General features: G+C 35.7%; 3 protein-coding genes across 3 annotated transcripts; 1 reads left to right on the forward strand and 2 right to left on the reverse strand.

Moving 5' to 3' along the window:
• Positions 1-8,238: 8,238 nt before the first annotated feature.
• LOC145117625 (ATP-dependent Clp protease ATP-binding subunit ClpA homolog CD4B, chloroplastic-like) lies at positions 8,239-12,916 on the reverse strand. Its single transcript, XM_079053924.1, has 9 exons — positions 12,680-12,916; positions 11,111-11,697; positions 10,919-11,034; positions 10,719-10,841; positions 10,441-10,626; positions 10,153-10,368; positions 9,858-10,075; positions 9,705-9,780; positions 8,239-9,620 (listed from the first exon to the last, which is right to left on the reverse strand). The coding sequence occupies exons 2-9, from the start codon at positions 11,676-11,678 to the stop codon at positions 8,349-8,351; spliced, it is 2,775 nt and encodes a 924-aa protein (XP_078910050.1). The 5' UTR covers positions 11,679-11,697; positions 12,680-12,916; the 3' UTR covers positions 8,239-8,348.
• Positions 12,917-31,621: 18,705 nt separating this feature from the next.
• On the forward strand, positions 31,622-34,870 carry LOC145116347 (lysM domain receptor-like kinase 3). The gene is made up of 10 exons (XM_079052689.1): positions 31,622-32,270; positions 32,435-32,632; positions 32,708-32,850; positions 32,940-33,029; positions 33,099-33,204; positions 33,307-33,458; positions 33,679-33,776; positions 33,970-34,108; positions 34,222-34,320; positions 34,431-34,870. The coding sequence occupies exons 1-10, from the start codon at positions 31,622-31,624 to the stop codon at positions 34,593-34,595; spliced, it is 1,839 nt and encodes a 612-aa protein (XP_078908815.1). The 3' UTR covers positions 34,596-34,870.
• Positions 34,871-35,361: 491 nt separating this feature from the next.
• LOC145112604 (kinetochore protein) lies at positions 35,362-37,647 on the reverse strand. The gene is made up of 8 exons (XM_079048749.1): positions 37,382-37,647; positions 37,078-37,143; positions 36,825-36,971; positions 36,593-36,706; positions 36,425-36,514; positions 36,220-36,342; positions 35,867-36,081; positions 35,362-35,602 (listed from the first exon to the last, which is right to left on the reverse strand). The coding sequence occupies exons 1-8, from the start codon at positions 37,560-37,562 to the stop codon at positions 35,591-35,593; spliced, it is 948 nt and encodes a 315-aa protein (XP_078904875.1). The 5' UTR covers positions 37,563-37,647; the 3' UTR covers positions 35,362-35,590.
• Positions 37,648-72,089: the final 34,442 nt, after the last annotated feature.

Consider the following 72,089-nt stretch of genomic DNA (forward strand, 5'->3'; position numbering starts at 1 on the left):
CGAATACAAAGATCAAAAACGAATCAAACCAAAGCAAGATGATTCACGAACCCGACTCGACTCGCATACCCGCGGATATCATGGATCAAATCCAAAATTCAGAACCAAAACCATTCAGGTCCCGCGACCAGCCCGCGGCCCGCATGACAAACCGCACAAAACTGATCAGGTCCAGCGACCGACCCGCAGCCCGCACCCATACCCGCGTAGATCAAGATTTTCACTTCAGCTATTCAGAACGCAAGACGCGACCTACCCACGGCCCGCGCCCATACCCGCGTACATCGAATTTTTACTTCAGCTATTCAGATCGCAAGAAGCAGCCATGCACGCGACCGACCCGCGGCCCGCGCGCACACCCGCGTAAAACTCATACATGCAAGAAATACCCTCGAATATATATTATATATATGTATATTGTGTGTATATGTATATATATATATATACATATATATATACATGTATCGTATATATATATACATATGAAGGAAGAAACAAGAAAACACAAAAGCAAAAGTCTCCATCACATGTGTTTCTTCTTTCTTTCTAAACTCACAGCTTCATCATCACTTCCAGCATACATACCACCTAGAAATTACTTTTGAATATATATACATGCACATGCATAGTGTATATGTGTATGTGCTGTGAGGAAAGAAAGCAAAGACAGCACAAAAGAAGAAAACCCACTTGCATGCTTCCAACTTCTTTCCAGCTTTCACTCCTCAACAATGTTTACTTTCCCTTAAACAAATGAGAGTTGCCTGGAGTATTTGTGCATATATATAGATGCATGCAAGAAGAGAGGAGTAGAGAAAAACACCAAAGTGTGAATAAAATCACCAAAGTGTGGGAGTGTTGTGGGTAAATACACCAAAAAGAGAGAGAGAAAGAGAGAGAGAGCATACGTGAGTATGTGTGTGTGTGGATGTATGTGAGTGTATTGTGTGTGTTAGAGAGTGTTTAAAGAGTTTTCATTGTAATATTGTGTAACTCTTTCACTCCAGAAGAAGAAAGCCAAAGCCAAGACCAACAAGCTTCAAGAACAATCTCTTCTTCAAGAACAACTCAAGAACACAAACACTATTCATCATCTTCCTCACATTCAACCCATCAAACAAAGCCTATACCACCTTTGTTTACTACACCAATCACCACCAAACACCTCTCTCACATCAAATCAACCAATACCCATACCCAAATCAACCAAGACAACATACCTACCTTACCAACAACAACCTTTCAAAACAACCAGAAATACCTTAAATACAATTACATAAAAACCAGTGTATTTGTCTTACTGTATAAACAATTGAGTAACAGAATTTTGAATAAATTTTATGTTACTTATACCTGATTGAACATTGAACAAATAGAGACACAGTCTATTAAGATCCAGTCCAACCCTAAGTCGTTCAGTCATTTATTTGACAAACATACTTTATAGACCAGTCGTTCCACAAGTCCAGTTCAAAACCCACCTACTATATCTATATTTATATATTTTATTACAGCTTTATGTCATTTAAATACTGTCATTTATTTCATTTATAGCTTTCAGTCATTTATAGCTTTCCAGTATTTATTTATTCCGCACTTCTTATCTTTCCGCATCTAATCTCATTAAATATATATATCTGTCACCCAGTAACTGGTAACTGAGCCTTTTATTCGTGGTAATCAGATATTAATATATTTCTAACACAATCTTATCACATCATGTATTAAGAATCTATAAACAGGAACTTAATAGAGTTAGATAGTGAACTTACCTGAAGTAGAACCATACAATTTGATTCTACCATCTCTTAGATCTCTCAGGTAGTCAGGGCAACTTCGCTTCCAATGTCCCTTCAAATGGCAGTAGAAACAAGTGAACTCTTTGGCATTCGCACATGGAACTATCTCATAACTGGCTTTTCCCTTATGGTCAAATCTTTTGACCATGGCCAATTCCCTTCCCATACGAGAAGGGGTTATTTATGGACTATCTATGTCATTGCCTATGTCCATGGCAGCTTGGGAAGTAGATCTTCCAATCAAATTTGCTTTACCAGTGCGCCAAATCATATTTGATTCAGCAGCAATTAGAAAATATGTTAGATCAATAAGGATCACATCGTGATCTGTCATATAGTAGTCTTTAACAAACTGACCATAGGACTCGAGAAGTGATTGAAGAACCAAGTCAACAGCCAACTTCCTCGGAAAAACGACACCCAACATTCTCAACTTGTCAATGTGTGACTTCATCTCCAAGACATGTGCACACACAGACTTTCCATCTTCGTGTTTGCTTGCCAATAGAGCTTGAGTGACCTTGTACTTTTCAAGTCGACGAACACGTGGGTCAGGGAGAATAATTGGAGGAGGTGGAGGAAGTGAAGTTCCACCAAAGCATGAAAAAGGGATTGATCTTTCACCTCGATCGTCACGCGGTATATCATCTTCGAATGGAAAGCCTTTTCCAAAAGGATAAGGAAGACCATAGTTGTCAGAACTAGACATCTAAAAGGGAGAAATTCAAGTTAGTTGATTTAGTCCTTAATATAACACCCAAATGAAATATCAAGGCTAGGACCCGACACAATAATTTACAATTCGGAAGAGGGATGTCGTAATCCAATTGCAAACTATTTGTCGGTAGGTAAATGACGATTTACCAATTCCACCATGAAAACGAAATTTTTAAACGGATTAGGTTTTAAATGAAACTCCTGGATCTTTTGAGATTCATTGAACTTTTCAATGGCATGTTTAATCACGATTATGCCCTTCAAGTTTGTGACTGGGATACCGAGGATCACAAACAAGGTGTGAATAACCATGCAAATTAGCTTGGTACTCTCGAAGTTATTTATCACCTAATCAATGTGCCGGTTAACCACACACGCTCCATTGATCTATGACAAACTACTAGCTACCCATTTCCATCCTTCATTAGTCCCATATTAGTGTGTCGGTTAACCACACACGCTCCACTAACGACTAACAAGGTACAATGTTCAATTTCATGGATTAGCACCAAATTCACATTTTTCCTAAGTAACTAAGATTGAGAATTTATAAAACATTTAGTTACTTGGTATTTCATTATACTTATAATGGAAGTTTGTGTCCTATCTTACCCGTTAGGCTAACGACCCTCCACTAGTCAAGGGTGCGGTGGGTAAGAATGGATACCTAATGGCGGTCATTTTACAAACCGCTTCCTTAAACACCCCTTATAGACCAGCTTCGTGAATGAGGCCAACTAACGGTAAGACCGACCTTTTACTTATACATATAATATATTAGACTTTTAATATTATATAGTATGAGGGTGTATTTTACACATTTAAAATACTTGGTGGTTTAATCTATTAATAAATTAGACTTTTAATTTAATTAAATTTAAACCATATGATTATGGATTTATTAATTTTCTCTTTTAATTAAACATTTAATTAATTTAATAAAATCAATAAAGGTGTAATTTGAACTATTCAAAAACATTAAGGTTCTAAATATAAAAAAACAAAATTAAAACTATTTAATTAATTTTTAAGTTACGAAACCAAGGGTTGCACCTTTTGAATCCTTTTCAATTACTAGGGTTCTGGAATTTAATGTTTCATAAATGAGACTTTTCAAATTCCAAAACTTGAGGGCAAGTTTTGAAACTCTTCAAAACCTTTTGAATTCCAAAACTTGAGGGCAAGTTTTGAAACTCTTTAAAACCATTTAGATCAAATTTTAAACTAATAAAATAATCATATAATTTTATCTTTTACCAATTTGACCTAATTCAATTCATATAGCAAGATAATTTCAAATCAAATAATACAAATAATTAGTTTATCATATAAACTAGTAATTATCTTAGAATTTTGACAATTTATCTTTTGATTGGATGAGGATAGTCACTACCATATCAGAAATAACAGATTTTATGATACAAAACAGTCTATGGCAATGATCCTAATCCAATTGTGGCCAAAAAAACACGAAAATTTGCCAACGGACTGTCCAACTCGTCGAGTCTGGAAATGGACTCGTCGAGTTCATCATGAACTCGTCGAGTTCCATTATGGACTCGTCGAGTTCAGCCTGCAGATGTCATATTTCAGTTTGCTCCAGCTTTGAACAATTAACCAATGCATCTATATATAACAGAAAACACCCTATGTTTTGATACCACTGATGGGTTTTGAGCATTATAACATCCTTATGGTGCACATACTACAACCCTAATGCTTTGGATCTAAGTTTTCTCAAGTTATACATGCAATAAAATTATCCAAAGCATGAAACCTACAACTAGCATACAACTTTGATATTTAAAACAAAAAAAAAGTTAGATGAATACCTCTTTGTTGTAGCTTGTAAAACTTGACCTTTCAAGAGCTTAGCACCTCAAATGTGATGCCTCAAATGAGTCACAAACACTACCAAGTATGGAGGATAATGAGAGAGAGAGAGAGAGAGAGGCTAGGAGGCATACAAAACGGCTAGAGTTCTTCTTGGAACTCTTAGGGGCCTTTTTGGTGATGCTAGGGGTTACATTTATAGTGTGGAATTCCTAGGGTTTCACTTGTAAACCCTAATTCACTTTCTTGGGCCTTTAGTGCAATAATCCATATGATAAGCCCTTTGGACTAACTCTTCATGGACTCCCACATAAAATTAGTCCATCCTAATCAACATGGATCATTAGCCCAAAATATATGTATTACTGATTTACTTAATCAGTCCCCGTGAATTTAATCAGTCTCTTTTGATCACTAAATTATTTCCAAATTAATTCTTGACCAATACCAATTAAATAATATGATTTCTAAATTAATATATTATTCTTATAATATATTAATAAATCACAAATAACCTCTTTCTCAAATATCCATCCTATCAAATTGCTCCGGTGAAGGCAACCCAAAAGGACCATGTTACTATCGGGTCAAGTACATACCAATTATAGTTATGGGCTTAGACACCTAATCCAACAACTTTATGGCTTAAGACTCTTTTAAGAGCTTGGATCTAAGTTTTGGACGTTAGAGCTTAATGGATTAAGACATGGGAGCATGTTTGGGTTAACTAACCAGTACGCCATGCGTACTCCTATGTACGTTGTGTGTACTGGGCCAATGCCCCGTTTCCAGATCATCAGCGTACATCGGGCGTACGAGCCATGTACGTCGCACGTACGCAATCGGTTGGGCTTAAGGAATTTTGGGCTTAAGTTTTGTTGGGATTTTTGCCTTGTCTAGGTTTGGGCATCGGGCCTTTATGTAGTAGCAAGGCATTTATGGGCTTTAGGTCATTTTAGGATCTCTTAGGCCTATATTGGGCCTTAGGGTCTTTTAGTTGGGCTTGGAATGCCTTTTGAGCTGGTGTGAATTTCGGCCTTGGTAAGGTAAGCCCAATAAGGCAATGGTTAAGCAACCTTTGTCTTTAAGTCAAGGTTTAGGGTTTAGAATCTCGGGTTAGACTATTAACCTAATTCCTAATTGGGGTTTTATACTTGTGATCTAGTGAGAGGATTTTGCGAGTCAGCAACCCGAGTGTGATTTGATATCTTCAGTCTGAGGTGAGTTTCCTTCATTGTGTCTTGGGTCGAAGGCACCAATGTCAGCCCACTAGTTTATACTTGTAGTGTGATGATGGTCTTCGTGATAATCATATGTTATGCTTGTGTTTGTTTGATGTCTCTATGATTCTTTCATTATGATATTATGTGGTAGTGGTTTGGGGTGAAATAGACCCGGTATCCGGTTGAAATAGACCGAAGGGGGTCGCAAGCACCCAGATATGCTTGACAGTATCCGGATGAAATAAACGAAGGGGATTGCAAGCACCCAGATATGTTTGGCTGTATCCGGTTGAAATAGACTGAAGGGGACTGTAAGCACCTAGATATGTTTGACTGTATGTTTGTATGTTATGGGGTATTTTTGGGGAACTCACTAAGCTTTATGCTTACGGTTTTCAGTTTATGTTTAAGGTACTGCCAGTTCGAAGGGGAAGGGCCCGGCCTGATTGCACCACATCACCCTATGATTTCCGCATTTTGAGATTTTGGGAATTTGTACTCTGATAATATGTTGCTATGATACACTTTTGACTGATTTGATATGAGTATCGTATGTTTTAAATGATTTTTAAAATGTTTTAAATGATTTTTAAAATTAAAAAAAAAACAAACAAACAAAAAAAAACAAAAAATTTATCTATAATTTTGGAATGTTACAAGCGCCTTTATAAAATGAATTCTCTTTTTTCTTAATCACATTTCATCCCACATCGACAATGGAATTGAAATCAGTGCCTTTTGGTGCTTATATAATATTGATTCATACTTGACTTACCTCAAAGGAATCCAAACTTGTTGTATCTGGAACCGAACCGGGAACTAAGAAACCAAACCCATTGGTTTTGGGTTGTGTTTTAATTTTTTGAAAACCGACAACTCGGTTTTAGGTACGGTTTTACCCTAAAACCGATCCAACTTGGCTCATGCTCGCCTCTAATTACTATTGTTTTGAAACAAGTTTAACTCATTCCAATGGTCGGTCAACATTGATATCATACATTGCAATCCATGAGCATCAACACAAATGAACAATTAACTCCATGACTCTAATCTAGAGCCTAAATTTGAATTCAAAACTTTAACTACAAGCTAGATTACATGACCTTAGAGCTTAAGTACAAGCATCTAAAGCACATTGAAACATAATGAAAGTTTCAACACCTCTAAACAAATTTCTTACCAGATGGAACACACACGTTTCTTAAAGATCATTCATGTTTGAGCTGATAACATCTAAGGTCGATATATGTCGGAAATCCATAATTAAAATCAAAATGTAAACCTATATCAGAAACTTGTTAACTTTTAAGAGAGGTTTATCTAGTTGCATTGAAGATGGATACTAGGACCCACCTTTTTTAAAAAAACATAGTATAGTTTATGTATGAAAAAAATTAAGAACTATTTTATAATTTTTTAAAGACCTACCTTATAAACTTTGTCGAAAGAAAAATGGATCAAAATATATAAAACCTATAGTTTATATTTCAGTTCATTTAAAATAACTCAATGACTCAATCCACTTAAAATTTAATCATCAGAAAATAGCACAGTTTATTTAAAATTAAACAAAAAAAGGAAAAAATAACAAAAAAATGTTTGAAATGTGAAATGCCACTTGGGTTGAGACGTGATTAACATCTCTAAAGTATCATATAATGTTGCCCTGGTAATCGCTCCCACCCGGTCATCAGTTTCTCCCTATGTCGTTTGCCATCCGACCATCGCCAGGCCGCCGCCGATCTGCCAGGTGCCAGCCCGCCACTAGTATTATTTACTCCCTCGTTTTTTTTGTTTCACTTACATAAATAACCACGTAGTTTTTAGTTCTAGATTTGTTACTTTGTCACTGACTTTTAATTCATTATATATATATATATATATATATATATATATATATATATATATATATATATATATATTAAATCCAAAGGAGCTTAGGAATAGTACATTTTTAGGCTTTAAAATTTTGCCACAAAAGTTTACTGAATTTGACACTTTTAGTCCCTAAAGTCAAATTTTTTACATTTTTGCCTTTTAATTAAGTTTTTGTGCCTTAAGGTTTTTGCCACAAATCTTTAATGACTTTGACACTTTTAGTCCTTGCAGTCAAAGGTTTTACATTTTGGTGTTTTTGCCACAAATCTTTAATGAATTTGACAATTTTCGTCCTTGTAGTCAAAACTTTTACATTTTGACATAAAAAACACAGAAAACTTCTTTTAAAATTTTGCCACTATATTTTCCCAACTTTGACAACTTTAACATAATTGCCACAACATATTTGGATTTTCTCCACCAATGTCCCTTCTTTTCGTTGTACACTTTTGACATCTAATTTTAGGGGTTGTCGACTTTCTCCCCTATTTATGGTGATTTACAATTTCAGCACATATTTTTTAAACTTAACCGATTTTTTCCATATTACCCGAAAAAAGGCGTAGCTGCGGGTTCTTTACTAGTTTTAATTCATTTGGCATGGGCCCAAATATGTATCATCTCCGTTCCCAACTCAACATCTTCCGAAACCTTTCTGTCGCGTGTTCACATTTTTACATCTACAATGCCACCACCTACACTAAAACTAGTCTTTTATAACCGATTATTAAGTTATGATTATTCAATATCAAAAATTCTAGTGTTTGCAATTTTTACATGGCACATCCTAAAATAAATTACAACGATGCATTATAACTAATAAAAACTAAGAAATTATAAACATCACAGTTCCAACAACATATATGATTTATGTTTAAAGATGGACAGTCTTGTACGTTCACACCGAGATTGGCTCAGCCAATGCCTCCGGTGGAGCTCCATTGCTACCGTTAAGAACAGTAACATTACCGTCAGAATCAACATCAACAATTACGGAATCGCCCTCCTTGATATCACGGGCAAGCATCTTTTCCGCCATGCTGTCTTCTAGAAGCCTCATGATTGCGCGTCTCAGGGGTCTCGCACCATAGCTAGGGTTATACCCTTCCTCCACAACCCGATCCCTAAACCTCTCAGTCACTTGAAGCTCAATGTCTTTACCCTTCAACCTCTCGAAAACTTCCTTCAACATTATATCAGCAATCTCTTTGACCTCGAGTTTAGTCAACTGCCTGAACACAATCATTTCGTCTAATCTGTTCAAGAATTCCGGCCGGAAATACTGCTTTAGTTCCTCCGTGACTAAACTCTTGATTCTATTGTAACTGCTGTCCTTTTCATCGTAGTCAAGGTCAAACCCGATCCTCCGCCCACCTTTCTCGATTACACTGCTTCCGACGTTTGATGTCATGATTAGAAGCGTGTTCTTAAAGTCAACCGTTCTTCCTTTACTATCGGTCAACCTTCCGTCTTCAAGGATTTGAAGCATCATGTTGAAGACATCGGGATGAGCTTTTTCGATTTCGTCGAACAGGACAACGGTATAGGGGCGTCGGCGGACCGCTTCGGTCAGCTGACCGCCTTCGGTGTAGCCGACGTAACCGGGAGGGGAGCCGATGAGCTTTGAGACGGTGTGGCGTTCCATGAACTCACTCATGTCGAGGCGAATCATGGCTTCTTCTGAGCCGAAGTAGTACGCGGCTAACGCTTTCGCGAGTTCGGATTTCCCGACACCGGTGGGACCGGAGAAAATGAAACTCGCGATGGGGCGGTTGGGGTTTTTTAGACCGACACGGGCGCGGCGGATGGCGCGGCTAATGGCTTTGACCGCTTCGTCTTGACCGATGATTCGCGTGTGAAGCGTCTCTTCCATTTTGAGGAGACGGTCGGATTCATCGGTCGAGACTTTCTCGACCGGGATCCCTGTCCATGACGAGACAATGTGTTGGATGTCTGCTTCGGTCACGGTGGGGCCCTCCTCTCCCGCCTCGGTCTCCGCCTTGCTCATCTCTTTGTTCTTATCCACAAGAGCTGATATCTGTGTCTTAAGGTCCATTTCTCGATCGCGTAACTCACCAGCCTTTTCGAAGTCTTGACCACGGACAGCTTCGTTTTTCTCTTTTGTTATTTGTCTAAGTTCTTTCTCCAGCTCTCTGGCTTCTTCTGGAAGCTGGTAAAAAAACATAGATCATTGATTATCGATCCATGGGGTCAAAGATGATAAAAATACTTATAGACAAGAAAAAAGACGTACTTGTGCATGACGAAGTCGGACACGTGAACCGGCTTCATCGATTAAATCAATAGCTTTATCGGGAAGAAAGCGGTCGCTATTGATACATGAAAACAAAAGCATAAGAGATTATATTTTTAATGAAGTTATATAACATATGACAATATGCAATACCTTATGTACTGATATGACAAGTGGGCAGCAGCTACTAACGCTTCATCAGTGTATCGGAGCTTGTGGTGGATCTCATATCGTTCTCGGAGCCCCTTTAAAATCTGTATAGTCTCATCGACTGTTGGCTCGGGCACTTTTACAGGCTGGAATCGTCTCTCTAATGCAGGGTCCTTCTCAATGTGTTTTCGGTATTCATCGAGGGTTGTAGCACCAATACACTGCAAGTTTCGGATAAAGATATCAGAAATAAATTTAAAAAAAAATGTCTATAACCCTTGCATTAGATTTCACTTGCCTGCAATTCACCTCTAGCAAGAGCTGGCTTCAAGATGTTAGCAGCATCAATAGCCCCCTCTGCAGCTCCTGCTCCAATTAAAGTATGGACCTCGTCAATAAAGAGTATAATTTCATCACTTTGTTTGATTTCTTCCATCAGCTTCTTCAATCTCTCCTCAAACTCTCCACGATACTTTGTCCCAGCAACAAGTAGACCCATGTCTAGAGTAATCACCTGAAAATATACCAACACAAATTAACCTTTTAATTAGAAACAAAAAAATGAAAATTTGAACTTGCAACCCACCTTCTTCCCCTCAAGTGTTTCTGGAACATCCCCATTTGCAATTCTTTGGGCAAGACCTTCTGCAATAGCAGTCTTTCCAACACCAGGTTCTCCAATGAGGCAGGGATTGTTTTTTGTACGTCTTCCCAGAATTTGAGTAACTCTTTCAATTTGTGGCTGCCTTCCAACAACAGGATCCAACTTACCCTGCAAAATGGAAGAAATAATTAAAATAAAAATAAAAAAACAAACTCAGTGATTTAGTTAAATAAATCACTTTCATATTAAACACAAGTTACCTCTTCTGCTAGCTTTGTCAAATTGGTACCATATTCCTCTAGAGTTGGCATCTTGTTTCCAGAGCTTCCACCACCAACTCCAGCACCCACAGCTTCTGCACTCTCCCCAACCATTCTAATCACCTATTCAACAAGTCCAAACATCGCACATAAGACAAGGGTATTTTCGTCACATGAAAAATAAAGCTAACCACACTTGCCTGTGTGCGAATGTTATTTGGGTCAGCACCTAAATTCTCAAGAACACGAGCTGCTACACCTTCACCTTCACGAAGCAAACCAAGAAGCAAGTGCTCTGATCCAATATAATTATGACCTAAAAGATTCCATGGAGGACAAATTAACATTATTAACATTTCAACATCATGCATGTTGTTTTTTTTTTTTATTACCTAGTTGTCGGGCCTCCTCTAGGGATAGTTCAAGAACACGCTTTGCACGAGGTGTAAATGGAATCTCAACAGCAACAAATCCACTACCTCTACCAATAATTTTTTCTACTTCAGCACGTGCATCTTTTAAATTAATTCCCATTGACTTCAAAACCTTTGCTGCTATACCAGTGCCCTCACCAATAAGACCTAATAAAATCTGCTCTGTGCCTACAAAATTATGACCAAGGCGTCTTGCCTCCTCTTGTGCAAGCATAATAACTTTGATAGCTTTTTCTGTAAAGCGTTCAAACATGGCCTTTGGCACGATTCTTGAAGCCTTTCCTTTTCCTCTCCTAACAGAGGTGGCTACTGCTACCTTTGAGTGGAAATCATGGCTTCTGTTGACCATGTTGTCTAATGCGTTGACTCCATGTAAACCAGAGAAAGTCCTCACCCTCATTGGAGGAGATTGTAAGCTACACATCATTTTGACTGGTCTTTTTGCATTTCCAGATCTCTTTGAATGGATCCCGCTTTCACTGGAAAGTGAAGGAAAGCTGGTAGATTGCACCAGAGCCCCCGCCATGATTGCAACACTATTAAGTCTGATGATTGGTACATGAGGTCAAAACATTTATACAAATAAGCATGAAATTCAGTTGGAAAGTCAAGAGATTAAGATTTATCACAGGAAGCCAAGTTCAAAGCAAATCCAATTTCCTTAAAAATCAATGCATTTAGCATATGAGTTTTTTTTTTTTTTTGTATAAAAACTGAATTAAGCATGCCATTGGGATTACTGTCGAATGTTCAAACAAGCATTAAGTGGCTTAATAACTCAGTTAGGTGAAACATTTGAGATAAAACTTCCTGGTGTATGAGCAATATGACACTACACTACAGGCTTCCGATTATGGGAATAAATTTCCTTCTAAAATGAGTATTTGATAATGCTACTATGTAGAGGTTAGAATGCTTTATTAAGTAGCAATTGCAAAAATCAATTAAAATAATAAACCCAATTGTCCCCAGTATGTGCAGAAGCAATCTAGGTATAAGCATATTTTCTTTGGGAAGCTAAACTGTTTAATACAGCTACACCTTATCACAATCGCCCAAACTAACAGACCACAGCAAAGTTGTGAACAGTCTCGAGGCATAAGAAAACTAACAACATAATCAAGAAATAATCAATTTTTCCCTCTGAATTAGAATAGCAAAATACTCTGAACAAAAACAGCCCATCAACACAAGCATTGAACAACATATTTCATACAAAAACCTTTAATAGCTAATCAACATAACCAACAACCAACAAGTTTACATGCTAAAAGTTCGGATTCGGCACTGAAATGACGAAATTATCAATCACACACTTCTTCGAATAACACCAATCAGTTCATTCACACAGCTTCAAAAACACAGAAATCCAAATCCATTCAACAAAGCCAAGTACATCATCGCCATAATTGATATAAATTGTAATCGAAACCCTAAAATAGTACTGAACATATACAGATAGATATGCCAAACACAAAATAAAAATAAATAAAAACAAAACAAACAATTAAGATTTAGATTATGTACCAAAATCACTTGAACGAGATAGGAGAAATTCGTGTTTCGTTTGGAAGCGAAGATTCTGATAATCGGCTGCTGGAGATCCGCCGGATTGAAGAAATGTGGATGATAACAGGAGGTGGGTCTATATCTTCTTCTCCAAACTATCTCGCATATTTGATTATTTCGACACGCAATTCCACCCGGTGTAAAACGAGGATAAAATCACTTAGAATGCTATCGTTACGGTGCTGCTCTGGTAATATTGCATCACATCCGTTGGTTTATATGGAAAAAATCATAAATTTGCAAAAATATCATATATATGTCCAGCTTAATTGTTTAATATCATACTTACCTTTCATAAACATTCAAAATATCATATTTGCCCAAATCATTTTTTATAATGTTTTTAATATTTTATAATCATTTTTTATACCGTAGAATTATTATAATAATTAAAAATTTTAATCATATTATCCTTACGTCTATGATAACGGAATGTGAACTTCTAAATTGTTGGAATGTCGCCCTCTTGACAAACAAATAGATTCATTTTCAACCCTCTCTATGGAGTGTATATTTTGATTGTTTAGTTTTTGTTGTTGTTGATATTTTGATGTTTAAAAAATACATATACGATATTTTGATATTTAAGAAGGACATATATGATATTTTGATGTTTAAAAAGGACATATATGATATTTTGAAATTTTATGAAGGGTAAATATGATATTTAGAAATTTTATGAAGGGTAAATGTGATATTTAAAAATTAAGTTGGGTAAATATGATATTTTTATGTTTAAGAAGGGCATATATGAAATTATCCCTTAAAAAATAAGAGAGGGCACACCAACCCCACACCTCTCCTTCTTCTGTTCTCCCCACACCTACCAACCCCACACCATCGGAAACATCCCTAGAATAACAGTCCAAACCCTAGTTTCTAGAATTTATGTAAAAGTTTGAATCCATAAACAACCAGAACACATTTCCCTTCGTCTATTCAAGCTATTACGGCTTCTCCATGTCCTGATTTGTAATTGTAACGTTCGGCTGAGTTCAAAACATTACCAAATGGAGAATACCAACCTGCAACAATGGCCATTTTGTTGAAACTTGCAGATGAGACAAGACATCTATGGTGTCACACCCCAAAACCAAAATGGCGGAAACGTTCTGGGGTGGAGGACGTCATGTGTAGCATCACAACCAATGAATAATAGCAATCATAGCAACACAACCATTACAGTGAATACTTTAATGAAAATGTTTACATCAGTCTGAAACTTTGTCTGAAACTTGTTTGAATTACATCAAATAGTTTTGTAAAGTATAAACATAAAACTCTTATTGCTCCAGCTTCTCAAAAATCCAGCAAGTACATGTCTACTGATTTCCTGAGAATACAAGCAGTTTTAAAAATATCAGCATAAAGTTGGTGAGTTCATAAGCGGTATTTTGTAATGAAAACTTGATGAGCTCGTAAAGGTGTTCGTATAGTTTCAAGAAAATCCGATATTTTCTTTAATGAAAATGTAGTGTTTGCAATTCTGTATAAAACCATGAATAACTGTATGTTTCCAAGAAAATCCGATATTTTCTTTAGTGAGAATGCAGTGTTTGCAAATCCTGTATAAAACCATGAATGTTCGTTACTGAAAACTATAGCGATATGCGAAAATGATACTTCATGTGACTAGTTAATGCTAATCATGATGTATAAGAATTTCGTTCGTGAAACCTTTGTATGAGCGTTTCTGTTTGAGAACTCGGGGTGTTCTCCAGTGGTAGTGTGTATTAGTCCTATTTAGTAAAATAAAACCATTGAAGAATGACCGTTTGTAAACCAAGAGTGATTTATACATATTGTGAGTCGTATAACCATACTTAATATGACTAGAGACCTTTCCAATGTTCTTCAGGCGTCGAGTTAAATGACATTTGTACACCCTAGACGTGCCCGCCTAACTGTAGCTAGCAGTTCAGGTGTGGGATTGGAATAGATCTATTCACAAATCTCACGCTCTCCCTCCAGGAGACTCTGGTTATACTATGATAGAATTTATCCATGTACACCTAAGGGTACAGTATTGAAGTAGCGCCTCACAGTATCGTACAATCTAGTTTAAATGTAGTGTAGTAGCGTTCTACCATAGTGAAAATATGTATGTATACCGTATGTAGTGATAATTACAGTTATGAATACAATGATAAAGTGGTGATGTAAACTGTAAACTATTTATGTCTTAGTGCATATGTTTAGTAGTGAAAGTTTCTGTACTTGTTATGTTTAGAAAATCCCAAACTATACTGATTATAGTTTGCATGTATAACGTAGTGAATAGCGAGTCCGGAAAACTATGCAATTTTAGTGAAAACGTCCCTTATGCTCAACACAGTACAAAATGGTTAAAGTATGAGAATTGCATGAGTTTTATATTTGTTAAAACATTTACATTTAGCTTGTATTCCCCCCCCCCCCCCCGGCAACGGCGCCAAAATTTGGTGGTTATCGAGGCCAACAAAATTAATAACCCTAAATCTTTTACACTAAAATAGTGTATAGTGGTAAAGGGGTCGATCCACTGAGATTGGTTCAATTTATAACTCTATGGGAAATCTCTTTGCAAAAGTACTTGTAAAATGACAATAAAATAAAAATGGGGGTTTTGATCTTTTTGAAATACTTAAATTAAAACTAGAATTAAACTAGAACTTAAATGAACAATTTGGCAAAAATAAGAATTTGATGTGAAATCAATAAGAGAAAGAAGGTTGACTTAAGGTTTCCTCACTTTGACTTTTGATGAACATATCATTAGAATCCAATGGTGCAATACTTGATTTAAATCCTTAATTTGGCTATAGTAATCCAAGAAGCTTGAGATTACCTAGACTTTTCTTGGTTGTTAAAATGGTTAGAGAAGCTCATAACAATTTCCTTAGTCAAAGTCACAATTTCCATTAAGCATGTAATTAGTGAAAGTCAACTAGCATTAAGAACCAAAAAGTCACCAAATCCAAGAGGGGTCAAATGCTTTCACTACCATGTTGGAGAAAATGTTTTTATGATTGTGTGAAGCAAAACCAACACAAAAATCATTTGTTGCTTGCTAATTTGAGGATCCTTTACTTAATCAAGAAATCAGCCAACTAATCACCACAAACACATTTAAACTCATGAATAAAAACATACAAGTAGTGATAAGATGTTAAAACACAAAACATTCCCATAAAGATTTAAGAACATGTTCATGGATTCTTCAACATTCAACAAAAGTTCAAAGGATTCAACAAAAGTCAACCAAGATTAGTTTAGCCAAGCATGGCTAAACTCAAAGAAACAAAGTTGGAGAAGATTGTACCAAACATTAAACAAGAATCAATAGGTGAAAAGATGATGCTCTTGAGGTGTTCTTGGCCTTCAAAAATCTTCAAAACTCCAGAGAGAATGCTCAAAAATCGGATGTCTAAGAGTTGAGAAAAGTGGTACACCAAACTTCCTCATATAGATCAAAACAAGAATTTCCGGAACTGCCCCTGCAGGGGGTTGCGCGACCCGCGTGCTGTTGCGCGGGTGGGTTGCGCGGGTGGTCCCTGGATGTAGCATCTTTGAGGTTTGGGCCTCCATAGCTTAGCCCACTTGGCCCAGTTCGAGTCCAAACAGCTTCTAGCCCATTTTTCTTTAATTTCACTTCATTTTAAGCCCAATTTGGCTTCTCCAAATGATCCATAGCTTCCATAATCGTCCAATCATCAATCTCCGCACGCTCGAATATTCTCCCGCATCTTGCAATTTTAAAGTTTATTTCTCTCCAAGCCTTCAAATAATCATCAAGCTCACTCCATGCATCATCTCCACTACTATAAAGCCCAATATCCTTGACATCCTCTAAGTCCAATCGCTTCCTAAAGATCCCACTCCGCTAATCTCCTTAAAATCTACAATTAAGCTTACAAAACTAGAAAGTACCCGAAATGGTCATAAAATAACAAAAAGGAAAATATGCATGGAAATTAACTAAATTATGGATGAAATATGCTAAAATGAAACTATAAAAAGAAGTAAATAAAATGAAACTATCAAATCACCCCAAGCTTAAACCTTACTTGTCCTCAAGTAAGACAAGACTAAAATGAACTCGGGATGAACTATCCTAAGAAAAATAAAAAGAATGGATAGAACCGTAGAACCTAATCACCGTTAGTCAACATGGTTAGAATTGATCTCGCTGTTATCTCACGAATTTTTCATCCGATGACAATGGAACAATAAACCACAGCTAGGACAACTCCTCTAGGTGAGTAAGGAGGGATGGTCAGTCGCAGCCCCAATGGAACATGCATACAATGAAGAACATCTGTAGTAGGGAGAAAGCAGCTGAATGGGCTCGTGTGGAGCTCTTCTTTAAGTGTACACTCTGATCTCACGTTTTTCGGACACTCTCAAGTGTGATTGGGTTTAGTCGCTCGGGCACCGTTGTAGGAATCAGTTCACTTAGTGTTGACCCAAACCTCCCGTAGTATCCGACTCAACAGTCTCTCTAACATCACCAATTTGCGAAAAACAACAACTCGATCTATATACAATAAGACAATCCTAAATAAATGAATATCAAACGTCGGGTGTCCAAAATGTAGGGAAATTTGTTCAATAATTGAACCGCTCACCTATCCAAGTTTATTTTAGTTATTTTTTTTTATTTTTTTTATTTTTTTTTAGAACACAAATACTAGTAAACTTGAAGGTAATTCACTAACATATTGAATTTTTGTTTTTGTTTTTTTTAAACAAGAAAACTTCTTGACTCAAAATTTGGTTCCCAAAATTATGTAAGTGGAACCGAGGGGGTAAAAATAATAATCTGAATGGTCTAAGTGTGAAAATGACCATGTGTGGAGCATAAAGATGTAGGCTCCTCTTCAAACTTGTGATTTTTCCAATCATAATGAAAATGTCCAAATGTGGACTAAAAGACTCTCTAAAATCCTAAAAGAAATCGCGAAAAAGATATGGTGATGTAAAGAGACCGGATATGGATTCTACTCGGGGACAAGCACCAGTGCTTCATCCTAACGGTTCAAACATGATCAAGTGTGATCCTCTCGGCGGTATTGACCGCAAGGCTAAAAAACATCCATTGCTATAGTATATCCTACAGTTGTTAGTATCGCATGCATAATTCTTCATGAAAGCTACCTGGCCATGATCACTTACCCCTTTAAGCTTCCAGCATTTGATCCCGAGTATGAAGTCCCAAACTGCAGCTAGTGGTCCCGGTTCGATGGGTGAGATTACAACAAGATCCTGGACCAATAATGATACAATAACTATGAACCTGTTCCATGGCATCCAAGGGGGTGAGAATAAACAGACAACAAAAATGCATGAATGCTAATGCCCTAAGCTAAATGTTATGCAAAAATATAAAAGTAGAAAAGAAGAAAATAAAATCTTTTTGGAATTTTATAAAATAAAAAAAAATGAATGCGAATTAGCCTAAAACTAAAATGATATGCAACCTAACTAAAAATGCATGAAAAAAAAGGAAAAGGAAATGCCTCACCCCAAGCTTAAGAACAAGCATTGTCCTCAATGCTTAAGGTAAGGGCAGAAATGACCTAAATCGGAGGATCGGGCTGTGGGAAATGTCTGTGGTGGTGGTTTCGTGAAATTCCGACCGGTAGAAGTCCGAGAATCTTGATTTTTTCGGCGAGGTGGGTATTGGAAGGTTATGTTCTTCAGAGGAATGGAGTGGGAGGTCAAGATGGTTAAATGAAGAAGAAGGGAAGCTGAACATTTTAATCTATGGGTCAACAATGGTCAATTTCGGTCAATGTTGGTCAAGAAAAGTCAAAAGGTCAACTCATTAAAACCTTTGGTCAACACCTAGTCAAATAATAACCAAAAATAGCCCAAATTGCCCAGCATAGTGCGCGGGTCGCACAGAGTAGCACGCGGGTCGCGCAGACCTTGCAGTTAAGTCTTGGTCCAATGTCGCTTCATCACACCTGGCCGCGCAACCCACCCGCGCAACAGCACTCGGGTCGCGCAACCCGCTGATCCTGATCTTCATTTTTGCTTCATTTTTCTTCGTTTTTCATCCGTTCTTGCTTTGGAAGGCCCCAAACACCTAGAAACTCTTGATTTCTTCAAAAACAACTCTTTTGAATCCGAAAAACATCTTCAAAACTCATTTATTCAAATTAAAAACACGAAAGCACAATGCTTTCCAAAAATGCCATTCTTTAATGTCTTTGGCGAGACGCCTCCAAACTTCACTTTAACACTTTGGGGCATCCAAATGGACGACATCTTGGACATTTGAATCAAAAACCTCGTTAAATGGCTTCAATCGATGTCCATTAACCTTGCAAATTTGCCCCGTGTCTACATTTTTTAGTTTCCACACCTCCATTGAGACTCTTTTCTTGTATTTGACTTTCTTTTTACGGGAGAACCACACCGAACTTAGACCTTTGATAAAAGCAATCATCCAACCATATTCTTTCTTGTACTTGTTCATTAAGGTGACCAACTCTTCCATCTTTGACATGGTTTTTGAGTAGGTGACCGGTTGGGCGTCTTCTTTCTTGGGATACGTATCCTTTGAAGAGTCCGATAAATTTATCGCTTCCAGCTCTTGTGGTTGGTCTACCAATGGAGTTAGTTTCTTAATGGTAGTGGGTGGCTCAACCTCTCTTTCATTAACCCCTATCACTTCCTCTATAGTTTCATTGTCAGCTTTTTCAATTTCTTCTTCTTCTTTGACAGCCTCTTCCACTTCTACTTCTTCTTCATCTTCTTCATATAACACTCTTGGGCCATCAAAACTTTTCTCATCTTTCAAAGGAATGGAACACGCGCTATGCGATGGGCTCTCTTCGGATGGTAGTTTGTCTTGAGCTTCCATTATACTAATTGATTGAGCAATTTGTGTTATTTATTGCTCTAAGCTTTTGAGGCTAGCTTGGGTTGTTTCCTGGAAAATTTGGGTAGAAGTGGCAATGCTTTTAACAATTTCCTCTAATGACATGCTTGGCGTTTCAGTTTGTTGAGGAGGGTAAGGATAGAGTTCTTGGAACTGCGGAGTTGGTGGGTATTGTTTATTTCCCCAAGTTTGGTATGGGTTTTGGTATTGGTTATTTCCCTAAACTTGGTTGTTGTCCCACCATTGATCATGTTGAAGTTGATCATAACTCGATTGGTTTGACCAGTAGTAGCTTCCCTTCTCTTGCACGTCTCCTGATTCTCCTTGTAAATATGGACACATGTCGTAATGATGTCCATTTTGGGCACAAAAATCGCAAAGAAGAGGTGTGGGCTGCACACTTTGGTCACTTTCAATCATCATAACTAACTGAGCTAGCTCAGAAAGTTGGTCTTCGGTGCAAGGAGTGTTCATTTCTGAACCATACTTTTTTTTTAATTTCGGGATTTTAAATTTGAGTACCTGCACAATGAGATCTAGGCATAGAGAAACAAACTGATTAAATCAAAATCAATCCCCGGCAACGGCGCCAAAATTTGGTGGTTGTCGAGGCCAACAAAATTAATAACCCTAAATCTTTTACACTAAAATAGTGTATAGTGGTAAAGGGGTCGATCCACGGAGATTGGTTCAATTTATAACTCTATGGGAAATCTCTTTGCAAAAGTACTTGTAAAATGACAATAAAATAAAAATGGGGGTTTTGATCTTTTTGAAATACTTAAATTAAAACTAGAATTAAACTAGAACTTAAATGAACAATTTGGCAAAAATAAGAATTTGATGTGAAATCAATAAGAGAAAGAAGGTTGACTTAAGGTTTCCTCACTTTGACTTTTGATGAACATATCATTAGAATCCAATGGTGCAATACTTGATTTAAATCCTTAATTTGGCTATAGTAATCCAAGAAGCTTGAGATTACCTAGACTTTTCTTGGTTGTTAAAATGGTTAGAGAAGCTCATAACAATTTCCTTAGTCAAAGTCACAATTTCCATTAAGCATGTAATTAGTGAAAGTCAACTAGCATTAAGAACCAAAAAGTCACCAAATCCAAGAGGGGTCAAATGCTTTCACTACCATGTTGGAGAAAATGTTTTTATGATTGTGTGAAGCAAAAAAAACACAAAAATCATTTGTTGCTTGCTAATTTGAGGATCCTTTACTTAATCAAGAAATCAGCCAACTAATCACCACAAACACATTTAAACTCATGAATAAAAACATACAAGTAGTGATAAGATGTTAAAACACAAAACATTCCCATAAAGATTTAAGAACATGTTCATGGATTCTTCAACATTCAACAAAAGTTCAAAGGATTCAACAAAAGTCAACCAAGATTAGTTTAGCCAAGCATGGCTAAACTCAAAGAAACAAAGTTAGAGAAGATTGTACCAAACATTAAACAAGAATCAATAGGTGAAAAGATGATGCTCTTGAGGTGTTCTTGGCCTTCAAAAATCTTCAAAACTCCAGAGAGAATGCTCAAAAATCGGATGTCTAAGAGTTGAGAAAAGTGGTACACCAAACTTCCTCATATAGATCAAAACAAGAATTTCCGGAATTGCCCCTGCAGGGGGTTGCGCGACCCGCGTGCTGTTGCGCGGGTGGGTTGCACGAGTGGTCCCTGGATGTAGCATCTTTGAGGTTTGGGCCTCCATAGCTTAGCCCACTTGGCCCAGTTCGAGTCCAAACAGCTTCTAGCCCATTTTTCTTTAATTTCACTTCATTTTAAGCCCAATTTGGCTTCTCCAAATGATCCATAGCTTCCATAATCGTCCAATCATCAATCTCCGCACACTCGAATATTCTCCCGCATCTTGCAATTTTAAAGTTTATTTCTCTCCAAGCCTTCAAATAATCATCAAGCTCACTCCATGCATCATCTCCACTACTATAAAGCCCAATATCCTTGACATCCTCTAAGTCCAATCGCTTCCTAAAGATCCCACTCCGCTAATCTCCTTAAAATCTGCAATTAAGCTCACAAAACTAGAAAGTACCCGAAATGGTCATAAAATAACAAAAAGGAAAATATGCATGGAAATTAACTAAATTATGGATGAAATATGCTAAAATGAAACTATAAAAAGAAGTAAATAAAATGAAACTATCAAAAATGTAGGGGTATGAACTCACCTGCAATGAGTGGTTCTGACGTGTGGCTGGAAAAAGGATTGTAGAGTGTCAGGTGTAACCTTGAGCACACAATGATCCTAATAGACACATATAGACATGTATGTGTATGAATTTAGTGTATAGACGACCAAATAAGAAGGGTAACACCCTTATTGGCTAGGAAACTCTAAGATTTATAGGATACAATCACATAAGATTGCATAACTAGGGTATATGACCACCCTATAGAGTTTACGGTCAAAGAGGTATGACCATTGGAGTTCACGGTCCAAGTGGGTTCACGGTCAATTGGGTTTACGGTCCCATGTGTTTACGGTCCAATGACCTTACGGTCCATGGGTTTACAGTTCCATGTGTTCACGATCCATGAGTTTACGGTCATTGAAGGGTGTACGATTTATGAGTTTACGGTCTTTGAAGGGTGTACGGTCTAAGGAGATACACTAGACCGTAAACACCTTTTGTTCATGGAAAAGTGACGATTTCAAGTCCAAACTCAAGAATCCTAACTAGATACAAGTATAAGGGGATGATACTTACGATTTGAAGGCGAAGAAGGGTGTTTTCGGTCCAAAACACAACCGTGTTCTTGAGGATCCCTTGGGCAAAACTCGAAGATTGTAGAGAGAGAGTAGTGAAGGAAAGTCTTTGGAGTGTTTAAAGTGTGGAATGAGGGCTACATACCCTATATATAGGGTAAAGTTCTCGGTCAAGGAAAGGGTCCACCTGACCGTAAACGAGTTTACGGTTACCCTGACCGTAAACTCAAGGTCTCGACCGTAAACTCCTTTTTGAGGAGGTTTACGGTTGCTAGGTAGTTTAGAACTTAAACTGACACTTCCAAATACTAATTCCTTTGATTCAATAGAGTTAGAATACTCAAAACAGGTTCCAAACAGTGATAACTGAAAGCAAAATGAGTCTAACACTGATAAATTTGAATGTTTACACAAATTAGAAATTTCGGGTTGTCACATATGGTTTGTGCCTTTGATTCTCGATTACCATGAACTTGTAAACAATGTGCGGGTCGGTTATTTCTTTTCCAAATATAAAATGCTTGATGCCTACTGGCTACTGCTAATGATTTCATTTCTAGTTTTCAGGTGAGTTTTGTTAGGGTTGGCAAGTGTCGATATTGTATGTGTGTGTGTGTTGAGTCTAAACCTACAACTAGAGACACTTGATATCGATTTCTGAAATTGTGTGTGCCTTATGATAAACAAGCATCGACAACGTTTATGAACAAGCGTGTCAGGGTGGTGATGAACATATAGGGGTGGAGATGGTAGGATAGACTAATGGTGGTTGCTAGGGGAAATAAGGGGTGGGGTATGTGGAAGAAAGGCTCAATTCAAAAAAGAAGTAGAAAAAGGGCGATAGATCACCATCGCAGACTTGCTGCTATTTCCCTTGGAAACCTACAACTCGAGAAAAAATGGAAGAAGATGGGACCGATTTTTGATCTTGACCTACAGTGTTCCTCGTCTATATTTCTTTTAATTAACATTTGCATTGATCGAAAGGAGAAGAAGGAAGTGTGGGATAATTTGAGTGTGTGTATACGTTTTGAGTGTATGTGTGTGTGCCTGTGTTTTCTTAATTTGGAAGAGAAAGAGATAGATTATGTGGAATTAGGAGGTAGGGTACGGTATGATTTGTGAGGGGTGGGGTGGGTGAGTTTTCTTTTTTGGTATAAATAAAATTGAAATTAAAGGAATATAATCAAAAGAAATTAAAAAAAAAAAAAAGTTAGAAGCATATTCGTCATTTCATATAGGGTATGGATCAAAACCACAAAAAAATGACAACCATAGAGACCAAAACCACACAAGATATCTAAAATTGGACCATTGTTGCAGCACTAAAAAATTTTGGACCAAAACTACATAATTTTGACAAACACATGGACATTTTTGCAATTTTGTCATTTCCAAATCTAGAATCTCTAAATAATCTTTCAACTAAATTTCAACATTAGTCCTTGTGGTTTTAAAAAGTTTCTTCAAACGTTTCTTATGAAATTTCTCTTGCATGAATGGTCACTAATTATGGAATTTGTATCGCCACCAATCCTTATGACCAACGAGTGGCGGAGGCAATGTATGTTGAGTGGGGTGTATGGCCCCATTTGGATGTACGCCCCACCAAAAATATATATAAATTTTTTTTAAAAGGAACATGCCCTCACTTGATGACCGTCAGTCTCATTGAAAATTTGGATTTCTTTTTATCGCATATCTTGTAATTCTTTCTTATACTTTTCCCCCCAAAAAAAAATGGCCCCACACTCTTCACTTCTCAAAAGTTTAACTTAGCTTTCTCCTAGATAAGAACTTGCCGGAAAAAGAACAGGCCAAATCGTTGGAAACTACAACTTGCCTTTGTTTGTTGGAATTGATACAATAAAACTCCTTAGGCTATCGGGTATGTTCACGGGTGAACATCAATCCATTTTCACAATACATTCAATATTGGTTGGAAATAGTGTTCACTAATAAACAACTAGTGATCAGCCAATGAGAATGCATTCAATTTGGAGCTAACCAATCAAAATTCTCGTAAACATCCGTGAAGCTAGTTACTCCACATCACAACTACAGCCATTGGGGGCGGTGTTCACGCGTGAACATCCCCTCCACGTAGTTGTTTACGCCTATAAACACCCCATACTCCATGGCCTTATATATTTTTGTATTAATTGAAAAGGTTATTACTTATTAGTTACTTGGTGTTATTTTTTTTTTGGATAAAATAATAATTAGGCGAAGCTTTTAATGACTTTTTTATTGCTGATGAATGATTAATTGTTTGTTTGTTGATTTTTTTTTATTATTATTAATTTACATTTATGATAGTATCTTAGTGGTTCCGTAGATATGTATAGAAAGAAGAAATGGTTAAGTAGTTTTGGTTTTTTATGCATTATTTAAAAAGAAACCAAATGGATGAGTTATATGACAAATTGCAAACGTAAGTTAAATAGGCATTGATTTATCAAACTAATCTAATCAAAATGTCTATAAAACCATTTATAGTGAGCAAGTGATGTGTCTTTGTAAATTTTAATTGTAAAATGACATTATTTAGTTATGTGTCCTTATAGAAAATATTATCGACTGTTTTTTAGTTATATGGCATCGTAGATTTCAACTGTAAAATGACATTTAGTTATCAAAGGGTCTTTGGCCTAGGGGTAAAGAGTGATTCTCTCAAATGAGAGATCATGGATTCAAGGCTCATTAGAAAACATAGATAGTGTTTAGGATTAGATTAGGAGTAGAAAAATTTGCCGTTTCAAAAAAATAATGTCTATTTTTTTTAGTTTTTTTTATTAATTTGCATGGTTAAGTTAATAATCAACTGTACACTTTACTTGACCTCGAGGTCCACCATTGTGACCAATTCTCTTGGGTTAACACCATTAAGTACTAAAAGGACCAAATGGAATGTCTAAAATACCCTCTCTCCTTATACCCCCTTTCTCTTTTCATTGTTCCAGTGCCTTTATTTCAAAACCCTTATTAACGACTCCATCAAGTCACCTTGAAGTTGTCGCACCCATCGATTTCTAAAACCAGCACCCCTCATCGGAATCCTTAATAAAAATCAATAGGAACGAAGTTTGAAGGAGGTAAAATGGTTGAGGTTCTAGCAAGGAGGTAGGTTTTGAAGAAACATTCTACTTAGCAAATGTTATCTAGTTGATTTGCAAAACATCATTCATTATTAGTATTGTACCCTGCTGAATGACGATATATTTGGGCCCCAAAGATGTTGGATTAATCGGTTAAAAGAAAGTTTGTTTTATTTTAGGAAACTTGATATGGACTTGTTTTAGTTTTTGTGTTTGTTTAGGATTCAATTATGTCTACTATAAATAGGGTACAAGTTTCAGATCAAGAATTTAGTGGTCTCGTTTATTAGTAAAAGTTTAGTAGTCAAGCAATTTCTATTGTTCCGTTTTTTCTTCTATTTTGCTGCACACCTGTTCCAACTTAAATAAAACTTACACTTGGTATCAGAGCGATTTCATTGAAGGGGGTGTGATTCGAGGTTGATTACAAGCAACCCCGATTTCTTTTAATCGGGCTTGTGAGAGACTAACCGGAGGCGCGGAGTAAATGAACAGGAAGACGTCAAAGTGGGTGACTTTGAATCGGTTCGTTTTGCAGGTGACGGAAGACGGTAAAGGTGGTCGTGACCTTGTCTTGTTGTCCGGTGGAAGAGTGCTCTCGGAACAAGCTTGATTAAAGAAGTCGGGGTTAAGGAGAAAAGGATGTCGTTGGTTAAAGAAGGAGGTTCAATGACGTATCAAGTTCCGGTTTTGAGTCCAACGAATTATCTGGTGTGGGCGGTCAAAGTCAAGTCGATTATGGATGCACACGACATATGGGAGACGGTCGAACCAAAGGCGGGTGAAACATCGGATCAAAAAAAGTCAAAACAAGCTCTTGCTTTTTTGTTTCAAGCGATACCCGAAGACATGGTGTTGCAAATGGCGAGTTACACCGAACCAAAGAAAGTGTGGGATGGGCTGAAAACACGGTATTTGGGAGTGGATCGGGTGAGAACGGCTCGGCTTGCAACGTTAAAGAGAGAACTTGAAAGTTTGCGCATGAAGGAGGGTGAAACGGTCATGATTTTGTGACAAAATTATCCGGTTTAGCTTCAAAAACAAGGAGTCTTGGATATGAGCTTGAAGAAGGTGATTTGGTAAAAAGGTTACTAGATTCGATGCCTAAGTCATTTCTTCAAATCGTGGCTTCATAGAGCAATGTTTCGAGTTGGATTCAATGTTATTCGATGAAGCGGTTGGTAGATTGAAGGCATACGAGGAGCGTATAAGAGGAACGGAGAAAGTGGAGGACACTCAAGGTGGGTTATTGTTGGCTAGTGAGGAAAAATCACATGTTTGTAAGCATTGTGGCAATTGACGTTCAAATCGGGATGACTTTGGACGTGACCGGGGAAGAGGTCGGGGGTCCGGGAGAAGTCAAGATGGTAATGAACGTGTCTGGGATAAAAGTAACGTTAGATGTTACAAAAAGGAAGAAGCGGGTCTAATCGAAGAGGAATCGACAGTGTTTTGAACGAGTGGCTTAACCGATTAAGGGGGTGATTGTTGGATTAATCGGTTAAAAGAAAGTTTGTTTTATTTTAGGAAACTTGATATGGACTTGTTTTAGTTTTTGTGTTTGTTTAGGATTCAATTATGTCTAGTATAAATAGGGTACAAGTTTCAGATCAAGAATTTAGTGGTCTCGTTTATTAGTAAAAGTTTAGTAGTCAAGCAATTTCCATTGTTCCGTTTTTTCTTCTATTTTGTTGCACACCTGTTCCAACTTAAATAAAACTTACAAAAGAGAATTTGTTTATGTCGATCAACTTCGGTCGATGCCTCCTCAGATATTGGTGAGTGATTTTGCGAAGTCTAACATCGTTGATGCATACCACATTAATGGTGGTTGGGATCATCAAGAAATGAGGTATAAATTACTTAGTTTATTTTAAATTTCCAAAGGAAGAGATTTGATTCCCTTTTGATTTTTTATAAGTTCATCAAGACTTGGTTGGTGATATTTGAGTGTATGCAAAGCAAAAAGCAAAAAAAAAAAAGAAGTAAGATTGTTTGCGTTCTTTGTTATTTTGAATACCTGATGTCTATCATTTCAATTAATGGATTTTGATAGCACTGACATTGTTTTTGCATTTCAATTAATGGATTTTGTTGTTACCAGCATGTTACCAATTGTGTGTTAATTTGAGCATGCGATTGAATAGCTTTGTGTATTGGTTGGATTGAACTGTTTTTATTAAACACGTGATTGACTTAGTTGGATTGCTTGGGTTGAACTCCTTTGGATTGAACATGATTATTGGTAGTTAAATCCTTTTCTTGAATTGCTTTGGATTGAACGGTTTTGGTTTGAATTTCTTTGGAATGAACTTATATGCAAATTACTTGGATTAGTTCAATTCCTTTCCTTGAAACATGATTATTGGTGGTTAATGAGTTTCTTTGTCACTTTGGTTATACATGCTTATCGAATGGCTAATGGTGGTTTAGGTTGTGTTTGGCGCGCCACAGCTAGCTGATAAGCTAGCTTATTTTTCGAGTTTTTTTATGTTGTCATGTTTGGTAAGCCAAAAAGTAGCTTATAAACTAACTTATAAGCTAGCTTTTTGAAAAGCTACTTAGACTAGCTTTTTAGAAGCTTTTAAAATTTTTCCAAATACACCCTTAATTAATTATAGAAACACATACTCTTACATATTCTTTTATGTAATTTTATATATTTCAGCTAGTTTTTCAGTTGGTTTTACCAAACGTTATTTTTTATCAGCTACCTTTTCAGCTATCAGCTAGCTTTTTATTTAACAACTAGTTTTTCAGCTATCAGCTAGCACGCCAAACATAACCTTAGTCCAATTTTGTTTTCAGTAATGAAGTCGTTACAGTTCTTTTTGTTTCTGGTTGGAAACTAGTTTCACTTCAATTCCTTGACTACTTGTTATATTGTGGTTTTAATTTATTTCTTTTTTCGTTGGATAAGATTGAAATGGCGGTTTCCATTCCTTCTTCTTGGTTTTCAATAACATTTTTGGTTTGAATTCTTTTTTTTTCCGAAATGTGGCGGACTATGGTGGTCATTGGTGGTTCACTTAGAACATTGTTGGAATGATGGTGGACTCAATTGGGTGGATTTTGTAATTTAAGCGAACATAAAAAGACAAAGTTTCACAAATGGTCCTTATGAAATGAAAGGTATTATAGTCTTAAAAAAAACATAACGCATTCACTTGACAACGTTAGTCATAAGTACCGGTGGGTGTTATGAATTCCAAAGTTAAGGACCATTCGAGCAAGAAAGTTCCAAAATGACTGAGAGAAATTTTTAAAACCATAAAAACCAACAATGAAATTTAGTCTACTTTTTTTATGTTATTTATATTATTAGTTTATTACAAAGGCTATCTTCCAAGTAATACAGCCGAATTCCTAAAAATGATTAAATAAAAAATAACTAACGCATTTTTTGATCTGAAATCTGAATTAAAATGTTGATTGGAGTATTGGACACATATTTATACGTGTGAGATTATTTTATTAGCTTATGTGAAATTTGTATAGATTTTTATATGGATAAATAAAAGATTCATCGAACTATGTGTTTTCGCAATATTTTGTATTATGATGAACTTCACATAATTTATTATCGAACTTGATGGATTATGACATCTTCTAAACAACGTTCGGCGTGACTTGGCGGCAATATCAAACTTCAAACTTTTATGAGTGGTAGACCTCGTGGTGAGAAACGTCATTATTAAGACGTGACCTAAGCCGACAATTTTATATATATATATATATATATATATATATATATATATATATATATATATATATATTCTACTATTATTTATTTTTATATAAATATATGACTTAAGATGACATTTTGTTAAAACGTGTTGTCAAGTACAAACTTTGAAGTTATGACACGTCAAGACAAATTTGTTAGAACCTTGGTTTATGATGATTAGAGCGGCTTGATTAGTTTTGAAATCGTGAGATATTTAGGGAGGATGTTTATTAACCAAAAAAAATGAAAATTTTCTTTTCTTTTTATAATTTTGGATTGATATTAGATTATTACTTATTAGGATTATAGGAATTGCAAATTTTAGTTTCAATTGCCATATTTAGTAGGGATTACCTATTTCAGTTAACAATTGACAAATTTAATATTATTTGAGGTATATAGCTAAATGTTAGGTTATTGTTTATTTATTTATTAGGAAATTCCTATTTCCATTATCTTATTATTATTTGTCATAAAATATGTAACTGTATAATAAGAAACTATTTAACTTATTAATATTTCCTCTTTTAAGTTTCAAGATTAAAGTAATCAAGGTCCAATTAAATAAAACTATAGGCAATTAGGCATGATGTCAAAACTCAAAAGGTTAGCCGAATCAACTAAATCAACTACGCCTAAGGTCAATTAAGTGCTTACAGCATCTTAAATTGTCCTAGTGAATAGAATAAATTAAGCTATAGCAACAATAACAGTATAGCTTTATAATCATTTTTAATACATTAAGTATTTATAAATTTAAAAAAACGGGTGGTAAAGTGTTGACACACCATACATAACAGTTATCAATATTAAGACTCTTTTTGACATGTGTAATCTAATTTATTTTTTAAGTTTATTATAATCTAGTTTTGATAAGACCATAAAAATATATTATCGTAATTTATAAATTAGTTTTTTGAAAAGCAAGTTGAGATAGTTTATTTATAAGCTAAAACTCTACATAACCTAATTAGTATACCCATCTTTACACCTTGCTCAACCTTCTAACCAAACTATTTTAACACCTTTAAGCAACTTCGCACCAGAGCAAACAGCCAAGCACACAAGTTTCTTCAAAATCATACGTATTTGAGCTGATAACATTTTTTATGTTAATATATGTTTGAAATAATCGGTAATTAAATTCCAAAAAGCAAACAAGCCCAAACTAGTGTTCAACCCAAACCAAAGTTAAGCATATACCATAAACCCATTATTTATAAACTGAACTTCGGCCCCACAACTCATGGGCCCATATATGTAAGAAAATTCGGGATAAAATAGCCTTGGAAATTCTGAGAATTGTGGTTTTCACTTTCAGATTAAAGTATTTGGGTGGTACTCCCATTAATCGGATAAGACTCAGAATTGAGAGAAAACAGAAGAGCGAATGTTTTGATATTATGAAGAAGAAGTGTACCAACACAGATTCGGATATGATCATATAACAGAAAAAACTTCATGTCTTAAAACTGCCACATGACAGTTTTATGTCCTAAAACTGTCCACAAACGGTCAACAACCTTAAATCCGGGTCTAGAATATGGATCACAAAACCGGATACATTTATCAAAAATCCGGATTTCTGATGCAATTTTAATATAGTAACATAATATATATATATATATATATATATATATATATATATATATATATATATATATATAAGATTTTCGCGCTGACCTGACAGCTCGATCCCAGCCAGGGGCTCTGCCCCTTGGACCCCGCCAGGGGCTGCCGCCCCTTGAACCCCGCTCCCAGGGGCGCTGCTCCCGGACCCCCGTCAGTTTAGGGGCTTCACCCCTAAATAGCAGTATACTTTCAACAAAGACAAAATTAAACAAACGTGCACTCCACACTATACCGATTTATTCAAGAATTGTCAAAGTGACATTGATCAACAAATTAACCCCATTACACTTAAATAACATTAGTGATATAAAATCACCAACAATATAAGCATCATCTTAATTATGAAGATCCTCCAAACCTTTTCTCATGATTGTAGGAGGAACTCCCAATGATGATGGAGATTTATGCCGGCCATGCATTATATATATATATATATATATATATATATATATATATATATATATATATATATATATATATATATATATTGGAATTTCTCTTTGTCATTATCACATCATGCCAACAAGTACAATCGAATTATTTCAAGAAAATGTTTTGATATTGACTATGTCAAAAACTCATAAGTAGATAAATGAGTAAAACAAATAAAACAAATTTTGATCATATAGATAATAAATGGAGAAAATTAAACATCCAAGAATTTCGGGGTCTAATAATATTTGTATATTGAATTAAGTCGTTATTTTGTATTAGATCACAAAGAGACAGTCTTTAGCTTCCTCTAACTAGATGACAAACGTGTGACTACAAAGTGTAGCCGTTATACTTATACTACTCTGCATGTCCAACAATTCCATTTTGCTTCCTGAAAAATGGTCATGGCCTCATCCTCTCACTTTCTTTATGTTAGTTTGTTCATCGTTTCATTCACACAAGTTCTTCCCCTCAATGTAGTCATAAAATCAACATTTATGTATCCACTAACTTGTTCTAATTATACTCGTACATGCAATTCATATCTATACCACATCTCCAAAGGTCAAAACCTCCAAGAAATAAGCTCTTTCTACTCTGTCAACACCTCCAAAATCACACCCATAAACCACAATTCCAATATCGATTATCTAGTTTCAGTTCAGTGTTCTTGTAAGAAAGACAACAGCAGCAGTGATGGATACTACTTGTATGATACGGTTTATAAACAGAAACCTGCAAGAGAGAGTGTTGAGTATATATCAAATGAGTATTATAGTGGGCAAGTATGGAATGTTAGTGGAGAAAATGAAGAACTCAATGTACGTCTTGTTTGTGGGTGTTTGGAAAACGAATCTAACAAAGAAGTTGTCACGTACACAGTCCAATCCGGGGACACTATGCTTGCAATTTCTAAGCTTTTGTCAGCAAAAGAGGTTGAAGTTGAGGATATGAATAGGGTTTTGACTAAAGATCCTAATTCTATAGATATTGGGTGGGTACTTTTCGTACCACAGGAGAAAAACAAGATCCGAGATTCAAAGCCACGTGAGTATATATATATATATATATATATATATATATATATATATATATATATATATATATATATATATATATATATATATATATATATATATATATTCAACTCATCTCAGCTATTAGTGTGTATTGAGTCATTGACTTTAAGCTTATACTATTGTATATATCAGGGAAGATGAAGGCTTGGATGATAATCGTTTTTATTGTGTTAGCTCTTGTTCTGGTTTTCGTGGTATTATCGTTGTTGTTTCTTTTTAAAAAAAGACAGGATCATGGAATCAAGAAAGATGAACCAAAATCTATGAGAACAAGCCTAAATGCTGAGAAAAAAAGCCTGGAAGATCACTTTTTAAATATAGACATGGAAGGTTAGTTGAATGTTATAGTAGCCCTCGAAAAAAAAAAATACATTTTTTTATTATTATTTTATATGGATGATGCAGAGGCAACAACAAGCATCGAGTCTGAAAAACCGGTGATAATTAGTCTGGAGGAGATTGAGGAGGCTACAAATAATTTTGACGAAGCTAGGAAAATAGGAGAAGGTGGATTTGGTAAAGTGTACTTTGGAATAATAAGAGGAAGGGTATGACATTTATAATATATAACACAATTTTTTCTTCCTTTTTTACATATTAATCTAACATTAACATTGCTTATTTATATGCCTAACAGGAAGCTGCCATAAAGAAAATGAAATCCAGCAAGTCAAAGGAGTTCTTTGCAGAGCTCAAGGTTCTTTGCAGGATACATCATAATAACGTGGTAAGAACTTCATTTTTAAATCAAAAGTTAAATGACTATTTTGACCAAACTTTTGTCTTTGCTCTGTAGGTGCAACTACTGGGATATGCAAGTGGTGACAGCCATCTTTATTTGGTGTATGAGTATGTGCAAAATGGAACACTTAGCGAACATCTTCAGGACCCTTTGCTAAAAGGTAAACCATATTTGGATATATTTATATAATTTATATAAAATAAAAAAGTGGATTCAATGCTTTTCGTTTGTTAAATATTCTAAAAAAAGCACAAAGTGACAGGTCATCAGCCACTCTCATGGACAGCAAGAGCAAACATCGCACTTGATGCTGCTAGGGGAATCGAATACATTCATGATCATACAAAGGCACGCTATGTTCATAGAGATATTAAGACAAGCAATATACTTCTTGACATGGGACTTAAAGCAAAGGTGAAAAAGTCAATAAAGGGTATTTTGGTCATTTTACATGGTTTACATTCCAATTACTTTGAAAGAATTCCATTCCCAACCAAAATCATGGCAGATTATAGTCCAAAAACATTCAGCAAATTAATCAGAGCCCCTTAGCTTCATACGAGAGCATATACTTGCCTTTTTTGTTATTAGAATTCCATGATTTGAAGGATGAATTGCTGATGATGATATGTAGGTTGCAGATTTTGGTCTGACCAAGTTTGTGGAACATGCAAATGAAGAGGATTTCATAGCCACAAGAGTTGTGGGTACCCCTGGATATCTAGCTCCTGAGTATGTTTAATTTGTTGCACGATGATATATATATATATATATATATATATATATATATATATATATATATATATATATATATATATATATAAAAGTAAATTTAGTGAAATTCACAGTTGGGTATAGTTTATGGTTAATTAGTTATTTGGTTATTATCATGACAATGACTTGTTGTTCAATTTGGTTATGAAAGGTCGATATGTGAAATGCAAACCACATCAAAAACCGATGTATTTGCATTTGGTGTGGTTCTAGCAGAACTGATAACAGGTCAGCAAGCACTTGCACGTGATAAGCACGATCCAAAAAAGCTCAAGACACTAGTTGCAGTGGTAAGTCAAAGTATAATGTTCCTAAAGTTTGTTTTTTTTTTTTTTTTTAACGATTATTCACGTCAAAATCAAATTGACGATTAGCTATTTTCTCTGCCAAAAAAAATGAGCAGTTCCGTGCAATATTTCAAGATCAAGATTCAGGAGCTGCATTGGAAGCTCAAATTGACACCAATCTCAAGGGAAGTTACCCTATTGAAGAAGCGAATAAGGTTGGTAGATTGGAATTCATGAATATTTTGTTAAAACGTAAGGGTAAAATGGTGATTTAACATATCTTATCTTATCTTATTAAATAATAACAAAAGTTTACCCTTGTCAGATGGCAGAAACAGCTATGTTATGCTTGAGTGAAGATCCTTGTAATAGACCAGAGATGCGCAATGTTGTGACAATGTTGGCCCAAATTGTGATGAGCTCCATAGAATGGGAAGCATCACTGGGTGGAACGAGCCAGGTTTTTAGTGGCTTGTTCAATGGAAGATGATGAAACAAACACAAATCGATTCCTTTTGAATTTTGATAGATATAAACATCAGTTATGACAAAACAGAATGTAAACAGTGTCCATAGATCATATTATGCATCTGGGAAACATCAAACACTTGATGTATCTCAATTCTTTTGTCATAACAAGTAATGAATCGATATTCGGTAGCTACAATTCAAGAGCGTAGATGCATCTTTTTACAAAATGTGAATAGGGGTATTTAATTTGATAGAGTGCTATGACTCTATCTCAATCAAATTTCTTCAAATCAATTTTTTTTATTTTCTATATTTAAATTTAATTATTGCACCAAATTATCATTATTACTTATTGAACACCTTTTCATTTATTATTATTAAAATACATTTAATTTAATTTTACTTATAGCTTTTTTTATTTTTTTGCATGTTTCTCTATCAAAAAATGGGTTTTTTTGTTTATACTCAAAATTAGTTTAAAAAAATTCAAATATGGTTTGCTGAAAGTAATTTACAGATCACATGAAAAAGAATCAATAATAAATCACCATTCTCAACGTAATTTACAGATCACATGAAAAAGAATCAATTATTTGAGTGAATGAGTCAACAAAAGTCTCAATTTGATTATAAAAGGAATGTGATGCGTTCAATTTTTTTCAATTGATCAAACATTTGAAAACCTAAATATACAAGGGATTTTTATTCCGACCAAGTGTATATTTTATGTTGGGACAATTTAAATATTTGTCCCAAACTAAAAAACTCATCAAACAATTGCAGTCTTATGATGAAAGCAGAAGATGGTTTTGTATAAATAACGATTAATTATAACAATCACTAAATGCAACAAATATTGCATTTGTCAACTCCTTATACCCTAAAAAATATTTTTAATTACAAGCAAACAATAGAGTTTGCCACCAATTACACGAGTTAAAAGATACCATTTTTGGCTAACACACATAAAAACAAGCAAGTCACACTGTAATGAACAAAGAGTAACCTTCATCTTCATTTCTTTGCCTGCCAGATTCATTAAACACATTTGATCAGCAAAGGGTATTTTGGTCCTTTTACATAATATAGTACATTCCAATTCCTTTAACAAATTTGTAAACCAACCATACCCCACCAACTAAACACATGTAAAATTCTGATTCGGATTCTCTCATTATAATTTCATATTTTCATTACAGTTTTATGGTTCAAAAATCGGTTGATTGATATGAATATGAATTTTCAAAAGGTTGCAAATTTCTTCTTATCTCTCTGGCATAGTATTTGTACCTTAAACCGTGGGGATTGGCGGCGGCGTAGAGATGAAGCAGATCCAGGGGACTGAAATGACGATTGTACCCCTTGAACACCTCTGGCTTTCCTGGTTTCTCTAGAGTCATCCTCCTCCATTGCACTTCCACTGTCAGTGGAGACTGAAGAAAATGGGGCAGACATTGATATAACAGAAGTTTCTTGAGGATGAGCACCAGTTTCAGTTAAATTTTCTGCAAAAAATAATAATACATCACAGCATACCCATACCCCCAATGGAAGTGACAAAAGAATGGAATGGAATGAGTCATTCCATTCCATTCCTTCCCCAATTCCATTATACCAGAGAGTGTAAAAGATAAGGTCAATACCAACTGCTGCAACCTCTTGAAATTTTGCTCTCATAGTTCTAACAAAATGATACAAGCCATTAGTAGCATTAAGTTCATGGATCAACTTTTTCACCTCACTCACATTTGGATGACAATCAAGCACTAGACACAACAAATGAAAAGTCAGTATAATTTTCATCACACTAGAGATCATAATACATAATGCAAGCATTACTTTACTTACAAGAATAAATATCATTCTCAAGGCGAATAGTGAAGTAATACTCTTCATTTGGATTCTTTTTATTTATGTTGCTGAAGATAAACTTTATACCTGAAAGAATTATATTACAAGTAAGATGAGCTCTCATTTCTCCTCACACAATAAAATCATATCAAGAAACTTATGTACCATGTCCTGTTTCGATTCTGAATCCAAGCACCCTATTGTACCAAGAAATCGCCTCTTCAATTTCTTCTCTACGTTCTGCATCTTGACTATGCTTTTCTTCATTTTCTTTCAGAGCTTTTAACCGAAAAGTATTATTATAAAAAATGATTAATAGAATGAATCATCACTACATTGTGATACAAATATATTAGATGACAAATTAATTACAAAGTACAGAATACAAAAAAAATACCTTTGAAAGAGTCTGATATGATTGCTGCAAATTCATCCTTTCTGATTCTCTGATCAGCCACAATTTTCTTATGTTCTTCGAGTCTGGCTTTTGTAGCAGAAATGGAGTCTGCTATGGCCATCTTTTTTGCCTCTTTCCGGGTCTTCACTAAACATCCATTAGTGTAGCTTTGTTACTTTAACTCAACGATCATTTAATCACTTATATAACATTAAAACGAAATCATAGCACTGTTACTCATACGAGGGAATACCAGAAAGAGCTTTCACTAAATCGTCCTCCACCGCCCTCAGTTGAGCTTTGAGCTTTCCTATCTTGTCTGAAACAACCACATTGAAGATTAGCTCCATGTATGCTTCTTTAAACAACTATATTTAGGATGTATATACCCCCCACCCCTATTTGTATGGTCGGATTTTACGAGTATTCTACTATACGAAAATAACCCTAGTTTTTTTATGTTAATCAACGTTAGAATCTAACACCAAATCGCACACACAATTCGGAAAAAACCTCAAGTGTTCGCTCAATTTAAGATTTCTAAAAGATAAATTCACCTTGATTTAACACAGTTTCCTGGGCGTCGAACTTGATTGACTGCAGAGATTTGCGCAATGAAAGAACGGCGGCTTCTTGCCTCCGCTGATGAATCTCAATTTCTTTGTCGGTAATCAGTCGCAGTTCCGCCATTTTAGCCCTGATATCACGATCTCCTACTCTTCCCGCCTGCATCGTCATCTGCAGATCTATGTGTGTTGTGTATGTGGGATAGGTTTTGAAACGGGGAGTTTTCACATTTCGCAATTTCGCATAGCCCGCCGTTTTGCTTTATTTGTTTTTTCAAAATGGAAAATTGCTGTAGAGCCCCTGGAACTTTTCTGTGGAGCTCCGTGCTACACCTTAACAACTTTTTAGTACAAATGAAACTCCAAACTTCATTTTAACCAAGTTTGGCCACCTTTTGTGTGAAATTTTTGGTAGGAAACTTATGATATCAAGTAAATATGTCTTTTAAAAGAAATGTATGCAAACTTATGATATCAAGAGTATCTTTTACAAGAGTATTAAAAGTTTTTAAAACTTTAAAGTAAATCATATATCAATTTTTTCTTGTCTCTAAATTTGTTGGTTTGATCTCTATATGTTTTGATTTTAAAACTTTAAAGTAAATCATATATGACTTTTTTCTTGTCGTCTCCATATTTGTTGGTTTGATCTCTATATGTTTTCATTTTCATTTGGATTGTTGCTGATTAATTTTAAACTTACATGTTTCATCCCTGACATAACTAAAAAAACTATAATGCCTTTAAGTCTTTCTTCTTTGAATTATTCAATATTTGTTTATCATTTATCATTAAAAAAAAGACAAATAAAATATATCCTATCTTGTCCTCTCTCTCTCTCTCTCTCTCTCTCTCTCATAAGTTCTAAACCCTAAATCTGCCACAAATATCTCAGCTACCATAACTTGACTGTTGTCGATCATCCATTTGTCGTCGTTAACCGTCGTCGAGGATCTACCACCATCTTGTGAGATTCGCTTCATCGTCACCGTATTCCGTCATTTCGTAAGATCTGCTCCGCCGCCGATTTACATGGTCTAGATCTATCCTGTTGTCCGATATGTTCTATCTCATATCTATATCATCTTCGAAAACCACTCAACGTCTCTAACCACCACTCATTTTTGTTTGATGACCAATCACGACCACCAAAATCGGGTTATGGAACCCAATTTATCATATATGCACCTTATCATAGATTTGTATTAATTTCTTGTTGCTCGAATTATTTTTTGCAGCTCAGTTTCTCATATATGCACTCATCTCAAATTCGACGCCTTATTTGCGGAGAAAAAAAAACATAGTGGTGGGTGGTGGATGTTGATATGTTCTTGGCAATGTTACTCGTCGGGTCTCGATGTTTTTTCCAACGAGGGTTCAGCCTTAAGTCTGATTTTTTTTCAAACACTAGTGTAAGTTTACTTTACCACATGATTAGTTTTCAGTCTTTTTTAATTGTTTAACAATCCCTCTTTTTTTACTTTAGGCTGGAGAGAATGGTATCACACTCCCTTATTTTGTCACATAGGCAACACATCACCAAAGTATGGTTCCTTGCCACACCCACGGAGTGGTGCCATACTTTTTTTTAAACAATTTAATTTAAATAAAAACTTTAAATTTCATTAAAAAAAATCCATACATTCCATTACTTTAAAATTAAAAAAAAAAAAAAAAAAAAAAACTAAACTAAATATGATATGTATATATAGGGTTAGTTTAAAAAAAATCGAAAAATGACTATTGAAACGGTCAAAAGAGCAAGGACCAATCAAATCGCGTGGCTAAAAGGTGCCACACTACGGCCTGAAACGCACCCTGGCCGCACCCAGGGGCGGTGTTCATGTGTCACGATGGCGAAATCGCAGTTCTGAACCGCACCACTCCCCCAAGCCTTATTAGTTTTTCAAGTCAAGCACTTTAGTGGGTCTTTGGGATAGCTTTTCAAAAAAGCTTATAGATTTTTAGCTTTTCAAAAAGCTAATAAGCTAAAAAAGTGTTTGTGTATTTAAAAAAACGCTTTTTAAAACAGCTTTTTGGATAGGAAAAAGTAAAGTTTTCAAAAAGCTGGAAAATCGTATCTTTTTAGCTTTTTAACCATTTTACTCCTGAAAAAACAGTTTTTCTTATCCAAACACTTTTTAAAATCAGTTTTTCCTAAAACCCATAAGCTAGTAAGCACTTTTCTTAAAAATCATTTTTGAGATAAAAAAAGCTAACCTAAACATACCCTTATTCCTTGTGCAAAGAAGTATGATGTATAATACAATTGTTTTGTGTCCACATGGATTTCAGTCATACTTCAGCTAATTGTCACTTGATATAATTAATTAATTAGTAATATTTTTATACTCCGTAGGTATAACACCCTTACACGTAGCGTCATCCCCAAGTTTTAGATGAAGATAATAGGGATAATGACTTAAAAATGTAACGAAGTTTCAAAAATGTACAAAAAAGACCATTATCTTTTTTTAGTACACAAAATACCATTTTACCGGCTATTGTAGGTTACCCGGTTTCCAAATGTTCAAAAAATATCATTGTTGTTTTTTAGTACAAAAAATATCATTAATGTTACTATTTGTACACAGAATACCAGCGAAGTACACATGTATTCAAATAAAAGATTGTGGTAACCAGGTACTTCAGGTACATGGAAAAATGACTTAAAAGTATAACAAAGTTTCCAAAATGTTCAAAAAATACCACACTTTTTGTTAACTGCGTTGTTGTCGGATTATGTAGAACAAAATCACCGGAGATCATGAACCGTCATATCAGTTCACAACAATTGTGCAATTCTCTTTCATTCCTTCACTCGATCGTTCTTGTGGTAACAAGAGAAGTAAGTCTACTCAAATAAATGAAGGTTTTTTTGTCACTTGTCACACTCTTATTTAATTTGCCAAATGTCATTTTGTGGTTATTTTGAATTAATTTTTTTTCTTATGGCATTTTATAAGTTTTTCTATTTTTTTTTTAAATTCAACATAATATTTTAATGTAATAATTGCAATAAATATAGTAATAAATGGATATCAATGTCATTAATGAACTTACCTTTTAATTTCAAAATTCTCAAAATTAAAGTTTATTAGTTTTTTTTGTTTATTTATTTAAATTATTTGTTTAAATTTAAAAGATAAAAAACATTTTCATTATAATAATTCATTAATTTTCTTATTTTCTTATAAATTTAAAGTTCTCAAATATTTAGATATTTATATTGATTTTTTTTAATTAACTCATGTAATACATGGGTCTCACAACTAGTGTGTAATAACCTTAGGTAAACATTCTTGCTTCCCGGTCACATTTATACCTCAAACCTAATATATATATATATATATATATATATATATATATATATATATATATATATATATATATATATATACACACGTTATATAGATGCACATATTATACATCAAGGTTAGCCGTTCATTAGTGTTACGACACAAAAGAGACACAAATGAGAAATGAGTGTGAGGTCATGTCATGAGAATTCCTAAATATGGATTTAGATACAAACGGATCGAGTGATCGAATGAAAGAGAGTACACAACTGGTGTGAATTGGTACGACGGTGACTAATCTCCGATGACCGTGTTCTATATAATCCGGAAACAACGAAGTTAACAAAATGTGCTCTGAAAAAACAATAATGGTTTTTTTTGAACTTTTTGGAAATTTCAATGGTATTTTTTGTACTAAAATATGTATTTCGTTGGTATTTTATGTACAAATGATATACTTCAAATGTATTTTTTATACTAAAAAAACAATGGTATCTTTTGAACATATTGGAAACTTTGTTACTTTTTTAAGTCATTTTTCCGTTTACCTGAGGTAACCGATTACCATAAGGTTTTATTTGAACACATGTGTACTTCTTTGGTTTTTGTGTACAAAAAATATACTTTAATGGTATTTTGTGTATTAAAAAAAAGATAATTGTCTTTTTGTATATTTTTGAAACTTCGTTACCTTTTTAAGTCATTATCCCAAGATAATAATGAAATCAGACACGACGTATAGGGTCAATAAAAAAAATAACGACTCTCTGGATGCATCACCACCCCCGACGAATCATACTATAAAGATTTCAAGACAACAGATCCCCATCAAATAAATATTGGTGTCCAAATCTTAAATCGACATCTACATTTTCATCTTCAGCTCCCACGAACATTTGATTGGAACACATTCATAAGTTGTATTGCAATATATATATATATATATATATATATATATATATATATATATATATATATATATAGCATATCATTGGGGTTGGAAATGAAAAATATTGTAATTTCCATGGTTTATGGATGGTTTACGAGGTGGAATTGGAAGAAAAAGAAAAAAATTAATGGGGTTGTTAATGTGAAAATAAAAAAATAAAAAAAAAGTAGTATAAGTCCATTAAAGAATTGCGGATAGGAAATGTGACACCCCATCCTAATATAAATCCATTAAAGATTACATAATTACATTTGTTTTTTTTTTTTTTGGAGCTTAAGTTATAATATAAGTCCATTAAAGAATACATAATCACATTTGTTCTGTTTTGTTTTGTTTTTTGTTTTTTGTTTTGTTTTTTTTTTGGGTGTTAGAGCATGAAGGCAACAAAAAATAAAGATTGAAAAAAAATAAAGATTGAAAGGAGGGATGCGAGGACTTATTTGTCTCCGGCTCTACTAATCATTGAACCCAAAAAGTCCCAAATTAATGATCCCCGAAGGTTGATGGCGAAGAGTTGTAAAGGGCCATGAACAAAATGCAAAGCGTTGGAATTATCATATTTTTTCTTATTGTTTATTTCTTCTTTTCCGGCTAATCTAATATATGTATTTTCTTGCTTTGTGTTTTCCGAGTTCATCAATTTTTTTTCTCGTATATTTTATGAGAGCATATATATAACGACTATGGTCTATAGAATTTTAAGCTTTTTATTTGATTTTGTTCCCTTCATATGGCAGCCGCCCCAAAAGGATGTACGTGTAAAGTATCATCATTTGTATCTCCACTAAAACCCATAAGTAGTTGGAAAGCTACAAAAAGGAAGGGGAATATGACTTATTAAGGTAATTAACTTTTCGGTTTTTTCACATCTGGGTAACTATCTTTTTTTGTACACATCTAGGTAACAACTAACAAACTTGTTGGCGGTGTTCACATATGACCATTATGACCTGCTGTAGCAGGTTACATCCTAGATGTGAACACTTTTAACAAGTTCGTTACCTAGATGTGTAAAAAAAAATAGTTACCTAAATATGAACAAAACGAAAAGTAAGAGTAAATTACACGAATGGTCCCTGTGGTTTTGGGGAATTTGTGTTTTTGGTCTCTAACTTATTTTTTTAACTCGGATGGTCCCTATTGTTTATTTTTGTTGCGTGTTTGGTCTCTGTCTTACCTAAAAAGACTATTGTGCCCTTATTAATTTATTTATTTAATTAAATTTCTCAAATGTGGTTTCAGGCTTACGGTGAGGAGAAACATATATGTGGGGTCTATTAATTTTTTTAAATATATTAAAAATAAATACATAAATAAGAAAATTAATTAAAAAAATAAATTAATAAGGGCACAATAGTCTTTTTATGTAAGACAGGGACCAAACACGCAACAAAAATAAACAGTAGGGGCCATCCGAGTTAAAAAAATAAGTTAGGGACCAAAAACACAAATTCCCCCAAACCATAGGGACCATTCGTGTAATTTACTCTTACTTTTCGTTTTGTTCATATTTGGGTAACTGTTTTTTTTTTACACATCTAGGTAACGAACTTGTTAAAAGTGTTCACATCTAGGATGTAACATGTTACAGCAGGTCATAATGGTCATATATGAACACTTCCAACAAATTTGTTACCTAGATGTGTACAAAAAAAAAAAGATAGTTACCTAGATGTGAACAAACCGAAAAGTTAATTATCTTAATAAGTCATATTCCCAAAAGGAAGAAGGGGAGGTAAGGCCATTGGGGAAGTAGGCATGGTCTTACGCCCTTACATGCTCCCTTAAGGTTTCCGCTTGTACCTACATACATAAGTAGCATATCTGCACATACATGTAAATTTTGCATGTGTATACATTCTAATCTTTAGTTTTTTTGCTTATTTTTTTCTTATTGCTCGAAGTTTTTTATATTCCTACATATTAATTATCTCAAGTCATGGATTTTAAACCTATTGTCTCACATCTCCTATCCTGAAATCACAATCATGACACTTGAAGTAAATCACACAACTACTATATATATATATATATATATATATATATATATATATATATATATATATATATATATATATATATATATATATATATATATAATCATGAGATGCCACCCAATGCATGATTATGCTACGATTTTATACATAATGTAATATGAAACGATATATAAGGCATGAAATAAGAATGCACAAAATGCATCCTAACAATCAATTTTTTTCAATCAATTTTTTAACTGACGGTTTCACCTCTTATCATATATTTATCAATATGTTTTAGTTAATTTTGATAGTTTATGAATACACTAAATGATGTATTTTGGCTTAACCTATTAACATTGTGTGTCAAGATTAAGTTAGGAAACAACAATATATTGGTGTCCATAAATTTTTGACTAGTTAACCTAATTAAGTAAAAATAAATAGTATATAAACCAATTTACATTTTATATCTTATAAATATATACAAATTGCAAATTTTGGTTTGCATGAGGATTTAATATATCTAACAGACTAATAGTATAAGTGTTAGTGCATAATATACAAGTATCTCAATATATAAAGTGCAACTTTAAACCGTCAACTTTGTATAATCTAATAATTGCAACTCATTTATTTTGTAAAGTGCAAAATTAATCCCTCAACTTTATATAATCCCCTCTATTTTGTAAAATGTTATTTTCATCCCTTTACTTTTTAAAATATTACTTTCACCACCTCCACCTTCAACTTTATAAAATGTCACTTTTACCCATTCGTTTTCTAGACTTTCGTGTTTACCCCGTCCCTGTAGTATGTCAATGTGTAATGTGCAACTTTAATCCTTCAACTTTGTATAATCCGCTACTTGCAACCCATTGATTTTGTAAAATGATATTTTTCATCCATTCACTTTTTAATATATTACTTTCACCCTCTCCGCCTTCAACTTTATAAATATCACTTTTGTTCATTCATTTTCTAGACTTTTGTGTTTATCCCCCGTCTCCGTAGTATATATAATATGATTTTTTCTCCTCTAATTTGAAATTTCCATTTTTCACCATTTTATTTTTTTAAATGTTACTTTTATCCCCCCCCCCCCCCAACTGTGAACTTTATAAAATGTCACTCTTACCACTTCCATTTTCTAAATTTTCATGTTTATTCCATGTAATTTCTTTAATAACTTTCGTTTCTAAACTAAAAAAGTATCTTATATGTATAACAATGCAGGAAGTTGTGATATACTATATTGATTACTTAATTCTCACTCCTAATAAGCAAAAAAAGCACATAAAAACCAACGGAAAAACGTGGACTCAATCACTAGTAATATACAATTACCAACCGATGAATGATGAATAGTGTCTTCTGTTGGGTTTTCTACGCATCAAATACACTCTAAACCAGACATCGGAAAAATCGAAATTACAATATACCTAAGTGTACATGCACCCTAGGATCTATGGCTTCATGTTAATTACATCTACCCTAGAAAACATAAAACAAAGAAGAAAAACATACCTCTTATGTAGCCCTTGATCCCCATGCTTGAGAACTTGATCCTCCACGAAGTTGCTTGGATGAGAGGACCCAAACCAGAATCCCTCTAATGGTATCACACCCAATGACACCAAAGAGTGGAACAAAAATAACTAGGAGAAGAGCCAATTTCACAAACCCTAAGAGGGTTAGAAATCGTCCCTAAGAGCGGAAGGAAGAAGGGTTGACGAAACTTCAAGTCAAGGTGCAAGGAATAATGAAATCCCTAAGGCCCTATTTATAGTCTTGGATCCATTCCTAGGTTTTGTACTCATTCGCATGTGGGATGGGAGTCTAACCACGAAATTCACTCTTTTTCCCATGTGGGATGGAGTGATTTTCGTCCAACCCTAATTCCATAAGGGTTCCAAAACATTCATGATTAACCAACTACCAATTAATAATATTCAACCCTTTAATTAGTTAAACTGTTAATTAATTCCCAAAATATATTTCCAACTAGTTTCTGATTAATTATTAACCATAATAATTAATAAACCAATTTATCCTTTATTTATTCTACTCAATTTGGGTCTTGAGGGCAACCCAAAAAGACATTGTTATTATTAGAAATATTACCAATAGTCAATGACATTTGACACTCTTTCTAGCATCTTCACCATTCATCACCCGCTAACATATTGTAACACCCTCAAATTCGGGTTTGACAATTAAGTTATTATAAGCCAAAATAATGACTTTTAAATAGGATATTATTTAGGATAAATAATCTTACCCTAGATATAGTATATGTGACGAGGATTTCGTACATATAAAGAACGCTAAAATCTGACTTCGAGTGAAGAAGTTACAACCTTCCGAAGTTTCGTGTTCGAACCGTATGTCATAAATAGGGAATTGGAGATAGGTCACTTATTAGCCTAAGTGATCTAAACAAAAGGTGTAGCATTGGTAAATCAAAGGTGTAGCATTGGTAAATCAAACATTTCTTTGGCGCACAACGAATGTATGACGTAAAAAGCTACGAAAAGAATGGTTGACTTTTAGTTAATGCTACCAAAATGAAAATTGTAGTACTCCTTAAAATAGGAATTTTGAGAAAAAGAATGTCAAAAACGGAGTCCGTACGAGAGAGTTATGATTTTAGCAAAATTATTTAATTTTATAAAAATATGGACAAAAATATAAATTCAAAATTAGCCGACGGATTCTAAACGAAAATTGTAGATCTCGTCGATAGCTACGCGTAGATATAAAGAACGTCAAAAACAGAGTTCGTATGAACGAGTTATAATTTTTAATAGCACATTTACGTATTAAAATAAAGTGTAAATCATATATACGTATACATATATACATATGTATATATCGTTATAAAGGTATCGACCATGCGGTCATTATAAGACTAGTGTTGAGTACTTTCGACATTAGTTTGGTACAAATATCATTTAATCTATTTAAAATAGTATTATAAATGGGTGTTTGGTTATTTAAGTAAATATAGAGGGTGGTTTTTGAAAATTCAATTACTATAAATAAGAGCCTCTAGGCTCTCATATTTCTTGCACCATTCTTTTGATTCAAGAGTCTTTCTCTTCTTATCCCCCGAGCATTTCAATCCCTCGTGATTCGACTTCTCTTTCTGTAGTTTTTAGTATAGTAAGGTGAGCGTTGAAGCGCTGCAAGAATCTTTCTTAGAAAGATTCAGCGACGAAGTTCTGCCCTTGCAGAGCCCGTCTCCTAGCTAAGTAAGTTATGCTACCCTACTTTAAATATAGCTTATAATATCGTTATTATGGACCTATAATTAAATTTATCAGTGATTCAAAGTCGTTATACTGATTGATCTACTTACGGGGATGATGTCTAGGCTGCGATTTAGTGAGGTGTTTAAAGTGGGATTTCCAAACAGTATACTTCGTATACCAAACGGACCCTACCTCCAATATGATCTTACCTGGTTGTTCCTTACTTGATAGATCATGAAGTAGACTTTGAGTTAATGATGAATCTAGACTAATAATTAGTCGCAATAAACATTAGACTAAAATCTAGTGGTAATAATACTAGGTTTCGTTGAAGGAAATCATATTGTTAAGAAGTGAAGCGCTGCTCGGATTTCGAGTCGTCACTGTAACAAGTGAGTGCATAGTCCTTTTCATGAACATGATTTTAATACAAGTATTGATTGAAGTATTAAATATATGTTTATGTGCGAGTTATTTGATGTTGCCAGAAATACGTGTTAAAGAACATACCTGATTATATATGATGATTTAGGATAAAGAGTAAACCTAAATTAATTATGAGGAATATTGGGTAGTCTCTTCTTATGAGTACGAGTGAGATATACACATAGAATAGAACTTGAAAAATTGTCATTAATCCGGGAGTATGGGTTAAGACATAGTCAAGTGTCCTTAGTCCGGGAGTATGGATAGGACATAGTCATTTGACATTAATCCGGGAGTATGGATTTAGACATTTGTCCCTAGTCTGAGAGTATGGAATGGGCACAGTTATTGATCCGAGAGTATAGATTAGATCTGGAAGTATGGATTAAGTAAGATGTAAAATTTAAGGTCTGAGAGTATGGATAATGTCGTTGAGAGGATCGACGGGGTGGGGGTAAGAGTTGCTTATATATATGGTGAAATTGTATATTTTGTGAGTTCTAAATTATATATATGATATAACATTGTGGGATTGAAATCCCTATGTACTCACCGGGTTTCCCAACCTGACCCACTCAGTTTGTTTATATCACAGGTGTCGATATGAAGTTACTTTACACTGAGAGATTAAGGAGATGTAAATCACTAGTGTTAATGAATGCAAGTTCTGTTTATGCTTATGTTTCCATATGAACGATGACATCCCAACGTTTTAAAATGAATAAAATACATTTCTTCGGAAATGCTTTGATAACGTATTTATCATGTTTTTCTTGGGACAAATTCCGCAACATATTTCTTTAAAAGATACACTGATTTTCAAAATAAAGCATAAACAAATCGTTCTTTTCTGGCCGTGAAAATGGGGATGTCACATGGATGAACTATTTATACATGTTTTACTTGATAGGTAGACGAGAGATGATATCGATGATGAAAGATGAAAGATAAGATAAATGCTGAGAGGCCTTGACTTTAAAGACGATTCAGTCGTCTAGCGGAGTATAGATGATAACCACAGACTATTCTAGAAAGTCTAGTGGAACGCTGGCAGGTTCGCAACCTGTAGGTGTTTTTGAATTAAGTGTTCACCAGGTGTACTCCATCCCACTCATGGTTGCCTTACTGACATATATTGCTGAGGAATCCCCTAAGAATTATTGTTTATCCCAAAGATAATCCTTACGATAGGTCCCTTAAATTAGATGCTTTAAGGACAGAACGTGAGGATAACTAGAATGGGTAATCGGGTTGAATGATTTGATGAAAATAAAGAATTTAATCATTGTCGGTTAAAAAACCCCATGTGCTCACCAGACTCCCAAGCTTGACCTATTCAGTTTCTTGTATTACAGGTAGTGGCACGAGGGCACATGTATGATGAACATATGAGAGATTATGGATTATAGGCTAGTAGAATAATAGATCTTTGTAAGGCATGTACTATTTCCGTTTATGCTTATGTACAATATTGACGATGACATCCCAACGTTTTTAATATAATTACAAAACATTTCTTTGGAAATGCTTTGATAATATCTTTATCATATTTTTGGGAATAAATTATGCCATATTATTCTTCAAAATGATACTTTGATTTTAAATAAAGCATAAACAAATTGGTCTTTTTTGGCCGTGAAATTTGGGATATCACATAAAAGTTTAACACTTATGAAAATATTGGCAAAAACCAAATAAAAAATCAGAATTAATAACTCTAAATCCTAATACACGTTTCAACAACTTGTAACACCCAAATTTTCAAATAATTTTTCACATTTTTAAAAACACACTTTCATTCATAATGGTTATAAAAATATCATTGTCTCACATAATCAGGTTATAACATCACATCCCAAGATCATAAAAATGTAAAAACTCCTCATGTGTGTACTGATCAAGTCGGCGTCTTCCCGCGATCCTCACTGATACCTGAAACACATAACACAACACTGTAAGCATAAATGCTTAGTGAGTTCCCCAAAATACCACACACAACACATATTAGCCACTCGAGGCTATAACTCTGTTTGACCCTCCGGTCAATATGTCTTAGTGGGACCCTCATACAAAATACTCTGTCACATAACTCTAATTACCACTCTAGGTAAAGTATAGTGAGAAGACTCACCTCGGGTAACTCGGTAAATCTCGAACACTGTAAAATCGGGTCTAGCCTCCGCCTAATCATATGAAATAAACACTCTAAATCAATACATCTCTCAAGGCTAGACTATTCCTTCTCTTAGTACTCTCAGAAAGGTAAAAGACCATTTTACCCCTCTCATGGCTCAAAGACCCTAAAGTTGACCAAACCCTAAAAGTCAACAAAAGTCAACTCTCCGGGTTACGCTGCGCGTACCAAACATGTACGCTGGGCGTACCCGGCGTTCTCATAGAAACGGGGTGCGCGACCCCTTACGCCGCGCGTACTGGGATTACGCCCCGTGTAACTCCCAGTTTCAGACTCTAAGCTCTTGAGGTCTTAAACAGTTAAGACTCACGTCCAACTTCTAGATCTGACCATTACTAAGCCTCTTAATCCATAAAGTTGGTGACTTTAAGCCTTTGCATGGCTGGACAAGTCACTAACACCCATAACATTCCATTCCCAACTCTAGAAAGCTCATAACTCAAGCATGACCTCATAACAACGACCAAGATGGAAACTTTATGGATCTATAACACAAATATCACTGAAATGGGACAGATCTAGGTCCATGGAGTACATTACACTCATAAAGTCTCCACCTTTGGTACTTTTAACCCTAGAAATGGCCCATGCAATCATCTAACCAAATAAAGAGGAAAGTTTTGAACTTTATACCTCTAGATGAAGGTCCTTTCTCTGTAGATCTCAGATCCAAACTTGCACTTCAAGCCCTAGCCTCCACAAGCTCTTCTCCTTCTTCTTCACTAACACACCAAGACACTTTTAGCTCCAAAACACACACACACAAGCTAAGGACGATGGAAGGCTCTCTCTTAGGGTTTCACTCTCTGATATGGAGGCTGAGAAATGAGCCTTAGCATCCTTTAAATAGTGCACCAGACAAACATTTAGGGTTTGCATCTGGACCCGTTATGCCCAACGTAACCATGGGTACGCCCAGCGTACCCAGGCGAGTCCGCGTCCAAAATAAGCGCATGAGTACGCGCATCGTACTCATTTGCTACAAGAACTCTCTCAAGGGAACAATCTTGACAACATGATAAAATGGAAGGGTTAAAATAGCTTACCTGAATTTCGGGATGTTACAATTCTCCCCCCACTAGAACCAGACTTCGCCCTCGAAGTCTCATGCCGAAAACAACTCTGGATGCTGCTCCCGCATCTCTGACTCCGGCTCCCAAGTCAGCTCGGACCCCCTCCGATGCTGCCACTGGACCTGAACCAGAGGCACCTCCTTGTTCCTCAGAACCTTGACCTTCCGGTCCAAGATCGCGATCGGTCTCTCAACATAATTCAGACCCGCGTCCACTTGGATATCCTCCAATGGCACCACTGACGACTCGTCGGCTATACACTTCCTCAGCTGAGATACGTGGAAGGTATCATGAATCTGGCTCAACTCCGCAGGTAGCTCCAATCGATATGCTACCCTACCCACCCTCGCAATCACCCTGAACGGTCCAATGTACCGGGGCCCCCACTTGCCCCTTTTCCTGAATCGGATCACTCCTTTCCAAGGAGACACTCTTAGGAGTACAAAATCTCCAACCTGAAACTCGAGCTCGGATCGACGCCTATCCGCGTAACTCTTCTGGTGACTCTGGACCGTCAGCAACCTTTGTCTAACCTGATGTATCTGCTCTGTCGTCTGAAGCACTATCTCAGTGCTGCCCATCACTCGCTGCCCTACCTCTCCCCAACAAATGGGAGTCCAACACCTCCTCCCATACAATAACTCAAAGGGAGGCATACCAATGCTCGAATGGTGGCTGTTGTTATAGGAAAACTCAGCCAAGGGCAGATACGTGTCCCAACTCCATCCGAAGTCCAACACACATGCCCGAAGCATGTCCTCGAGCGTCTGAATCGTCCGCTCACTCTGTCCGTCCGTCTGTGGGTGGTAAGCGGTACTGAAATGCAGCCTTGTACCCAACTCCTCATGGAACTTCTTCCAGAACCTGGAAGTGAAACGCACATCTCGATCTGACACAATCGAGATCGGTACACCATTCCGCGATACCACCTCCCTCACATACACCTCTGCCAGCCTCTCTGCGGAAGAGCACTCATTGATAGCAAGAAAATGAGTGCTCTTTGTCAGCCGGTCGACGATCACCCAAATTGCATCGACGCCTCTCGTAGTCCTCGGCAATTTGGTGATAAAATCCATGGAAATATGTTCCCACTTCCACTGGGGAACCTCAAGCGGCTGCAACTTGCCATGTGGACACTGGTGCTCGGCCTTAACCCTGCGACAGGTCAAGCACCTCTCTACAAACCACGCCACATCCCTCGTCATACAGGGCCACCAATAATCTCTTTTCAGGTCCAAATACATCTTAGTGGCCCCGGGATGGATCGAAAACCTCGACCTGTGCGCCTCCTCCATCAAAATGGAACGTGTTCCACCCTCATATGACACCCAAATCCGGCCCTGGAAGGTCATAAGCCCCCGGCTATCGGCAATGAACTCAGATATCTGACCAATCACCCGCTCTCGCTTGCGGTTCTCCGGTCTCATGGCCTCCACCTGGGCCTCCCGAATGGTGTCCAACACCGGAGTCATCACTGTCAACCTCATACAAACATCTCGCAAAGGGGCACTCTCTGCCCTGCGACTCAAGGCATCGGCTACCACGTTAGCCTTGCCCGGGTGGTACAGGATCTCACACTCATAATCCTTTACCACGTCTAAACATCTCCTATGACGCATGTTCAGGTTGGGCTGATCCATCAGATACTTCAAGCTCTTGTGGTCCGTGTATATGGTACACCGAACCCCATACAAATAGTGACGCCAGATCTTGAGAGCGAACACCACAGCCCCCAACTCCAGATCGTGAGTAGGATACCTCGTCTCATGAGGCTTCATCTGCCTCGATGCATATGCTATCACATGCTCTCTCTGCATCAGCACCGCACCTAGTCCCGATATCGACGCGTCACAATATACCACAAAGTCCTCCATTCCCTCCGGAAGGGCCAACACTGGGGCTTCGCACAATCTCTGGCGAAGTGTCTCGAATGAAGCCTGCTGCTCCGGGCCCCAACTGAAAGCCACGCCCTTCCGGGTCAGTCTGGTGAGAGGAATAGTAATCCTGGAGAAATCTTGAATGAATCTCCGATAATATCCGGCCAACCCCAGGAAACTCCTGATCTCCGAAGGGGATCTCGGCGCCTCCCAACTCATCACCGCCTCAATCTTGGCCGGATCGACCAATATCCCATTCTGGTTGACGAGGTGTCCTAGAAACTGGACCTCCCGTAACCAAAAATCGCACTTGGAGAATTTGGCGTAAAGCCTCTCCGATCTCAGAACTCCGAGGATCTCCCTCAAATGCTCCTCATGCTGCTCTCTGGACCTCGAATACACCAATATATCATCAATGAACACGATCACCGAACGATCCAACATCGGCCTGCACACCCTGTTCATGAGATCCATGAACGCCGCCGGTGCATTGGTGAGTCCGAAAGGCATCACCACGAACTCGTAATGCCCGTAACGAGTCCTGAACGTTGTCTTCTGGATATCCTCATCACGCACCCTCATCTGATGATATCCTTGAAGGGTTTTGAGCATTCTAACATTCCTAAGTGTACATGCAACCCTAAATACCTTGGATCTATGTTTTCTCTATTATACATACAATTATGAACATCCAAGGTATTATCCTAATCTAGCATACAAAATAATAAATATAACAAGATAGAATACATACCTCTTTGATGTAGAATGTCTTAATTAAGCTTGAGTGCCTAGTGCCCCAAGTGTGACACCTCAAATGGTTCACACAACACCGAATACACTTGGAATAACTTGAGAGAAACTTGAACACTCCTTGAAATCGTCTAGCCCTCACACTCACACATTAGTGCACGATTTCTTGAGCCATGAGATTCTTTTATATGGTGGCTATTAGGGTTACACCATGTAACTCATAACTTTACCCATTCCTTATGCTCCATGGATTTTAACCTCCATGGAGTATCCATGGGTCACCCCATGGACTTAGTCCAACATAAGGAATCTTGGATCACAAGCCCACATATATAAGAATGAATGATTTACACAATCAACCCATATATTTAATTAGTCTCCTTTTGATCACTTAATTAATTCCAAATTAATTCTTGATCAATACTAATTAAATAACCTTATTAATATATTAGAACTTATAATATATTAACCAACCTTAAGTGTTATTTCTCTCATTATAGTCTATCCAAATGCATGATGCCATGCAACCTAAATGGACCATGCCGGGTCGGGTCAAGTCTTACCAATTATAGTTATGGACTTAGACATTAATCCAACAGTCTCCCACTTGGATAAGTCTAAAACTATTATTGCATATGACTTCAGGAACCGATCAGCAATCGTAGCTCTCAAAAGCTTCTGTCGAACTCTGACCTTGTCGATGAACTTTGACCTTTGTCAATGACTTTTCCATTAGATAAGGGATCATATATTCCTCCATTCTAGATATCATATGGACTGAGACATGGATTATCAATCATTCTCTCTGTCCATTTGTTGTTTCCCGATTTCCGATTCATGATGACTGACTGATTGAACAAATCAAATCAGTCCTGGCTTGGCCAAGCACTCACATGTATCATCTTTAAATCATCGAGGGGCCCACAGATATCGCTTTTATCCCGAAGGTAAAAGGAATGGATAAACTTCGACTCATATGGCTTGTTCTACTACTTGTTGAATCATACACAAAGGCACGTTTTATAACATCGAGTTACCAATGCGTTTTCGTGCAATCAATGTATAACCAACTCATAGTAACAACTCATATCTCTAGGTTTGAAGAATATAAGATATTATCGTCTCATGATCACTCGTGATAAAATCCATGAAGTGATTCAAATGAGCGTGGGTTGAATCCAATACTCAGAACTTATGAGCACTCATGAGTGTTGTAGCACCACTTTGTCCACCAACTTGGACCTCTACAAACCAACCCATGACAGTCTTGATTCATATCTACTTCCAACATATGACCGACTGTGGATGGTTTGAATAACTTAATCATTCAGGAAGAGCGACTTAGTTATTCTGGAAGTCAAAACATGCAAAGTGAAACACAAGAATAAATGAATCAAATATGGTATCAAACCCTATGAATATAAATAAACACTTTTATTTATCACCATACTGATTACTCATTATTCATTGTTTCGGTTTTATCAACTTTATACTTGAATTAAAAACACTAGTTGTCCCATGCTCCAAGCATGTACAATATGTTTTTCTTAAACAATAGCTTTGCCATACACCAAGTATGCACTATATGTTTGTCTATGATCCTTACTTTGTGAAATAAACCAATTGAACATAATTTCAATGATTCTAATTTCACACTCCCAAATCCTTATCGAAAAATGTGAGAATTTCAAATTCCTATCATTTATCGAAATCTGTTTAGATTTTAAACTTATATGCACTGACCCTCTTGTAATGAATATGTACAAAGTCACAAAGACTTGTCAACAGTCATTATAAGGTATTCCAATGGAGATCAACTCCATGGAAACTAAGTCTCATATTCAAAGTACATTGCTTTGGACATGCTTCTTGCATTAAGTTTTCTAATCTTACACAGATAACTTCCACCTATGGAGACAACTCCATATTCTCATTTTGACTATCACTTCTGAATAAGAGATGCCTCTTTTCAGAATATGTCAATATGGTCCTTCCAAAATTATCACTATACTTCCAACTGTCCCCGAGCAACCAATCTTTGGTAAACCTCAGATTGTCCTCGACAATTGCTTAATCATTTTAGTCATATCCAATTGTAGACCTTTTCCCTTCATAATGCCCCAGGCATTTGGAAAATTTTAGAAAGGATGAATATAGCACATGTAATCGATCCTATATCCGAAGCATATGGGACACGATTCATGATGTCTCACATAAAGACTAAACCAGTCTTTTGCTATAATATTTCCATTTCAATTTGCCAAGTTCTCAAAATTCAGATTATGAAAAGGGATGCCGTAATCATAATCGAATTTTAGAACGCAAATAATGGACCCATATATAGAATTTCCTTATGTTGAGCCATTCCAACATGAAATTCATATATATATATTCTTGATTAAATACGATTAAAATCTCAATCTAAGCTTTTAGAATTGAAATGAAGTTTAATTTCCTCTCCCTTAATTATAGCAAAACAACTTTTTCAACCCCTGCAACCTCACGAATTGAAACTTTTGTTTTCTATAATTAACATTGCTAACTTGCAACCTTTGTCATAATTATCATGCTCCCACTAACATGATGATTATTAGCATAACACTTATGCTCCCACTAGCTTTGACATGTACTCAGAAATCAGCTGACTTTCTTACCAAAGTTCAGATTTCTGATACTAGATTGTTTTGATAAAACTTTATCAAAATCATACACCTCTCTTAGATAGCTCACATGTGTGTCTAAACAATTTTAGAACTATGAAAAGGGATGCCGTAATCATAGTCTCAATTGTTTAGACCTTTGCCACTTCTCACAAGTCCATGTTAGTGTGCCGGTAAACCACACACGCTCCACTAACGACTTTGAGAATGCAAATATCACAATTGCTATCTAGCTAAAATCTACTTAGTGAAAGTGTTTCCTCACCATCATTTTCATGAATCGGAGAGAAACCTTATGACACTTAGATTTAATAGTGTATGTGTTCTTATCCATGTGAATTTGTCAAAACCATAATCACAAGACAAGGTTAGTGACAAATCCAAACTCATATTGATTAAACTTGTGCAATCTTAAATTCTTGCCATTTGGCAGCTCAGGTGCCTGCCATTGCTTCCAAGTAGTTGTGCAACCAATTGAGAACTCTCAGAACTCCTATGCAAAGCCAACTTGAATAGGCACAAAAATTTCAACACGATAGGTTATAAACCTCAAGTCGTGTGCTAGTGAAGGACTTTAGGTTTTATTCTTGATTAAGTCTTGAAACTTTCAAGAGCTTTAAGACTCCCACTGTCCTCTTGACATATAAGACTCCCTTGTCAAATATTCAAGAGATAGTGCGGATTCTTTATCAAGACTAACACTTTACACAATTGGCCTAAGTTGGTCTCTGTTTTATCCAAAACATCACAACTTACCAATTTCAAATATACAAGAGTAGATAACCTTTTACTCTTACATTTGACTAGTGTTAACAAACCCTCTTTAAGATATGTCACTCAAGTTACAATCTTGGAGTATGACTCTAAGAATTGTTTTGGAACGAAGTATGACTCATCTTTTTGATTTAACCATTTCAACAATTCATGACTCCTCTTCTTAGTCATAAGAGATGACTTTAGAGGACCAATTGTGATATGGTATCTTAATCATTAAGATGATCATAAACATGATACTAAAGTACTCTCCCATCTTTTTAGATTTGAGAAACTTTTATCTTTCTGCCATACTTTGATTCTTCTTATTCGTTCTGTCTCACATTGAAACTTCTCCAATGCTACAGACTTATACTTAAACTTATAAGTATAACCATATTTACTGAACTTAAGTAAATCATGACGAATAGTCTTCTTGATCTTTTGTGGTGGACTTGACCAGTGCACAAGAATGTGTACTCGATCCCTTAGTCCTTTCCTTATTCACATAAGGAATTAGTCTTAATTTTCCAAGCTGAAAGTTCTCATTCATCATACTATACAACTTGCATGATTCCAAGTTTCGGTCCAATTGAACCTTGGGTGATGAGAATCTTTCCTTATTTGGTAATATTAGACACTACCACAACCGAAAGAATCAAATCCATTTTTCCAATATTGCTATCAATGGAATCTTATAAGAAACAACTTTTCACAAATGCCATTGTAAGGATACTTAAAATAAATAAAATCAAAACCTTTTTCTTTTATTTTAAAACTTTGCGGAAAAATTTATCCTTACAATCCATATGAAAACCTTGTTGTTATCTATTGCTAAGCAATATAAATATCATAACTCTTAAGTAATAGCCCAAAATTCTGATCACTGAACCATGCGATTGAAATCCATCTTCGCGATCAGAATCAGCATGTACTTAATAGAGTTAGACAATGGACTTTACCTGAAGTAGAGCCAAACTTATTGACTTTAACATCCTTAGGTAAATTTGGCAGCTTCGTAACCAATGCCCCTTCCTTTGGCAATAGTTACCTATGGACCCTTGATAATGGGACTATCTCAGACTTCGCCTCTCTCTTTACCATTGGGTCAACCGAGTTGACTATGGCCGATCCCTTTCCATTGGGAAGAGAGAGCTTTACTGGATATCCAATGTCATCATTGTCAATGTCCATAGCGTTTTAGGAAGTTGATCTTAACAAATAGATAAGATCGTGAAGGGTCTTGTCTTAGTCTGTTTCATAGGATTCCCAAAAGAACTCACTATGTGACTTAGAAAGTAGTTGAGCCACCAACTTTCTCAAGACTTTGACACCCAACTCTCCCGGCTTGTCAATATGTGACTACATCTCCAAGATGTGATCACACCTAGACCTTGCCTTGCCAATAGGGCTTGAGTGACCTTAAACTTTTAGGAACTTGTGGGCTAGGGAGAATAATTGGAGGAGGTGAAAGAAGTATGATATCCATGGGACATCATCTTCATTTAGGAAAACTTGTTTCAAGAGATTTGGGAAGATCATAAATGTCTAGACCAGACATCTTTTTGGGAGATATTCAAGATAGTTGATTTAAAGTCCTTAATATGACACCCAATATGAAATATTAAGGCTAGGACCCAACAAACTATTTTATAACTTAGAAGAGGGATGCCGTAATCCAAGCTATAAAATATTTGAAGGTAGGTGAATTACGATTCACCAATTTCCACCATGAAAAACGAAATAATTTATTAGGTTTTAATTGGATTTGAAAGTTCTAGATCTTTGAGATTCATTGAACTGTTCAAAGGCATGTTTCAATCTCGAGTGTGCCCTTTAGGTTTTGTGACTGGGATGCCGAGGATCACAAAACAAGGTGTGAATAACCATGCAAATATACTTGGTACCCTTAATATTTACCCCTTAATCAGTGTGCCGGTTAACCACACACGCTCCACCGATACTATGATAAATATTAAGTTACCCTTTGCCTACCTTGTTAAGTCCAGGTTAGTGTGCCAGTTAACCACACATGCTCCACTAACGACTTAAGCAAAGTGCAAAGTGTAATTTCATGGGTTAGCACCAAATTCACATTTTCCTAAGTAACTAAGATTAGGTATTAATAAGAGTTTAGTTACTTAGTATTTATCATTAATACTTTTAATGAAAGGAGAATTATAGTCCTTGTCCTACCCGTTCAGCTAACGACCCTCCACCAGTCAAGGAAGCGGTGGGTGAGAGTGGACACCCACTAAACTGCCATTTTATAGGCAGTAACCTTATACCCCCCTTATAGACCGGCTTCGTGAATGAGGCCTACTAACGGTAAGACTGACTTTACTCTTATACATATATATATATATATATATATATATATATATATATATATATATATATATATATATTATTAACTTATAATATTATAAAGTATAAGGGTTGAATTTTAACTTTTAAAATTCTAAGGGCTAACTTGGAATTAAAGTATTCATAAGTGAAAACTTTTCAAATTCCAAAACTTGAGGGCAAGTTTTGAAACTATTCAAAACTAATTAATTCCATAACTTATGAGTTTAAAGTAGTTTTAATTAAAAAAAAACTCTTCAAGTTCCATAACCTGAGGACAAGTTATGGAAGACTTTAAACTAATTAATAAAAAAAATAACTTTTTTTTATTGTAACTTATGGAACTAATTAAGGTTACACTTTTTTTTTAATTTAATGAAGAGGCTCTTGAACCTCCATAACTTGAGGACAAGTTATGGAGTCATAAAACCATTTAATTAGAACTAGACTCTTCATTTTGTAACCTTTGCCAACTTTTATGAGTTTTATGATTCTTAAATGTGACTTTTCATATAACTTGAGGACAAGTTACAAAAACACACTTTGGAATCAACTCTTAGATTAAAATGGATTGAAAACAACTATTTCACACAACTTTTCTATTAATCTAAGAACCTCATAAGAACAAGATAATTCAAATCATCAAGCTTCAAGAAATTAGCATGAACATACAAACTAATACAAATCTTGAAATTATGACAATTATCTTAGAAATTGGATTAGCATGAACATTACCACATCAAAAACAAGTTTATAAGTCCAAAAACATCTTAGGGTAATGTTCCTAGTCCAATTCCAGCCAAAACAATCGAATATATGCATCCAACTCGATTTTTCAGCTACTTTTGCAAGTATAACAAGAAAACAAGCCTAGGCTTTGATACCACTGAAGGGTTTTGAGCATTCTAACACTCCTAAGTGTACATGCAACCCTAAATACCTTGGATCTATGTTTTCTCTATTATACATACAATTATGAACATCCAAGGTATTATCCTAATCTAGCATACAAAATAATAAATATAACAAGATAGAATACATACCTCTTTGATGTAGAATGTCTTAATTAAGCTTGGGTGCCTAGTGCCCCAAGTGTGACACCTCAAATGGTTCACACAACACCAAATACACTTGGAATAACTTGAGAGAAACTTGAACACTCCTTGAAATCATCTAGCCCTCACACTCACACATTAGTGCACGATTTCTTGAGCCATGGGATTCTTTTATATGGTGGCTATTAGGGTTACACCATGTAACTCATAACTTTACCCATTCCTTATGCTCCATGGATTTTAACCTCCATGGAGTATCCATGGGTCACCCCATGGACTTAGTCCAACATAAGGAATCTTGGATCACAAGCCCACATATATAAGAATGAATGATTTACACAATCAACCCATATATTTAATTAGTCTCCTTTTGATCACTTAATTAATTCCAAATTAATTCTTGATCAATACTAATTAAATAACCTTATTAATATATTAGAACTTATAATATATTAACCAACCTTAAGTGTTATTTCTCTCATTATAGTCTATCCAAATGCATGATGCCATGCAACCCAAATGGACCATGCCGGGTCGGGTCAAGTCTTACCAATTATAGTTATGGACTTAGACATTAATCCAACAATCCAGACCTCAAATCAATCTTGGAGAACCAAGACGCTCCCTGCAACTAATCGAACAAATCGTCGATCCTCGGTAAGGGGTAACGGTTCTTGACCGTCAGCTTGTTCAACTCCCGGTAATCAATGCACATCCAGTGTGAACCATCCTTTTTCTTGACAAAAAGGATCGGCGCTCCCCACGGCGAGCTACTCGGCCGTATAAACCCCTTTCCCAACAGCTCCTGAAGCTGCGAGGATAACTCCTGCAGATGGAGGTGCAAGGCGATAGGGTGCCTTGGCGATAGGCGCTGCCACTGGAACCAAATCGATACGGAACTCCACCTGCCTCTCGGGAGGCACACCCGGTAACTCCTCGGGGAAAACATCTGGGAACTCACGCACTATCGGGACCTCATCGACCAACCTCGGTCTCTCTGCACCTACCCTCGTATCCATCACATAAGCCACATACCCACTACATCCCTGCTGTAGACTCTGCCTCGCTCTCGCGGTTGAACAAAATGCCGACCCAGAACGGGTACCCTCGCCATAAACCGTAAGAACTCCCCCACTAGGGTCTCGTATGGTCACCAGCTGGCGCTCGCAGTTGATGACCGCTCCAAATCTGCTCAACCAGTCCATGCCCACGATGACACAGACATCTCCCATAGCAATCGGGACCAAATAAATCGGAAACTCAACGCCGAAGATCTCGAGTGCACATCCTCGAATCACATCAGTGGCATACACTGCTCTCTCGTCAGCTATGGAAACTCGCAAAGGTCGACTCAACGCCTCTCGACGAATACTGATGTGCTGACTAAAGGCTAACGACACAAAAGACCGACTCGCACCTGAGTCAAATAACACCAAAGCAGGTACAGAACACACAAGAAATGTACCTACGCATATCACAACATAAGCATAACACCACAAACTCAAAATAAACAGAGGAAAGAATACATACCAGCCACAACATCGGGTGCTGCACGGACCTCCTCCGCTGTCAACTGGAAGGCTCTCCCACGAGCCTTCGGTGCCTCGGCCTTCACCGGCGGACTCTCTGTAGCTCGAACAGCAGCAGGGACAGATCCCTGAGAAGCTCCCTGAGCTGACCCTCGTAACTGTGGACACTCGGCCTTCCGGTGTCCGGTCTGGTTGCAGTGAAAACAAATTACAAACCCCTTGGGGCAATCCTTGGCCATATGCCCCTCCTTGCCACACTTGTAGCAAGACCCTGCTCTGCACACCCCCTCATGACTCTTGTCGCACTTGCCATAACTGCGGCCCTTCTGGTTCCCTGATCTCGAATCAGCGGGCTTAGCCCGCTTGGCAGCCGGCTGGGACTGTACCGGTCGCCGATCCCTCCCCTGAGACTCCGCCTCCTCCCTGGCCTGAGTCTCTAGCTCAATCTCCCTCTTCCGGGCATTTTCCTGAAGCTCGGAAAATGTCCGGTACGTCGAGTTCGCCACGAACTCGCGGATGTCTCTCCTCAAAATACTCAAATATTGACTCATACGTGCCTGCTCGGAAGACACGTGCTCAGGGCAGAACATCGCCCTCTCATGAAACATCCTGGTGATCACAGTAACAGACTCAGTACCCTGCTTGAGGGTCAAGAACTCCTGGGCCAAATGCTCCCTTTCCACCGGGGGAACGTACTCATCACGAAACATAGCGGTGAACCTCTCCCAGGTCACCGCAGCGAGCTCTGCTGAAGAATAGTGCGCTGTCACAAACTTCCACCAGTCCTTCGCCCCCAAGCGAAGCTGGTTCAGCGCGAACCGAACTCTCAGATGCTCCGGACATGAACATGTGTAGAAGCACCCCTCAATGTCAGAGACCCACCTCATGGCGGCTATCGGATCCTGAGTCCCATCAAACTCTGGTGGCTTCGTGTTGCTGAACTCCCGGTACAGCAACGCGTCACCCTCTGCGGCCTGGCAGCAGCAACGGCCGCAGTGGCTGCAGCAACAGCAGCATTAGTAAGAGCAGCATACCGCTCATCAAAAGTCTCAATCAGTGTGGTCTTGATAGACCCGAACATCTCTGGAATCTCAGCGCGGATGGCAGCAGCTACCTCATCATGAATCATCTGGTGGAGCTCCTCATCGCTCACACCCCCCTCGCTATTCCCTGGCCTGTGGCGTGTCCCCACCATGAGGTCTCTCTGAAATACAACACAAGATATCAGAGACTCGCTCGAGTGTACACACACTCGATATCCCAATCCTACTTGATCCCTGGTACCCTAAGGATTCTTACTTGGGCTACGCACTGATCCGGTGCCTTCGGTAGTACGGGCCCAATACTACCATCCACATCGCATCAATATTCACCCCAAGTCCTCCTCCTAGGATCCCAAATCCCAAGTACTCTACTCTCTCTCTATGCATAGTCTACTCTCTAGCAGATCTCTCATAAGCTCCTCGCTGCTATCTATTCACTCTCGAGCATCTCCTAGCAGCAAAATCCCTAGGATAAGGCATCACAAATCAGGCCACTCTAGTCCTAATAAGAATACCTAGCCTACTCTAGCATGCATATCATATCATAACATATCTCATAACTCATAATGTAAGGGTATTTTGGGAAATCACCGTTCGGGCGCTAGCTGATCGTACACACTGCTCTGCTCTGCTCTTTCAAAAACTTTTTACTCTTAAGAAAATTTTTGTGAATTTTATTTTTGAAAATCTCTCAAATCCTCAGTTTGAGTTCAAATACGCCCGAAGGTGCACCCGAATCCCTCAAACCAAGGCTCTGATACCAACTTGTAACACCCAAATTTTCAAATAATTTTTCACATTTTTAAAAACACACTTTCATTCATAATGGTTATAAAAATATCATTTTCTCACATAATCAGTTCATAACATCACATCCCAAGATCATAAAAATGTAAAAACTCCTCATGTGTGTACTGATCAAGCCGGCGCCTTCCCGCGATCCTCACTGGTACCTGAAACACATAACACAACACTGTAAGCATAAATGCTTAGTGAGTTCCCCAAAATACCACACACAACAAATATTAGCCACTCGAGGCTATAACTCTGTTTGACCCTCCGGTCAATATGTCTCAGTGGGAACCTCTAGTCCCATAACTCTGTGGGCCCTCTGGCCCTAACTCTGTGGACCTTCCGGTCCTAACTCTGAAAACTCTGTAACATACATAGCATAAATCACATAGAAATCACATCATGCAAAAGCATACAAAATACTCTGTCACATAACTCTAATTACCACTCTAGGTAAAGTATAGTGAGAAGACTCACCTCGGGTAACTCGGTAAATCTCGAACGCTGTAAAATCGGGTCTAGCCTCCGCCTAATCATATGAAATAAACACTCTAAATCAATACATCTCTCAAGGCTAGACTATTCCTTCTCTTAGTACTCTCAGAAGGGTAAAAGACCATTTTACCCCTCTCATGGCTCAAAGACCCTAAAGTTGACCAAACCCTAAAAGTCAACAAAAGTCAACTCTACGGGTTACGCTGCGCGTACCAAACATGTACGCTGGGCGTACTCGACGTTCTCACAGAAACGGGGTGCGCGACCCCTTACGCCGTGCGTACTGGGATTACGCCCCGCGTAACTCCCAGTTTCAGACTCTAAGCTCTTGAGGTCTTAAACAGTTAAGACTCACGTCCAACTTCTAGATCTGACCATTACTAAGCCTCTTAATCCATAAAGTTGGTGACTTTAAGCCTTTGCATGGCTGGACAAGTCACTAACACCCATAACATTCCATTTCCCAACTCTAGAAAGCTCATAACTCAAGCATGACCTCATAACAACGACCAAGATGGAAACTTTATGGATCTATAACACAAATATCACTGAAATGGGACAGATCTAGGTCCATGGAGTACATTACACTCATAAAGTCTCCACCTTTGGGACTTTTAACCCTAGAAATGGCCCATGCAATCATCTAACCAAATAAAGAGGAAAGTTTTGAACTTTATACCTCTAGATGAAGCTCCTTTCTCTGTAGATCTCAGATCCAAACTTGCACTTCAAGCCCTAGCCTCCACAAGCTCTTCTCCTTCTTCTTCACTAACACACCAAGACACTTTTAGCTCCAAAACACACACACACACAAGCTAAGGACGATGGAAGGCTCTCTCTTAGGGTTTCACTCTCTGATATGGAGGCTGAGAAATGAGCCTTAGCATCCTTTAAATAGTGCACTAGCCAAACATTTAGGGTTTGAATCTGGACCCGTTACGCCCAGCGTACCCAGGCGAGTCCGCGTCCAAAATAAGCAAATGAGTACGCGCAGCGTACTCCCCAGTACGCCCAACGTACTCATTTGCTACAAGAACTCTCTCAAGGGACCAATCTTGACAACTTGATAAAATGGAAGGGTTAAATAGCTTACCTGAATTTCGGGATGTTACACAACTTGAAGAACTTTTATGTCACCTTTTAGCAATCTTTCCTCTAGTCTTGAATTTCTTGTAGTGCCATTCTTATTTTGGCTTCCGTCATCTTGGTTCATACATAAACCAAAGAAACCTAAAAAATTACTCAAATCTTCATTAAAAAACATGACTATTTTATACCCCCTTCCCCTTAACACATGACAACCCTGCCACAACCAATCATATATACATAGTCACACACACATACATTGTCGCATAAATGTTTATGTTTAGTTCGGTTTCTTCAAAATACGTATGTTTTCCACCCTATACCCCAAGAACTTTAGACTGAAGAAGAGAGGCAGTAAGAGATAGACAATCAGGAACACTCTTATTACAACGTTTACACAAACATACCAAGAAAAATAAGAACATACGACATTAGCTTAAAAAATAAAACCTTTTGTCTTGAGAAGACTAGTTGATTCTTCGATATGTGATTTCCTTTATTTTTGATTTTTGTCTCGCAAAATTACACGTACTCATATGTAATATTATATTACCATCACATACAGAAATAACACATTCTTTATATATATATATATATATATATATATATATATATATATATATATATATATATATATATAGCGAGGAAAATAAGTGAAATAGATACCCAGAAAGATTGCAAATCTAAAACTACCAATAGCATGTGATTTCTGCCACAATTGGTCATTGTCGTTGCCATTCTTCCAGTGGCAGCACCGGTAACATCCACTTTGTTGTTGCCCTCCTTCTTGACAGTTGCTTCAACCCACCATCTCTCTCTCTCTCACACACACACACATACTTCTCTTCTTCTTCTCCTCAATTGATCCCTCAATCTCTCGTGGGTTTTCTTGCTGCCTCCATCACACCCACCCACCTAACAACGTGGGTGTGAGTGTGTGTGTTTGTTTTGTTCCCATAAAACATTTCAAAAATGCCTCAATAATGATCGTAGGTCAGGGTTTTTAAGAAGAAGGAAGGGGAAATGTTTTGAAATAGAGAGGTGGAAAGTGTATGATAGCCTTTGATCTCGAGCATACCTTTCTAACCCATACCATCAACAATTTATACCTTTTTCCATACCATCGACATTGCTAAAGCAGTTTTCACGCATAGTGAACCCCATCACCACATAGAAACACGTCGTTGCCCTCTTCACAATATAATAAGTTCTAGAATTAATTAAATAGAAAATACCTTAAATGCCCTTAGTATTGGCGTGTAGCGTGATGTGATCTTAACAACAGTGTCAACATTTTGACAAATGTTATATTGTATAACTAGATTATAGTCCGCGTTAAACGCATAAAAAAACATATAATCATTACAGATATTGCATAATGATTATAATATATATATATATATATATATATATATATATATATGGTTATTGGTATTATTGAAATGTGTAGGAAATACATTGAAAACGATAAATATCTATAATTATTGAAGGACCTTTTTGTAGACAACATTTTTTGTTTTATTAGTTGAACGACCTTCCTCATCTCATGTAGTTATGATATTATAATATAATTATAAACATTTTAATTAGACGTTCCATCCATAATAAGGTTACCTAATTTAAACATATATTGACAACCAATATAACGCTTTTTCTACTGCATTAATTATTGACAACTATTTCATTTATTCAAATAAAGTTATATAATATAATTTATAGAATGTTAAATGTTATATGGATTTAACTTTAGTATATCATCAATGGAGATTCTTTTCTAAATCATAATTGGTTTATTTTAAATTGATTATGAATATAAGTGCTAGCTTTTATGTTTGTTCTTATTTATTTGGTGTTCGCAAGAACTTTGCATTAGTTTTGGCGCAACTTTGAATAATTTTAGTATATCATCAATGTAATTTGGTATATCTTTCAATTATAAGAAATATCAAATAATTACATTTCATTACAATTGTGATAATTTAGTTTATATATTGTATTTTTACTAATCTTAACGGTCTTATTTTTTCTAATAACCGTAACGCTTTTTACTAATTGTACTTTTTACAAATCTCCTAATATCTTATAATTTTTATCTTACTTTATAATTTTTCATAACTATGTTATTTTCAAGATTGACCGCCTTAATAGGTTTTTTTTTTCAGTCTATTCAATTTTATATTTCATTATACAACATCATCGTTTGTATGTATTCTGAAATTTCACTTTAAAAATGCTTAATGTTTACACCTTGATATTAAATTTTTTTAATAAACCCGTGTAATAATTATGGAATATATATCTCATTTTAATTAACATTAACTTCCTTCATTATATCAAATTCCTCATTAAACGGATATATTTTTGGAAAGTAATAATTATAATGGGCAGCGTTATCTAAGACGTAAATGTTTGATATACTTTTGGAGGAAAAAAATCAGGATCATTAAAAAATTTTATATAAATAAAATACAAATTAAAATTTGGTGAAATTATGATTATTTTGAAGGGAGTTGTATTTTGTAAGGTATAATAATATTACAAAATTCGAAATATGTATATTTGTTGTGTAAATTTATAAATTTTATTGTTACTATATAAAGATAAAAAAGTAGGTTGATACGATATACAAAAACATAATAATTTCAATGATATTTTAAAATCATGCCAAAATTAATCGGATTCTTATGACATAAAAATTAAAAAAAATCATAATCATCTCTAATATATAAAAGTAACATTTTCGTAATTAATGTCAGTTCCCAAGATAGTTAATTTCTGTTTTGTTAAAGGTACGTAATATCTTTTCCTGTTTATTTGAAAAGTTTCAGAAAAGTAGTTAACTGATTTCATGTAATTTGTGATAAAGAAAATCGAAATATATGAATACATACATTTGATATAGGAACAAAAAAATAATCGAAAAAAAATATATAAAGCGAAAGAAGGTACTGACCTTCTAGTGCACAAGAGCGAATGTTTGAAGCAGAGAATGATGATGGAAGTTATAAGCAATAATAATGATGTTGTAGGAGAAGGTTTGAAGAAAAGAAAACGATTGAAAATAAGTGTGAGCCGCAGATTCAATGATGAATCGTATATGTATGTGATAATTTGAATATGATTTTTCGGTGTTAATGATTTTCTAATAAAAATAGATTTTATATTAATGGTTTACTAATATAAACGAATTTATATTAATGGTTGATATTAATGCCTTGATTGAAATGGTTTGTTAGTAATATGCTTTTAAAATTGACCATATTAAAATCTTCATAACCGGAAATTCAAAATTTAAAATATGGAAAGATTTTATTGGAATTAAATACATTCCATTTCAACGAATGTAAGTTATTGGTTGATGAATAAAAGCATTTATTGGAATTAAATACATTCCATTTGGGGAAGATGATGTCAGCAATTTGATTTAAGGGTGGAAAAAATAAGATTGAAATACAATCAATGGTCCATATTATTTAAGATGATGTCATAAGGTTTCTCTTTTAATAATATTTAGAGATTTGCTAAATAAGTAAAGAGCGAATAATTTGTTATAATATGATATATATTTAATGAGTTGAAGGTAAGGTCGCAATTAAAAAAAATAAACAAATACGAATGCGTTGCTTCTTCAAAAATCGAGTTGAACCGGTGTGATAGAACCGGTAAAAAAAACCACATGAATTAGTTTATTGGACTTGAATAGTTGGATTTAACTTAGTATGTTAAAAAACAGCTAATTTCCAAAACAAATTGATAAACTCGATTGATGAGGTTAACCAGAATGTACACAACTCGAAGGACGTTACATGCTACTGCCAGACGTAGGAAAATTATTATTATTTACATATATACGTATGTATTAAAATAGAAAATATATAAAAATTATGGAAACAGGATGGAACTGGTTGAACCGATAACCGACCACCAAACCGATTAAGCTAAATATGGTTATTGATTTAATGTTACTTTTATCATTATTATATATATATTATGGAAATTGAATAGTGAACTTCCACAATTTTTGTCTATTTTAGTCCCTGGACTTTATGTTGTTTTTTGGCAGAATTGGTCCTTGTACTTTGGCAATTTTGGTCCTCATTTTTTAGCCATTTTGACACTTTTGGTTCTTGTAATCGATATTTTTACATTTTTTAAGAACCTTTTAATATTTAAAGTTTGGCCACAAAACTTTAACGGTTTGACAACTTTGATCCCTTTTTTATTTAGGAATCTTTTAATATTTAAAGTTTGGCCACAAAACTTTAACGGTTTGAGAACTTTGGTCCTCATTTTTTAACCATTTTGACACTTTTGGTCCTTGTAATCGATATTTTTACATTTTTTTAGGAACCTTTTAATATTTAAAGTTTGGCCACAAAACTTTAACGGTTTGACAACTTTGATCCCTTTTCTACAATTTTTGTCTATTTTAGTACCTGGACTTTATGTTGTTTTTTTGGCAGAATTGGTCCCTGTACTTTGGCAACTTTGGTCCTCATTTTTTAGCCATTTTGACACTTTTGGTTCTTGTAATCGATATTTTTACATTTTTTAGGAACCTTTTAATATTTAAAGTTTGGTCACAAAACTTTAACGGTTTGACAACTTTGATCCCTTTTCTACTTAGGAACCTTTTAATATTTAAAGTTTGACCACAAAACTTTAACGGTTTGACAACTTTAACGGACTTTATGTTGTTTTTTTGGCAGAATTGGTCCCTGTACTTTGGAAACTTTGGTCCTCATTTTTTAGCCATTTTGACACTTTTGGTTCTTGTAATCGATATTTTTACATTTTTTAGGAACCTTTTAATATTTAAAGTTTGGCCACAAAACTTTAACGGTTTGACAACTTTGATCCCTTTTCTATTTAGGAACCTTTTAATATTTAAAGTTTGGCCACAAAACTTTAACGATTTGACAACTTTAACGGTTTGACAACTTTGGTCCTCATTTTTTAGCCATTTTGACACTTTTGGTCCTTGTAATCGATATTTTTATATTTTTTAGGAACCTTTTAATATTTAAAGTTTGGCCACAAAACTTTAACGGTTTGACAACTTTGATCCCTTTTCTATTTAGGAACCTTTTAGTATTTAAAGTTTGGCCACAAAACTTTAACGGTTTGACAACTTTGGTCCTCATTTTTTAGCCATTTTGACACTTTTGGTCCTTATAATCGATATTTTTACATTTTTTAGGAACTTTTTAATATTTAAAGTTTGGCCACAAAACTTTAACGGTTTGAAAACTTTGATCCCTTTTCTATTTAGGAACCCTTTAATATTTAAAGTTTGGCCACAAAACTATAACGGTTCGACAACTTTGATCCCTTTTCTAAAAACTTGCTAATTCCTACCGATTTAATTCTTTAGCCATTTTGACACTTCTGGTTCTTACAGTCAAAACTTTTACATTTTTTCATAAAAACATGAACAAAACGGTCCGGGGCAAAGCTCGGGCTTGTCATCCTTGCACTTTCTACGTCTGTCATATTTATCGATTCAGAAACAACATTGAAAGATTCTGGCCCCCGCGTAGCGGGGGTAACCTTTCTAGTTATGATTAAGAATTTAAGAATGACTTATTTAATTATACTAGGTTATAACCAGTGGGCACCACGGATTAGAAATTAATTTTTTTTAATTAAATTGTAACTTATTTATTTAAAATTGATAATTGATAATAAAATCTTTACTTATTAAAGTGTATATGTTTTGCAGTAATATGATAATGACATAACTATTGGTTGAAATTAGGAACCGGTCGTGATTTGAATATGCAATTGACATTTTGTATTTGTAGATATGCAAAAAAAGTTATAATTTTATAAACTTGAATACACGAATTGAGTAATAATGAAATAGCAAATAAACTGGGTCCGGAACGGGTTAAAGAATATTTATAGGATAAGCATATTAACGGTTCGGAATTATCTACCCGTTTACCGAATATTTACAAGCAAGAATTAGAGACATAAGAAGGAGTACACATTCTGGTTGTTGGAATTCCAAATGTTGGAAAATCGGCTTTAGCAAAATCCTTACATCAAATAGGCAAAATTAGTGCTGCAGGTTATTCTGTTTTTTTGTTACACGCACAATAGTGTGTTTTAAGGTGTATTTACAAAAAATGACCATAATATGTTTGATATTTGGAATTATCTACCCTTTTACCGAATATTAAATTTGGTCAGAAATGCTCGTTCCGGACCAAGCGGTCATTATGCCAAAAAATAATGATAATGAAATTATAATTTAAAAAAACAACCAAAAAAAGGGTTGGATTACTCAATCATAATAACTATTGATAATTCTGAATCGTAATAACTAATCAATATCCAAACTAATACATCCTATTTATCAATCTTCAAATATTAGTTTTTTTAAAATCAATTTACGTTGCATATCGTAGTTGATTAATATATATGTGTATTTTTCTAAATTGAGATTTAAATTATTTCCCTTAGAAAACTAATAAAATAGATGGATTTATCACAAAAGTCTACTTTAGTTAATTAAATCAGAAAACAAATGTTTATATCAATATGTTAATCACTTAGTAATAGCACAACATACATGTCTTTTTGGGAGTTAAGACTTAAGACTACAAGCCGAGACTCCGAATGACCATTTTGACACATTTGTTAACAAAACATAAATTGCTAACAAAAGAAAAAGAAAGTCCATATGGGTATTTTCTTAGGCCCCGTTTGATAGTTGCTAACTGAGAAAGCACTGAATGAGAAATGTTTGTCTGAGTAAGAAATTCTAACTGAGTAAGAAATTATGTTGTTTGATTGTTCATCTGACTAAACGTTCTAACTGATGCAAAATGACCATTTTACTCTGATAATAATAATAATAATAAATAATAATAATAATAATAATAATAATAAATCCACAACAAATAATATAACCAAACATCACAAGTTTACATCTCACAAAGCAATACCGTCATCTTGAGTCTATAGAACATACTAGAAATACCAATAAATTCTGCCAATTTGATTTCTTGATTGAATTTTTGTATGATTGTGTCACTCATCTCAAAATCAAATCCCATATATGCTTATAAGTTAAAACCACCATACATGGCCTAAAATGAGCTTATTATATCATTGAACCTGAGGTGGAGGTATAT

Source organism: Lactuca virosa, chromosome 5, assembly GCF_052849685.1.
Source record: "Lactuca virosa cultivar CGN04683 chromosome 5, Lactuca_virosa_CGN04683_v6, whole genome shotgun sequence".
Lineage (NCBI taxonomy): Eukaryota > Viridiplantae > Streptophyta > Magnoliopsida > Asterales > Asteraceae > Lactuca > Lactuca virosa.

Excerpts from the sequence above, each read along its gene's own strand:
- LOC145117625 (XM_079053924.1), bottom strand. The coding sequence starts at position 11,678 with ATGGCGGGGGCTCTGGTGCAATCTACCAGCTTTCCTTCACTTTCCAGT. Across the intron at positions 9,781-9,857 it reads TTGTCATATCAGTACATAAG|CGACCGCTTTCTTCCCGATA; the intron begins GTATTGCATATT and ends ATGTATCAATAG. Across the intron at positions 9,621-9,704 it reads TCCGACTTCGTCATGCACAA|CTTCCAGAAGAAGCCAGAGA; the intron begins GTACGTCTTTTT and ends TTTTTTTACCAG.
- LOC145116347 (XM_079052689.1), top strand. The coding sequence starts at position 31,622 with ATGGTCATGGCCTCATCCTCTCACTTTCTTTATGTTAGTTTGTTCATC. Across the intron at positions 32,633-32,707 it reads TTTAAATATAGACATGGAAG|AGGCAACAACAAGCATCGAG; the intron begins GTTAGTTGAATG and ends TGGATGATGCAG. Across the intron at positions 34,109-34,221 it reads TCAAGACACTAGTTGCAGTG|TTCCGTGCAATATTTCAAGA; the intron begins GTAAGTCAAAGT and ends AAAAATGAGCAG.
- LOC145112604 (XM_079048749.1), bottom strand. The coding sequence starts at position 37,562 with ATGACGATGCAGGCGGGAAGAGTAGGAGATCGTGATATCAGGGCTAAA. Across the intron at positions 37,144-37,381 it reads GGAAACTGTGTTAAATCAAG|ACAAGATAGGAAAGCTCAAA; the intron begins GTGAATTTATCT and ends TGGTTGTTTCAG. Across the intron at positions 36,343-36,424 it reads TGAGAATGATATTTATTCTT|TGCTTGATTGTCATCCAAAT; the intron begins GTAAGTAAAGTA and ends TGTTGTGTCTAG.